At 39.1% G+C, this 72,089-nt stretch overlaps 1 protein-coding gene across 1 annotated transcript; it reads left to right on the forward strand.

The window, feature by feature from the left end:
* The first annotated feature begins 7,530 nt into the window (after nt 1-7,530).
* LOC145990401 (UDP-glycosyltransferase UGT5-like) lies at nt 7,531-52,923 on the forward strand. The gene is made up of 8 exons (XM_083126097.1): nt 7,531-8,170; nt 19,183-19,408; nt 20,250-20,469; nt 24,646-24,935; nt 35,298-36,142; nt 40,817-41,042; nt 47,425-47,644; nt 52,600-52,923. Exons 1-8 carry the CDS (start codon nt 7,610-7,612, stop codon nt 52,874-52,876), a joined length of 2,865 nt encoding a protein of 954 aa, XP_082982223.1. The 5' UTR covers nt 7,531-7,609; the 3' UTR covers nt 52,877-52,923.
* Nucleotides 52,924-72,089: the final 19,166 nt, after the last annotated feature.

The raw sequence follows: 72,089 nt of genomic DNA on the forward strand, positions 1-72,089 counted from the left end.
TTGCCATATAATTACATACATTTTACTAGAACTAATAAAGTGTAAGCCCGGCTTACACGGCTTACATGGACGCTCCGCGCCTGTGTAAGGCACAAAAAGACTCAAGACAAGAAGTCTAAACAGAACTAAGATTGTTAAGATCAGTGTGCGTGTGTGTATGTAAGTGTTCAAATGTAGTGTGTATTAATAAATTTGTGTATGTTTAATAATAATACCTGAAATATTACTCCGATAGTATATTTAAACCCTGAATTGATTTGCATGTATGGCCGTAGTCAGGTAGAGGCTCACTGAATCAAGGCTCCAAGCGTCACTTTGAAAGTTTTCCAGATTTCACTACTCTCAAACTCAATTTTTTTAGAAATAAAATCTAGCCAATTGTTATAGATTTTGAGGGTGCAGAATTCGAAAAAGACATTACTGCTATTGTTTGGTTCATGTTTGTTTCTATGTTCTGCAAGGGGATTTATGCACGACGTGATTTATCGATAATGACAATAAGGATTTTCATTATCGATTACTCACATCTGTCGTGCATAAATATCATTGTTTCGAAAATTTTCTTTCGTAACATTTGCTTCCCCATGGTCTGCATAGGTACGTACCAAGTTTCACCGCAATCTGATTCCTGGAACCGACTCCAGAGACCTCTGAATAATGGATCTTTAGTTAAGGCCACGTAGTATGTAGAATAGCTATATGACAAAATTAATCGTCCGGACACCGTACTTAGAGAAAATGAAGATCATGTGTCTGAACTTTCCATCCTGAAGGAAGAATTCACGCAGGCACTGAGGATAATGACTGAAAAGGCAACAAGGGTGTATTAATGAGGGCTCTATCGAAGTAATCAAGTTCCTAGGAGGGAAAGGAGAAATAAATCTTTGAGAAAGAAGATTGGACGAAGACTTCACGACGGATAGATCCTCTACAGAAGAAATGTAACTCCAAAAAATGTACTGAATCAAGAAGAACCAGCCTGATATCGTATTCGGCGAAAATTGTGAGAATACTAAATACATGCTAATGCGCTAAAGTTGATAGTTAGGAGAACAGTTTGGTTTCAGGAAGGTAAAAGGTACGTACACTTCTCCAAAAGTTATCTGAATGCCCTCGCCCTGAAGTATTTCTAAGTTCAGGAATTGTTAATGTGGCAACACGACTCTTGAGCACCCCCAATGAGCGGAACTACACATAGCATGTAATATAGGGCTATTCAAAAGAATGGTACAAAAGCAAAGTAAATTTAGTTTTAAGCGAAAAGAAACACAAAAGCAATTCTGGTGGGTAAGAAGAAAGGAAGGTTGTAAATTTACCTGGGCAATTACAAATGTTCGATATGAGAACCCTGGGTAACACGGCAGATGTCAAAAACGATAATCCTATCCACTGTCTCCCTCGACGTTCCGGGAATTTTTCTACTGCAGAGACATCCAGTTGATTCAAACTTCTGCACCCAGCGTGTAATGCAGTGTCTATGTGGTGGTCGTTTCTTGAATTTCGCACGAAAGTGTGTCTGAACTGTAACAAATGCCCCTGTTCGTGCAAATTCCATTGCGCAATGTGCTTGATTTACCTTTGTTGTTGCCATTTTAGCTATCAACAGCAAGTAGCGCCCCTAGCGGATTTTACGTCAACTACAACCTTCCTTTCTTCTCTCCCACCAGAATTGCTTTTGTATCTCTTTTCACTTAAAAATAAATTAACTTTACTTACACCATTCTTTTTAAATAACGCTGTATATCAGTCAATGAATTAAAGCTCTAAATGGCTTCGTATGTTCGCAACCTCATTGCTTCAAACTGTGGATTCTTCCTTTGTATGTAGCCGGTCCCCGTGGCGGAGTGGTTAGCACATCGCGCTACGTCATCAGGGGTCCATAGTTCGAATCCCAGACTGGGCATGGGTGTTTGCGAGTGTCCATTCATTAATTTCATCACTCATCTCCATCTTCGCAAATTAGCCAAAAGTGGCACAAAAGCGAAGTAAAACAAAGCAAATCAATCTAATCTTTCTTGGTATGTAGTGGGTGGTGATAACGTGTGGTGATACTATCCGTCGTATTTTCCACAAAATACGACCTGCCTTGTTGCAGATCTTGTCTATTTCGGGATAATTTTGTGGGGCTGTGAGAATAATTTATTATTTTCGTCGTTCAAAATTGGACAATATTTTCCTTACAAATTTGCAGATGCTACGATACTATAAAAACAAGAATTTACGGCTGCAGTGGGATAAGGAACCCATGGACTAGCAGTGGCGAATCCAGAATTTTCATTTGGGAGGGGCAAATTTCAGTCGGGTACCTCACCTCACAGAGAATCAATTCAATTCTAACCTATACTTGGACTGTTTTATGTAAACAATATATAGTACTGTAAAACAGAAACCAAGGTGACTTATATGATCTACAGATTAACGTATTCGTATTGTTTTGCAAAAGAAGGGCCCAGAGTTATGGTTAGATGGTTATTATTGTATGCCATTATCACAATTCCTTCCATTGCCAAGGTAAGCTGAACGATCAGAAATGAGGAATAAAGTAAATAAACAAAAACCTATTCTCTCACAGGGTCTCGGGTTCGATCCCATTTTGAGGCATGTTGCAGTGTGATTCGGGATCCAAATTTAAATTGTGGGTCCAGTTCCGATTCGTTTATCATGAGCATGAAGTGGACGACTTACATTAAAAAATGGTCTCACTTGGTGATAAAAGATATTAAAAATTTTAGGCATAATAATTATAGCTATCCAAGATCGTGGCAGTTGGGATGGGCGGTCGCTCTCCCGGTGGATCTGCACCTGTGGACCAGGCACTGGTATCTGTAATAGAGGGGCATCTGTAATTACTTGATAAAGTAAACTATTTAAAGTACCATATACAACCTTGCACACAAAATTGCAAGCAAGAGGGAATGAACTGAGTAGCTTGCAAGATATGGCAGCTTCTGCAACAGTGAGGGAAGCACAGTTAGACCACTGGTTAGACCACCCTTCGGTTTTCACACATGTCATTGAGTAACAGTTGCTGTTAAGTATTTAGAATGCAGTGGATTTTGGCCGTATATCATCAGCCTGTTCTTATGTCTTGAAATACAACTTTGAGATACCAAGTTCTTGGATAAAGAATAAAATGGATGGGATCTTGGATTTTGCAGAAGAAATGGTCTGTTTGAGGAAGCCTAAGGCGAGAGCAGCTGTTATTACCAAGGAGACTGTTGGTTCTAACTTCGAATTGCTTGGCAACGTACTGAGTTCTCTCGACATAGTAAGTGCGCGCACACACACACACACACACACACACACACACACACATATTATCTAAACATAATTTTAAAAAAGAACCACTATATTCATTGCTGCTATTAATATAGCCCTACAGAATTTCCGCATTTCCAATTGGCGGGTAAGTCAGATACCTTTATTTTGGCGCCAGAATTATCATTCATTTTAGTGATATGTATCAGATTATGTGCCTTAATCAGTGGCGCAGGAACGTTTTTCATTTGGGGGGTACAAAATTCAGCCTCCCATATATATATATATATATATATAATACATACTGGCAGGCACGTATCTAGACATACATTTCTGGGGTCCAACCAAGTGTCGCAATAATAATTATAATAAGAATTAAAATAATTATATTTAATTAAATTAAAATATTAATTAAATATGTAAATTAATTAATATTGTATTGTTATTATTACATGAATAGGTAAAAGATAGTAAAAGAATAGAAATATAACAGCAAGTATTCATTATCTAGCGTACGTGTAGTTAAGATCGCCAAGATTTGCACAAAAACCACTGCCCTGGCAAGGAATTTAATGTCAAATAGAAAAGGAATTGAATATTTATTGAATAACAAAATAGGAGTTAGATCAAATTAGAGAAAAGTGAAGTTCCTTATTAATATGCTACGGATATTATCATTAGTAGCGTGCATAAATCTTTAGAACCCTCAAAGCCGTATGAGCCAAATAAGTTCAGCGGAAATAGCCATCAATTATATAACAAATGCTAAACAATTATATTTTGATTATTTACCATTACTACTTCGTAAGTCATTCGGGGGGGGGTCCAGACTCCCTGGACCTCCCTAAATACGACCTTGGTACCTAGATATAATGTGAAGCCATGATAAATATTTAATTTTAAAACAGCATACACGAATGCCCTGTTGTTTAATGCAAAATTTGCATAAATATTTTTCTTTGTTTTTAGAATTCATGTTTTTTTTTTGTTTTTTTTAAAGAACAAATTTTAAAACGAGATAACAATTCTGAAACATATAAAACTGTGGACCTCGTTCCGAGCTTATTTGAATTTAACGGAACGGAAAATCAGGAGTTCGAAATGTGAAATTGATTGATTGATTAATTTGGTGTTTTAAGTCCACTTTTATACACAGTAAGGCTAATCTGGACTGGCCTACAATTTAAAGTGGAATCCGAACCACTATGTCCCTCCACCGGGTATCGACTTCGGGACCCCTTGATTACAAGGCGCCATCGGGGAGGTCCTCGAAATGTGAAAATTGCGAACCTAGACACATCTATTCATTTTAATGCAGGTTGAGATTAAAGGGGGTGAGGAGGATCTTGAGCCACCCCAACCAGGAATAATCACCTCTCACCCGCTGGATACAGAAACCACATTATTGAATATATCATATTTATAGACTTTCACTTCAGTTCAGTTCATTCTAATTTTAATGTCCCATAGCTACACTTAAAAATATCTTTAAACAATTTATGGCAGATGTGCACCACATCCAATTTCTTTTTGAAGCCATGTATTTTGTATTTTCTCAGACTTCTAGGGCGTTGTATTAAAAAAGAAAAGAAAAACTGAGTTGAGATGGTTCCAGATCAACTCGTAAGAAGTCTAACTTTGAAATATTTGTGAAACACTTGATATAGCATTTATTTGTTATATTATTAGCTGTAGCTAATGACACTCTTCAAGCAATGAAAGTACTATCAATACATATACAAAACCGAAATCCTTCAGATCTCAGAGGAAGCAAGGAAAACCATACGTTCAAAAGGTTTTTTTTTCCTTTTCAATCGTTGGTGGACAATATGAAGAGCCGGCCAAGGTTTCTTTTCGTATGTAATGGTATTAAATGCAGGTGCATGCGTGTGTTTTTGGATGACATGTCAATTTCTTGTTTATGTGAAAAGGTAAACTTTAATATGAGCAAAAGCATGTGTACGTCACAGTTAAAGATTTTCGCATCTACAAAGACAATCCAAAAGACATTCCCACCTCGCCGGACTCCGTGACGGAGGGGTTAGCATCGTTCGCTATGACGACAGAGGTCCCAGGTTCGAATCCCGGCCTGCCTGGGCATGGGTGTTATTTGTGAGTGTCCATCAATTTCATAATATCCTCACTCATCCTCATCTTCGCGATTAGCCAAAAGTGGCAGAAACGTGAAGTAAAATAAACCAAATAAATTAATCAAACATCACTCAAAGGCCTTGTGAATCCAATCCAAAATCTACCAATAGAACCTGCAGTGAGTCTCACCTATCTCGTTCATTCATCTGACTAATTTAATTTCCTTATAGTTTGACTTTAGGGTTTAACTTAAAATGACATTGTGTTTGTGTTGCATTCGATATCAAAATTAGATTCTAAGCAATTAATGTCCAATTATAAGTATACTTAATACATAGGTAAAACTACCCCCCCCCTCTGACAAAATCGCAAATTGCACTCTATTTAAATGTTTAGGGAAAGTGTAATTTCACCTAGGAATGATATGGTTTTGCGATGAGTCGAGAATTGTCACAGCCTCAACTCGTTTCCTGTGTGGTGAGGTCCTTCTCGTTCTTGTTTGTCTTTATTATTGTTTCGGTTTCCACTCTGAGGTTGTTAAAACTTTTTCTAGATTTACTTCATGCTCAGATAGGATAATCGGGACTCTATTTTCAAAAAGAAATATCTTAATATTTAAGTATAGGTTTCCGAACATACTCTTACAAAGTTATGAAAAATATGGGTGAGGAACAGGAGTACATTGTACCCCCGAGTTGGGTTGTTGTTGAGTTTAGTTGGTGTTTAAGTCCACTTTATGCACATTAAGGCTAATCGAGACTGGACCTACAGTTTAAAGTGGGATCCGAAGCACTTGTGCCTCCGCCGGGTGTCGAACCCGGGACTCCTTGATTACAAGGCGACGACGCTACCACTGCCCCCGAGTTGGTCTGTCGTGTCTCGTCTCGTTCGTGTAATTATTTCGTTTTGGAAAATTCCATTTTAAATATTCCAAAGAAAATGGGAACAATCATATACTCTTCTGATGAAGATTTGTATCTTATCTTCGAATCGACGTGACCATTTCTTTAGAAAACTGTACCCCCCCCCGCCCTTACGCAAAGTAGCATTCGTCTGCAGCCTGATTTTCTGAGAGAAAATCTGATTCCATCGTTCCACACACATTTTAAACAATTTTTTTCTCCTTAAAGAAGTTTCCAAGAACTTAGGTCAATGAACTAACTAGTAGCAATGTAGTAGAATGGTTTGAATTTCTGTGGTAAGGAAGATAATGTTCATAAGTTATAAACAATATACACTTTTTTATTGGGCGAACTAAAAATAGGTTCTTTTAACAGTAGCACCTTGCGTCTGTTGTCAAATTACCAAGGGGGGTACAGGGGGTACAACTCGATTTACGGATTTAGGAGGGTACAGTACCCCCCTTCAAAAATTTAAGGGGGTACAATGTACCCCTGTGCCCCCCCCCCCGTTCCTGCGCCACTGGCCTTAATAGTGTACGTACCATTTATGAACTCATATTGAATGTTCTGTACAACATCAACTATTTTCTTCATTTCGACTTTTTTTGTTAAGGTGTCCAAATTAGCCCGCTTTCTCCTCGGCGATAGAGTAAGTTATAAAATTGTAAATAACTATGCAAGAAATAAGCGCCACCTTGTCATCGACCTGCGACTTCTTTACGACTTTCAAGTATCGTCCATGTCTTCCTCTGAGAAATGGTTCGGCGGTCCACCTGTTATCTGACAAAATATACAATTGTTCAAGTGTTTGTTATTTTCTTTTCGGAATAACCACTGTTAAAGGTGGTCTTGAAAGCAAAGTTTTTCTTTGTCTAACTTATCATGAACAATTATCCCTCAGGACTCTTGACATACTTGCTTAACCTGTTCTGTTCCAAATACGTCTAAACAGCCTGATATGGATGTTCCCTACATCCTTTCGACCAAACCACCTCTTCTTTTATGTGCGCCGCTCCTGTGACCTATAGGTATGTTCGACAATCTTTCCGTACTGTTTTGGTTCAATGCAGGCGCCAGTCATGTTCATCAGCAAGCAAGGGTTGGTGATCTGTGTCCTGATTCAGCAAGCGATTTGTGCTGTCAGTGGTGCTAGGATACTGGCTGTGTTTCCATTTGCCACAACTTCCCATCTCATCTATTTCAGGTCAATACTGGAAGGTCTGTCCGAGAGGGGTCATGAAGTCGTGTTCATCGCTCCTATTCCACTGCCCGTGGACTCTGCGAAGTCCAGGATAGAGCAACATGTCCCAGAGGGATGGGTAGAGGCGATCAAGAAGCCCTTTCCAAATGTTGTCGAGATGAGGCTAAGTGGCAGAGGGAACTACATTTGGTTCAGCATGGAGGCAGTGGGGAAAGCTGCCTGTGAATTCCTTCTGGGTACCAAAGTTGTCAAAGGCATCCTGTCGTCGGAAAAGAAATTCGATTTGATGCTCACGGGATGCGTTGTAAACGAATGCGCCCTACCGCTCTCCTACAAACTCCAAGTACCTTACATCACAATGTCCTCAGCGCCTCTGGTGCCGTGGATCGACAATGCCGTCTGGAACCCACAACCTTGGTCCTACGTGTCCAACCTGTATCTACCATACTCGGATCACATGGGATTCTGGGAACGTTTCCACAACACCTACTTCTCCCTCCTTATGCGGTTCTCGCGCGAAGTCATCTACTTCAGAGACATGGACTCCATTATCAGGCGCCATCTTGGTAATGATGTTCCCTCCTTGTCCGAGCTTGAGAAGAATGCTAGCCTTGTTTTTGTCAACAGTGGTCCGAGCGTCGACTACCCGCGGCCTAATCTACCCACCATAATTCCCCTCGCAGCGATCCACTGCAGGCCACCAAGGACTCTACCCAAGGTAAGGAAATTCTTCACTTGACTGACTTTAGCTTAATATTGTTTATAGCAGGTCAATGTCAGTCACCTATGTAGAAATGTGTTGCTGTACGGTCCTTGTAGAGACTAAACAGGTATACCACATTTAATAATAATACTATTAATTATGTTTACATTTCCACTTTGACGTGAAAAACGTTTTAAATCCATTCATTTTACGGATAATGACACAAATATGAGATGTGCAAAATATCTCGGTGATATTTGTTTTGGTTCTCGAGAAACACGCCTTCAAACACCGCTGAAATTCACCTCTTACGTCATTGATTTGAAAACGTAGCCGACGTGAAAGACCGGCCTTGAAACACAACCGTGCGTCAGCAAGTGAGTCTTGTAGTAGGAAATATGGCGCGTGTAGTTTCAAATGCTAGGAATTCAGTATCTGATTAATTCATTTCTTCAGTAGTAATAAGGTAAGTTATTTGTATTTGGACATTTTTTACGTGTTCTTAAAGCATCATGACGTCAGCATCACTGGATGACGTAGCTTCGGGGCCGGTCTTTTTCGTCGGCTACGTTTGAAAACTTCCTCTGCACAGACTAGACGTTATCTGACGTCATCGCTTAGATATGCGTGCAGGCAGGGCTTCTGCTCGTCCCGTCAACTGAGCACGAGCCGTGAAAGCGACAGCAGTGCAAAAATATGTGCTCCATTTCTTGGAGATGAATTATGTCCTAAAAGTAAAGCAGTATTTACTATAATTCAGCCACTCGATAGGAGGTATTCCCATTAGGCTGACAAAGCAAAATTTGTAACAGTCAATGGCTGAACACATGAACAGCCTTGTTCTTTGCGAATACATAGGTTGGTTCTGACTGGCAAGAACTTATTATTATAGGAATACCTTTTCTGGAATGACAATTATTTTCGTCATAATATTTTCTTCTCAAATTTTAAAATAATAATACGTTTAGAACACTCTGGTTTACACGCAAATTTCTGCAATATAAGAGGTGATGCCGTATAAAAAGGTACGAGGAGTTTTTAAATATCCTGCAGTAAACGACAGTAGTAGTTGTATTGACTGTATTACCAGGACGAGAAAGTATGAACCCCCCCTCAAGCAGATTTGGCTACACTTAAAACAAGCTCAACATGCCCATATGAGGTTTTTGCTCAAGTGTGGAACCCTGTCTAATCCAAGATTTTTGTAAAAAATGCCCTCGGGAATTTCTCGGAAAGTATGAACCCCCCTCAAGCAGATTTGGCTACACTTAAAACAAGCTCAACATGCCCATATGAGGTTTTTGCTCAAGTGTGGAACCCTGCCTAATCCAAGATTTTTGTAAAAAATGCCCTCGGGAATTTCTCGGAAAGTATGAACCCCCCTCGGGCAGAAGTGCCTATACTTACAAAAGGCACTTCTGTGAGATTGTTCTCCATAAATTTGTTAAAAATATGCCCCTCTTGATATTTTTTTTTTGGCCACACTTAAAACTATGCCAAGATACACACACACACACACATACACACATACACATACACATACACATACACACACACATACACACACACACACATACACATACACACACACACACACACACACACATAAAGCACAGTGCTGAACCCAACTGATATTTTTTATCCAGCATAGAGTTTTGATTTGAACCCCAAGAAATTTTATATAAATACCAATGCCAAAAATATTAACACACACACACACACACATACACACACACACACACACACACAAAACACACAGCTGAACCCAACTGATATTTTTTATTAAGCATAGAATTTTGATTTGAACCCCAAGAAATTTTATATAATAAACAACAACAAAAATGCCAAATCAAAAATATTGCAATCAGTGTAATAAGAATATATCCAGCCCCAATTGGGTTAAGCACCAAAAGAATTGTAATCCAGATAAAAGCAGAATTCTCACAAAAATTTGCCCCAAATGCCATAGAGAATATAGCATGCAATACTTCACATATAAACATACAGATACTTCTTCTGCACAGTCATCAACATTTCCAAACAAAATTGATTGGAAATATTTGTGTGATTACCCTGTATAGCTTGGATTGCAAGGCCATATTTTTGTAATTTTGTAGACCAGGAACTTGACCCTGTGCACCAGAAACAGGCCATAAGATGTTTATCTACAAATTATGCAAATATAATGGAGCATATAATATATTTTACAATTTTGATAACAGAAGATGATGAAAAATATAATATTGTTCCCCTATTACCCAGGCTGTGCTCAAATATTCAATATGAATATCTGATGATGTGCATGTATTTCCAGGATGACAATAAAACAATTACAGATGTGAGCAGGTGCGGGCAGCCCACTGTGCCCAATATTGAATCTGCAAAAATTTGTTGCACTGATGTGAAGAGCCTATTGAAAATTAAACTTGTTAGAATTGACAATGTTCGTATCACCGATAAGAATAATTATTATAAGATTACAGATATGTTTTCAGGTTTATTTTTTGTTTAGATTATGAAGTTGTTAGAGCATATAATCACAGAATATGTGGCAGATATTATTATAGTGATGGCCCATATGTTGCTGAGTACATATACAGGGACAAGACTGAAGTGTTTGTAACAGCAGAGCTTGAAAAATACAGAAACATAAAATCAATAAAACATCTCATACATCCAAATTGTTGCAGGTTGTCATATCTTATAGAGGTTTGTTCTGAGTACAATTATATCTTATCAATTATGAACAGCTCTGCTGCATGTTGTGATGATGAATATCTAGTCCCTAAACCTAACAGAGCTGTGCAGTGATGTTGTTATTGGGAACAGGATTCAAATCCTACACAGATTTATGGATAGGAGTGAAGAATTAATTTTTGCCATGAAATTATATCTAGATACTCTATATCCCTAGTAATCACCTGTCCATAATAATTCCAAGCTCAGCAAGGCTCTGTATCTGTGTGGAATTTGTAATTGTTAGAGATAGGGATATTAAGTATAGAATTAATACTAAATATTATTTTATTTTCTGTGTCTGTATCTAATATCTATCTTCATGCCTATCTATAATAATTCCAAGCTCAGTATTAAAGCTTGTTCCCAATAACAGCATCACCGCACAGCTCTGTAAGATATAGGGATATTGAGTATAGATTTATAAAATTTGTGTCTAATATCTATCTTCATGGCAATCACTTATCCATAATAATTCCAAGCTCAACATTGAAGCTTGTTCCCAATAACAGCATCACCACACAGCTCTGTCAGGTATAGGGATATTGACTATAGATTTATGATTTCATTCTCTGTGTTTGTGTCTAATATCTATCCTCATGGCAATCACCTATCTATAATAATTCTAAGCTCAGTATTAAAGCTTGTTCCCAATAACAGCATCACCGCACAGCTCTGTAAGGTATAGGGATATTGAGTATAGATTTATAAAATTTGTGTCTAATATCTATCTTTATGGCAATCACCTATCTATAATAATTCTAAGCTCAGCAAGGATTTGAATACTATTCTCAATAACACACCTATCTATAATAATTCTAAGCTCAGCAAGGATTTGTATCTGTGTAGGATTTGAATCCTCTCAATAACAGCTTCACCGCACAGCTCTGTCAGGTATAGGGATATTGAGTATAGATTTATGGATAAATATTATTTACCTCTTCATGGCAATCACTTATCCATGATTTGAATCCTGTTCCCAATAACATTATGACCGCACAGCTCTGTCAAAAGGATATTGAGTATAGATTTACAAAAATTTATTTACTAGATATTATTTCATTCTCTGTGTTCTTTATGACAATTACCTATCTATAATAATTCCAAGCTCAGCAAGGCTCTGTATCTGTTTGTGTTTGTGTCTAATATCTATCTTCATGACAATCACCTATCCATAATAATTCCACTCTGTATCTGTGTAAGATTTGAATCCTGTTCCCAATAATTATATCACCGCACAGTTTTGTTAGGTATAGGGCAATCACCTATCCATAATTTGAATCCTGTTCCCAATAACAGCATCACTACACAGCTCTATTAAATATAGGGATATCGAGTATAGATTTATGGATAAATATTATTTCTATATCTAATATCTATCCTCATGGCAATCACCTATCCATGATTTGAATCCTGTTCCCAATAACAGCATCACTACACAGCTCTGTTAGGTATAGGGATATTGAGTATAGATTTATGTTATTAAATATTATTTCATTCTCTGTGTTTGTGTCCAATAACAGCAGAGATATTGAGTATCTATCCTCATGGCAATCACCTATCCATAATAATTCCGCTCTATATCTGTGTAAGATTTAAAGCTTGTTCCCAATAACAACATCACCGCACAGCTCTGTCAGGTATAAGAATATTGAGTATAGATTGATGGAAAATATTATTTCTGTGTCTGTATCTAATATCTATCCTCATAACAATCACCTATCCATGATTTGAATCCTGTTCCCAATAACAACATCACCGCACTGCTCTGTCAGGTATAGGGATATTGAGTATAGATTTATGGAAAATATTATTTCCGTATCTGTATCTAATATCTATCTTCATGACAATCACCTATCCATGATTTGAATCCTGTTCCCAATAACAACATCACCGCACAGCTCTGTCAGGTATAAGAATATTGAGTATAGATTTATGGAAAATATTATTTCTGTGTCTGTGTCTAATATCTATCCTCATAACAATCACCTATCCATGATTTGAAGCTTGTTCCCAATAATAGCATCACTGCATAGTTTTGTCAGGTATAGGGATATTATAAATTTATTGATAAATATTATTTCTGTGTCTGTGTCTAATATCTATCCTCATGGCAATCACCTATCTATGATTTGAATCCTGTTCTCAATAACAGCATCACAGCACAGTTCTATTAAATATAAAGATATTATAAATTTATTGATACTGTGTTTGTGTCTAATAGGATATTGAATATCTATCTTCATGGCAATCACTTATCTATAATAATTCCAAAGCTCTATATCTGTGTGAGATTTGAAGCTTGTTCCCAATAACAGCATCACTGCACGGTATAGGATATTGAGTATAAATTTATGGAAACTACAGCTCTGTTAAAAATTATTATCTAGATATTATTTCCGTATCTGTATCTGTGTAATTAAATCTTGTACCTAAGTTCCAATTCCCAATAATAACATTATTGCACAGCTCTGTCATGTATAGGGATATTGAGTATCTATCTTCATGGCAATCACCTATCCATAATAATTCCAAAGCTCTGCATCTCTATAGGATTTGAATCCTGTTCCCAATAACAACATCACCGCACAGCTATGTTAATGAATATTTTTGTATCTGTATAATTAAATCTTGTACCTAATAACAAAAATATTCAGTATCTTCATGGTAATCACCTATCCATAATAGTTCCAAAATTTGAATCCTGTTCCCAATAATTATATCACTGGTATCTTCACTCTAAGCTCAGCAAGAATCTGTATTTGTGCGGGGATTTGAAGCTTGTTCCCAATAATTATATCACCGCACAGTTTTGTTCATGGCATAGTTCTAAGTTTAGCAAGAATCTGTATATTTGAATCCTGTTCCAATAACAGCATCAGTGCACAGCTCTGTCAGGTATAGGGATATTGAGTATTGATTTATAGAAACCACAGCTCTGTTAAAATTGTTCCCAATAACAGCATCACTGCACAGCTCTGTCAGGTATAGGGATATTATTTCATGGCAATCACCTATCCATAATAGTTCTAAGCCCAGCAAAAATCTGTTTCTGTGTGGGATTTGAATCTTGTTCCCAATAACAGCATCACCGCACAGCTGTCAGGTATAGGGATATTAAGTATAGATTTATAAAAACCACAGTTCTGTATGCATTATTATTTATCTAGATATTATATCTGTGTCTGTGTAATTGAATTTTGTACCTAATAACAGCAGAAATATTGAGTATCTTCCATGACAATCACCTATCCATGATTTGAATCCTGTTCCCAATAACAGCATTATTGCACAGGGATATAGAGTATCTAGATATAATTTCATGGCAAAAATTAATTCTTCACTCCTATCCATAAATCTGTGTAGGATTTGAATCCTGTTCCCAATAACAACATCACTGCACAGCTCTGTTAGGTTTAGGGACTAGATATTCATCATCACAACATGCAGCAGAGCTGTTCATAATTGATAAGATATAATTGTACTCAGAACAAACCTCTATAAGATATGACAACCTGCAACAATTTGGATGTATGAGATGTTTTATTGATTTTATGTTTCTGTATTTTTCAAGCTCTGCTGTTACAAACACTTCAGTCTTGTCCCTGTATATGTACTCAGCAACATATGGGCCATCACTATAATAATATCTGCCACATATTCTGTGATTATATGCTCTAACAACTTCATAATCTAAACAAAAAATAAACCTGAAAACATATCTGTAATCTTATAATAATTATTCTTATCGGTGATACGAACATTGTCAATTCTAACAAGTTTAATTTTCAATAGGCTCTTCACATCAGTGCAACAAATTTTTGCAGATTCAATATTGGGCACAGTGGGCTGCCCGCACCTGCTCACATCTGTAATTGTTTTATTGTCATCCTGGAAATACATGCACATCATCAGATATTCATATTGAATATTTGAGCACAGCCTGGGTAATAGGGGAACAATATTATATTTTTCATCATCTTCTGTTATCAAAATTGTAAAATATATTATATGCTCCATTATATTTGCATAATTTGTAGATAAACATCTTATGGCCTGTTTCTGGTGCACAGGGTCAAGTTCCTGGTCTACAAAATTACAAAAATATGGCCTTGCAATCCAAGCTATACAGGGTAATCACACAAATATTTCCAATCAATTTTGTTTGGAAATGTTGATGACTGTGCAGAAGAAGTATCTGTATGTTTATATGTGAAGTATTGCATGCTATATTCTCTATGGCATTTGGGGCAAATTTTTGTGAGAATTCTGCTTTTATCTGGATTACAATTCTTTTGGTGCTTAACCCAATTGGGGCTGGATATATTCTTATTACACTGATTGCAATATTTTTGATTTGGCATTTTTGTTGTTGTTTATTATATAAAATTTCTTGGGGTTCAAATCAAAATTCTATGCTTAATAAAAAATATCAGTTGGGTTCAGCTGTGTGTTTTGTGTGTGTGTGTGTGTGTGTGTATGTGTGTGTGTGTGTGTGTTAATATTTTTGGCATTGGTATTTATATAAAATTTCTTGGGGTTCAAATCAAAACTCTATGCTGGATAAAAAATATCAGTTGGGTTCAGCACTGTGCTTTATGTGTGTGTGTGTGTGTGTGTGTGTATGTGTATGTGTGTGTGTGTGTGTATGTGTGTGTGTGTATGTGTATGTGTATGTGTATGTGTATGTGTGTATGTGTGTGTGTGTGTGTATCTTGGCATAGTTTTAAGTGTGGCCAAAAAAAAAATATCAAGAGGGGCATATTTTTAACAAATTTATGGAGAACAATCTCACAGAAGTGCCTTTTGTAAGTATAGGTACTTCTGCCCGAGGGGGGTTCATACTTTCCGAGAAATTCCCGAGGGCATTTTTTACAAAAATCTTGGATTAGACAGGGTTCCACACTTGAGCAAAAACCTCATATGGGCATGTTGAGCTTGTTTTAAGTGTAGCCAAATCTGCTTGAGGGGGGTTCATACTTTCCGAGAAATTCCCGAGGGCATTTTTTACAAAAATCTTGGATTAGACAGGGTTCCACACTTGAGCAAAAACCTCATATGGGCATGTTGAGCTTGTTTTAAGTGTAGCCAAATCTGCTTGAGGGGGGTTCATACTTTCTCGTCCTGGTAATACAGTCAATACAACTACTGACAGTTTTCTTCAGTTAATATATATATTGCAAATTTTTGTATTTATCTTACTTTTCCGTCGCTTTTCCGTCACTTTGTTTAACCGCAACGATGAGAACGCATGGTTAATTTAGTATGTATCTTCTCTAACATCACATTTCTTCCCACTTTTGGCTAATCGCGACAATGAAGATGAATGACTACAAGCAGTATTCGAAATCGGGGTGCAGAAGAAACTCCCCCCACATACACACTACCATCAACAAGCACAATCTAAGTATCACCCAACCTGCCACGATACGAGACGAACTTTTTGGTCTGGCCCATCTCATTTCGAAAACATTCGCATGTCCCGTCTCCTTTTATGAGATGAGACGGGAAATGTCTCGTCTCGTGAGCAACACTAACATTAACAATAGAAGCATCCCCCTAGCTGTCCCCAAAGTCTCGAGCAAACATCCTCCCATGTAACAATTTCCAGTTCAATGAAATGTCACTTACAAGGAAACAGTCATGCCCAGGTCGAGAGTCAAACCTGGAACATGCGACTTCCTCAGATAAATCATGAATTTTGTGTATAATAATTACAACGCCAGTTCATTCGTGGTAATTCTGAATCTGCGGTTTGGTTTGCATATATAAGCAGGATCATATCCAGTTATCGAGGGCTCGTAGCGTCGAAACGAGGAGTCAAACATATAGAAATCATTAAGAAAAGGTTTCTATTTTTAATTTTTTTATAATCTCTATGCACTGTGAAAGTTTGTACGATAAGCCTTTGCATACGTTGTTAATTCTATACGTATTTTTTGAGACTTGAGACGAGAAACCCTCCGAAACCGAGACGGACGTTTATAAATCGAGACGAGACTGTCAACGAGACATTTACAAATAAACACGAGACAGACATTTACAACTCTCAACGAGAACGAGACCAAGGCCGCCATGTCTAGTTTCGATAGGATCCTTAGTGGCGAGGTTGTGAACCAACCAATTAATACGTTTGGGGTAAAGAGATGAGGCGGCTTTTTTCGCAGCACAAAATTTAAAATAATTCGTACCATCTCAGTATGGGATATAATGTTATACACATGGGCGTATATATAGTTCACGTAAGGGGGGGGGTCAACTTTTGTTATGATTAGGGTTGCTTTATTTCGTAAGTGAAAATCCTGGACACTGCTGGCCAGAAACTTGTTGGGGGGAGGGGGTGCCTGACACAACAAAGTTGTGTGTATATAGTCACGAAGTCACGCTATTTATTATTGATACTTTTCTGTTCATCTTGTGTCACTAAAGGTAAAGTGTTCCCCTGTGCATAGCACCACGCCATGAAGGCGTATAGGGGGTGTGGGGGTAACGCCCCACACTTTCTGACCGCCTTCACCCCCCAGGGTTTCCCCCAGGTACCCATGTTATTCGACGCTGGGTGGGCGCCGGGGCCGCTTCCACCGTTAGAAAAGTTCCCGGATTTGAACCGGCCGGGGATCGAACCCGGGACCTTGAGCATGGTAGTCAGACGCGTTACCGACTGAGCCACCGCGGCCACGTCATCTTGTGTCGTACCATTTCAGTATGGGATATAATGTAAGTTCACGTAAGGGGGGGGGGTCAATCATCTGTCACTGCTTTTTTAAAAACCAAATATCTTTAAGATGACTCGAGGAGGAAAAAATAACTGATTTGACAGTCTCAATGCAGTTTCGTATTGCAGAAATTCCGAAACTATCAGGAAATTGCAGACATTTGGTCTGCAGTCCCATCTGGTGTGTGGAATTACGTAATTTCCTTCCCATCCGATCCCGTCGTATACGTCTCTAATTCAAGAGAATGAAATAAGTCCGAAGATATTTTTGTGAACAAGCGGATAGAACAGCTAATTTGGTAATTTTACTGAACCGAAGGGGGGGGGGGGGGTTGGACCCGTTGAAGCCCCCTTAAATACGCCCATGGCTATACACATTATTTCCTTGTAATAATTATACATAAACTAAGTATTGATAGCCTATGTACTGTGCAACTGATGTAATCTTCTCAGTGTATTTTCTCTTATCTGCACAAAAATATTTGATCATAATATGAGCAACAGAAATGAAACACAAACTGAAATTGCTTTATGGAAAAGAAAGTAAAATAGGCTTTATAAATAAAGAGAAGAATGTGAAAATTCTTATTTTGCACTACATAGCGTACGGTAAATTTCGATAAATATAAGTTTAAAATATATTTTTGAAAGTTTGGTCAGCAACCAATTTTAGAAGCGAAATTTTTCGCATGACCTGAGAACACGTACGCAGCAGAACCGTTTCATTTATCTTGTACGTGAGCAGCAGGGATATTTCATAGATGTATGATCATTACAAAGCATAGCTTTCCCTTCCACTATCGCTCCTTCTTCCATTATTTAATTCTCTACAGATTTGTAGAACTGCTGCACACGTTGACTCTCCGTGGTCTACACCCAGTACACTGAACGCTCGAAGCAGACGTCAAACGAGTTCTCTCTCTCTCTCTCTCTCTCTCTCTCTCTCTCTCTCTCTCTCTCTAAGTCGTGACGTATTAACATGGCGGGGCGTGTTTTCGGCGCAACGCTAGCCTCGCAACTTCGGAAGTCTCATTTTTGCCTTAAACTGAACGCAGAGAAACGCGAGAACTTGGAGGGGTCATTTTTCCAGGGTGTAGTTTTTAAAATTGTAAAAAAAATTGAGTGGAAATGTCCATTGGACTACATAACTTCTCTTGTCCTTCTATTCTCTCATCGTCTCTCTTGGAAGAGAGCAGAAGTACGTGAAGATTTGAATCAGAGGGAAGAAGACGGAAATCGGAAAGAGAGGGAAGAAGGCGGAGATCGGAAAGAGAGGGAAGGAAGCGAAGATGGGAAGAAAAGGGAATGAGGCAAAGGTCGGAAGAAGAGGGAAGGAGGTGAAGATCGGCAGGAAAGGGAAGGAGGTGAAGATCGGCAGGAAAGGGAAGGAAGCGAAGATCGGAAGACAAGGGAACGAGGCGAATATAGGAAGGAAAAGAGAGGAGGCGAAGATTTAAAAGTGGTGAAATGCTAAATTTTTCATTATTTGCCATTTATGTTAACAAAATTTGTGCTGCTTTTACATTGTTCAGCTAGTTAAGAAACACTATAGCTATATATTTTTTTCAATTCTCAGGAATTGTCAGATTTCGTGGAATCTTCTGGAGAAGCAGGGTTTATACTGTTCTCCATGGGCTCGATTGTTCGCCCGCAAGATTTCCCCCCGCACATCCTGCTGGAGATCGTGAAGGCGTTCGGGAGCATACCCCAGAAAGTCCTGTGGAAGTGGAGCGGTAGCCCTCCCGCAGGAGTAACGAAGAACGTGAAGCTGAATAACTGGCTGCCACAGCAAGATATCCTAGGTGAGACTATCCTGTCGTTTCTATTACTTCCTTGTGTAGCATTATTTAGGGTGTTCGCACGTGGACTTCCATGAAGTCCACACCTGAGCCTTACGTGTTTTCCAAAGAGGTCGAAAGGGGACACCAGGCAAGATCTCGGGGTACCTTTCTGACCACAAGGTGCTGCCTCTGTTAGAGCAGGGATGTACTGGTCAGTCACAGGGCCTAGGTGAAGGTTACCAACGTGGTCAATATGAAAATGAGGTACACAACTGCAAAGCCCAGTACATAGTCTCGATCTGCTCTCTCTCTCTCTCTCTCTCTCTCTCTCTCTCTCTCTCTCTCTCTCTCTCTATCTCTACCTCTCTCTCTCTCTCTCTCACACACACACACATTCTTCTTTGTTCTTTATTTTCCCACTCTTACATTCCTTCAGAGAGAGAGAGACAGAGAGAGAGAGAGGTGTAGACAGACTACTGAATCATTTGCCGATTCTTTCTCTTTGGGTCAGAAAATCGAGAGCAAGAGAGAGATAAATATTTTTTCTTTCTCTTTCTTTTCTTCTTCTTCGAAGTAAGAGGAGATGAAAAAAAGAGTCATTTCTACCCTTCTCACCTCTCTCTCTTTCCCTCGGCTTTCCTTACACTTTCCCTTACTTTCCTCTCTTGCTTATTGTGTTTCTTTTTCTTTTTCCTCTTCTTCTTTTATCTCTCAGGAAAGAGAGAAAGATAGAAAAACTATAGAGAAAGATAAATTTCTTGTTCTTTCTGCCTATCTCTCATTTATACATTTCTACTCACTCCTTCATCTTGAGATCAGTTCTTTCCCATGAAAAACGACCAATACATGCTGTACTTTCCAGGCCACCCAAAGATCCGAGCGTTCATAACTCACGGGGGCCTACAAAGCACGCAGGAGGCCATCTACCACAAGGTCCCTGTCGTCGGAATCCCTATATTCGGCGATCAGGGCTTCAACATTGTTCGCGCTAAGAGGGACGGCACTGGAGAAAGGCTGGAATTTGGAGAAATCACCGCCGAGAAGATCCTGAAAGCCCTGGACAAGGTCGTCAATGATACCAGGTTGGTTATTCCTTCGATCTTATCTTATTTGGTGATCAGAATATTCCTAAATATGTGCTTGTCTACATCAACGACGGAGCCAGGCCGGGACATGACTAGCTTGATTTGTTTGGGAACGCTAAATTTGGATATATATTGTAAATTTTATACTGTTTACGGGAAGACCCCAAGGTGTAAGGGCCCCCACGATGTTCTTTCTGTGCTACTGAAACTGACTAGCTAACAATTGTTCATTTGTCCACCTTTCTGACATCATCAATGCCATACACCGTTTCACAAAAATGCGTTATTAATGTAAGAGGGAACATCTTCATTTAGGTCTTGCAGTAACGTAGGTAGGTCTATATCAGCGGCGTAGTGCCCACGTAAGGCTTGTAAGTCCACCTTACAAGTTGAAATTATTGAAGAAAACGTATTTCATTCCCGTATTTATCGCTTGAACACACATAGCAATATCAGACTTCAAGTAGAACTTTTAACGAAACAATTGAGGACTTGTTTTGATTCGAGTTGTTTCTCTGTAAGGCTTCTTGAGAGGACTTACGTGCGGGTGAATGGAAGAAATGATTTGGACTCGCCCACGGCCGGTGTGTTTGCTTACGTAGTATCTTCTCAACCAATGACAGGGCGCCCCGATTCTCAAGCACTGTAAGGCGCATTACGAGTGGGTGCTAACTGGCGAGAATTTCTGTCCCCGCTGCGTCGCCACGGTCGGAAGAGATCCAAGAAAATCGACTGCCCTGTTGTTTCAACAATGCTTGACGGGAAGTGTAGCTAACAAAACGGGTGTCATTTTAAATGTGTAAACTAACTATTAAGTTCACAAAGAGATGGTTTAATGTTGGATATTACCTTCATTAGAAGCAGCGAAGTTAAAGATAAAAGAGGCAATCCTAGATCCGGCAGCGCCCGCAAAGTTAGGCGCGTGCATCCCAGTTGCCCGTAATGTTAAAAGCATACGCGTAATACTTAGCGTTATATTTACAGATTTTTTTTTTTTACCTTTTCCTTTCACTAAGTTGCTTGATATGCTTTTCAAAATGTGCGCAAATGTCGTAACCATGATAATGAGTAATATTCTCAAATGCATTTGCATTTGAAAATTGTATCCTACGAATTTCCCACAAATGTTTTATAGTGAAAGAAAATAATAATATGAATAAAAATATGACATGGCCTTTCCAGAAGAAGAGTTTGTGTGCTTAACTAAGCTGTATGCGAAATTTGTCAATTGCTACCAGTTGAAAGTTGAGCTACAGGTAATTTATTCTGAAGCCGAATATCGAGTAAAGAGTGTGTTTGAACTTCATGAGTACTTGCGTACTACCCATTTGAATGAAGCTGTTGAACAAGTGTACAAACTAACAGAATTGTTAGTTCCTGCCTCAAGTTCGTCGGTAGAAAAGTCGTTTTCTGCACTGAAGAGGATTCATACGTTTCAACGCAGCACACAGACTCAGACAAGAAAATCTGACTTGGGAAAAGGATCTGCCAGAGACATTGACCAGAAACTCCCGATTCTACGACGACGTGATTGAGGAGTTACAGTATAAATGAGAATTTTCATTAAGTAATACATATGCTATTATTGTTAACATAGAGTGTGTGCATTTTGTGTTTGAAATTGAGTATGCCCATGCATGACTTAGATTCAAATAGATTCTATTTAGTTAAAATATCTTTGGGTTCTCTTTATCCAATATTCAGGTCAGTTTTATCTAAGGAAGTCTTACAACTTTCATACAATCACGCTACGCCACTGGTCTATATGGCTTAAACATCAAAATTTTCTGAATCCTTTGTAAGCTTGTCCTAGTTATGTCGTACTCAAGGGATGCTTTTCGTGTTGATTTTGTTGCTGCTTCTACAAAACATTGCGCCGCAAGATGTCATCTGTGGCTATAGTTAATGCCTAATTGAACCAGGAAGATCGTCTATCAATACAGTCTGTTCAAACTTTTTATTCAACGTGTGAATATTTCGTCGAGATGGAGTCACGTTGTTTGGAAAATGCTCCAGGGATGAGCCAACGACATCACTGTGACTGTGATCATGTCTCCACCAATTTTCAAGCACGAAAACACGCTCCTCAGTAGTTAACTTTCGGTTAATTGCACGTACACTTATTGGGTAACCCAGCTTAAGGATCGGCCGACGCCAGCGAAACCGTTTTCGAAATTTCCTTTCCATTCGAAACACCGCCGTGATATTCGAACATCTGAAAAATTACATGTTCTTAGAATTTCTTCTAAAGTATTCACGTTTATCTTCCCGTGGTTTCCTTCAGCCGTTGTCTACATATTGGCAATAGTTTAATAAGCCTATGTATCCACGACTACGTTCGACAGTAGTCACAACTAACTGGTTATTTGGCAATTGTTGTTACGAAGTTTCGTTTCCATGACTTCCATTGGTATTGACTGGTTCACTGCCGTTCCTCTGACAATTTGAGTTCCGTCCCTTGGCTTGGAGCACGTCTTGTGCTGAATCTGTGGTCCCTACAAGAACTTAAGAGCTCCTTGCAAAGAAGGTGTTACCAGTTCTGGTGGTGGCCCATCCCAGAATGTGTCCATTAATGCTGCTGAATTAATGGTTGAATTGTGTTCTTAAGCTGCTCCAGAATTTCTCACCTTCTTGGGTGGCGGAGTCCCCCAGAAGGTCAAGCTTCAGGTTCTCCTGGGTCTGTAGGTTGCTGGTGGATCGGTTGTTACCACTGATTCTTCTCACTGCTTTGTTTCGGAGGACTTGTTTGTGCAGGTTGGATTTTGCTATGTTGTGCCTCGCTGGCATTGCTGGTCGTACCATGGTCTTGTAGATCCTGATGCTGGTCTCCAATGATAGCTCCAGTGTCTGACGATGTAGACCAGTCCTCCGAGCCTCTGGTTGCCTCTTCGCTGAAGCTCCTCGACGTGTCTGAAGGTTAGACAATAGTATAGCGACAGTCTGTGGTATCGGGCAGTGTACCTCTCAATAACAACAATATATATAACAACTCAAATAGTTACTGCGCTAGCCAAGTGGCTACTATGTTAGTCAGCAAAGAGGTGATTAACTGCTAGTATCAGCTGACTTTTATAGTTTTCTACGTTCTTAAATTCTTACTCCGATTAAAACCTTCTATCGGGGGAGAATTAATTTTGTTTTTGCTTTCACTCGTGTATATTTATTTGTTCATTGTATCATTGTTGTTTTATACATTGGGGGGCGGGGGAGAAGTAGATATTTGTGACGTCAAGACTTGGATCATCACACAGTGGTCAGAGTGGTGTCGATGCGAGGAAAAATCTACACCAAACATCCTCCTCCACTTCTCCCATTGTCGCAATGATAAGAATAGGAGAATTGCTCGAGGCAAGCTCAATGTTTAAGTATCCCCTAAGCTAGCAATTTCCAGTTTAAGGGCTGGTTCCACATAAGAAACAGGGAGAGGGCGAGCGTTATTTATTGTTACGTTAATTTACAATATATTGTTGGTTATAGATATATATCTATGGTTGGGCTATTGCGAAAACTATTAGGGGAGTCGGGTATTAGGTGGTGGTTGTGTGTGTGTGAATAAATTGCTGAATACAACAATTCCCCCACTTATCCCCAAACTTTACCACCACGGTTATTCCCAGCCAGGAATTTCCATTTGGAGCACTTCTTATAGGCGTCTCAGACAGTGTTCGCCTCACTTAATTCCCCCTCCCCCTTTCCAAAATACCTTCTTACATAATTACTTAAGAACCAGTTCATGCGATATTCATGTGATATGTTTTAAAACATCTTGAGCCAACATCTGTTACACCCACCGTCCAGCAACAGCTTAACTAATTTTAATTTAATCAATAAAATGCCCATTAGTCGCACCCAGTCTCTTCATATTTGATATATGTAAGGAAATATCGAGAATATCTGATGCCCTACCTCCACATGCTTATGCGCCTTCATGATATGGTGTAATTTACAGGGAGATGTTTCTCTTTCTCATTTTAAACATATATCAATCGGTTAATAAATTAATTCTGAAAATGTGAGGCATGTCTCATTATAGAGACAGGAATGTTGAATAAATTGTTTCCAATAAAAAAACTTAAGAGCTATGAAATACTGTCTATCACCCTCTCCGGCCTCCTGAATTTCATTCGTAATTGTGCAGTCTATTCAATGATATTCCATTTCCTTTCATTCCAGCTACAGGGAGAACATGGAGAGAAGATCGCGAGTGATGAAAGACAAGCCAGTGGACCCTGTGCAACTGAGCGTCTACTGGACAGAGTACGTCATTCGACACCAGGGAGCACGGCACCTGCGTTCGGCAGCGCTCGACCTCAGCTGGTACGAAATTTACCTCCTAGATGTCTTTGGTGTGTCGCTGATATTGGCCGTAGTGTTCTACGTTCTGTGCAAAATTGTTCGTTTGATTGCAAGAGTTGTACGGCATAAAAAGGCTCAAGACAAGAAGCCTAAACAGAACTACGATTGTTAAGATCAGTGTGCGTGTGTGTATGTAAGTGTTCAAATGTAGTGTGTATTAATAAATTTGTGAAGATGTACAGGGTATGTTTAATAATAGTCTATTGATAACTGATATGTAAGGTATTAATTACACCGTAAAGTTATTTAAACTTTGAACTGGACCGTTTACCGAGTCAAAGGCCACCCCACTTTATTATTATTTATTATCTCAATAGGGTTACAATTAAGCCTTACAGCATTTCATTTAGTACAATATTAATACAAATAATGACTTGTTGCAAAGAAATATATATACAAATGCTACATCTAATGAAAATGAGATGAATTTACATGAGCATATAGAAGTGTTACATAGTAGCAATCAAATACGGAAAGTTTGAGTGTTATTAAAAGAAAATAAAGTGTATGGATTTGTGAGTTGGTTATGAGTGTGTATGGAATTACTCTTTGAAAAGGATAGGGATGAAAATGTAAATGATATGTGAGTAAGGGGAGGGCGTATGCACTGAAAATAATGTTACTGTGAGTTAGAATTTATATGCATGTGAACGTAGAAGACGACAGAACTGCGCTTTGCTGGTACTGAGTTTGATCTTCGTCGGGACTGAATTCCAGGTTACCGCTGAAAGATACGAGAAGGACTTCTGGCCAAATCTGCTTTTGTTAGGTTTGGGGATTACTAGGTGTCTATGTAAAGACGATCTGCTGTTTCGGGTACTGAACTCAGAGCGGAGCTTAAGCCTATTATGCAATGGAGATGATTTGTTATGAATACTATGGAGTATTGTTATTTGTTACTTGTTTTCATGTTATCCAAGGGAACGTAATTCAAACCAAAGCCACAAAATGTTGTATCGTATGTCTTATAATATACAGGGTGGTTCAAAAGTATGGAGACACCCAAATAAAAGTTGAATGACATACTGTTCCGCAAAACTAACACTGTAAGTTTGTGACAGGGCTGGGGGCAAAATGTTATAAGGCATATAACGATGACGGCCGCCATCTTGAAACCCGCCATCTTGAATTCAACTTCAAAATTTTAAATGGAAAGGGCATGATATGATATATCAAATCAGGCTAGAATTTCACGAGTAATTCAGTGGTGAAGGTTATTTCGACGTATCTTTAACCAGTAAAAGGTTATGAATAAATTCTTGTACTAATTTGCTCCTTTTTGAGGTATGAGATAAAAGCATTAGAACGGCTCTAACGTCTCAGTAACGGATCGAAATCATACTGACGTCTAGGGAGAGAAGTTCGCATGCCATAGCACATTAATCAGGAATATTTCCGAAGGGTTGAATTTTGTGAATGGTTCTTTCTAACAAATACATTGTGATGCTTCCACTGGAAAGAAAGGTCCTTCACATTGACGAAGCCGATTCTTATGTTCATAAGGAAGTTAATAAACAGACTACGCGATGCATTTCATCTGTTATATCACTTTGGACAGATCACAGTCGAATAGTTCGTGTGCTGGTAAGTTAATGGTGTGGTGTGGAGTGGTGTGGTATGGGAAATGCGATTTGTGAGTCCATTTTTCATCTACGGAACCTTAAATACTGAGGGCTACTTGGATTTGTTAGATGAACAGGGTTTTTCATCCTTGCGTATGGAAGAAGGTACTTTTTAACAGGACGGAGCGCCACAATGCCATGGGAATGTTGTGAGACAGTTTCTGTCCAAAGTGAGTTATCACATAAAATGCATCGCGTATTCAGATTTGCGTATTCCAAGGCTGTTAAGTGCATCTGTTGGCAGGAAATCGCAGAACATGTTCGTTTTCGTTAAAATATTGAAAGATTCTACAGAATTTTCAGCTTTGCTTCTTACGAAGCTAGAACTTGCCGAACTGGCAGTCAAATGGAAGAAGATGTACATGAATCAAGACTCGATAATTAAATCTATCATATAGCTGACCTCTGTGACGGAGAATTTTTCACATCGCGCTACAACGCGAGGGATCCCGTGCTGGTCATGGATGTTCTTTGTGAGTGACCATTCATCAATTTCATCCTATCATCACACATCCTCATCTTTGCGATTAGACAAAAATGGCAGAAAAACGAAGTAAAGTGAATCAAGTCAACAACAATAACAATAAATATATCACAAAGATCTTTGAAAACAAAAATGTCTTCGATCTGATATTTGTAATGCGGAATACACTTTGAACACGATCGTTTGAAATTTTCCAACTTCGTTTGTTTCATTTTTTTGTTATTTAGCGTCGCTTTCCTGTCACTTTTGGGTTAATCGTGACATTGAGGATGAGAGGTATTATGAAATTGATGAAGGGGCACTCTGCTAACCACTCCACCACAGAGGTCGGTGGAATTTCCCAACTGATCGGAATTCCTAAAAATTACGCACAAATAATAAAAATCTTCAAAAAATTCATCAACCTACTCCCTTCCGCCTCCTCAATATATTATTTTCAATAAAGCGTTTTCAAACAATACAGGGTCAACGAAGTTAGTAATAAGGTGTCTTTTATATAGCATGTATTGATACACTTGTAGGCTTGATTGTATCATCTGCAAATATTGCCGGAGTACTAAGCAAGGGCGAATAAAAGGGGGCGTCGTGAGCGACTTCCACCGAGGACTTATTTTAATTTTTCATGTATTGATAAATAATTTACACAGTTGGAATGAAACACACATAGTGTCAATTAAAAAACTTACAAGAGCGGAAGAAAGTGAAACGAAAAAGGGGCCCATTACCCAAGGGGCGACAAACTCTTTTTTTTCTTCAATAATATGCACGGTTGAAATGTAATAAAGCAAATATTGTGACATTTTACGAAGAAATACCGTTTGGGGGGGAACAGGAAGTTTAACTGTGAGTGCAGATAATGAATAAAATAGGGGCGGCGAATGATGGGCGAGAGACAGGGGAGGAACAAGGATAAGAATGACGAAGGATGGGGGCAACGAAAGACTAGAGGGCGACAAGAGACAGGGTGCTAACAAGGGTAAGAATGACGAAGAAAGGGTAGGGCGACGAAAGATAGGCTCGAAATGAACTTAGGATGAAGGACTACTTTATCATTAATAGGGTGGATCAAATTATTCGTAAAGTGGCCGCTGTTTTGCAGAGAATCTAGAAAATTTGCAGCTACTCTGCCCCCTCAGTCATTTCTTTCAAGCGCAATCACTGTGGAAAGGTTGTACCCAGGGAGAGAGAGCGGCTGACATGTACCCCAGCACCACTAGAGCGACGATGAAAAAAACTTTAGGCGAACTACAACTATCAATATTAGTAGCTTGCTGCAAGGGTGGATTAATGGCTTGAAGGGGGCGATCAGTCTTCTTCTGCGCCCCTCACAAGGTTTTTTTTCTTTTAGTTATTGATAAATTTGCAAAGTTGGAATGAAATACATCAAACATTGTGGCATTTTATGACATACCGCAAGAGCTAAAATTTAGCAACCATGGGAGTTGACAATAACAGTGCCTTTCTTGCCTGCTGGGACAAGACACAGGTTATTCTCCAATGTTCCCAACAGTCACATCTATTGTAATGAAAAAACAATTTATTGTGATTTTTGAGAAATCTATTACAGTCTTTATTTTATTGAAATTAAACAGCTTAGAATGATTGGGGTGCTCAATAAACGTTGTAGCATTTTATACAGTGCTATAAAAATTGGAGGTGCAAGCAGTGGTTCAAGCTTTGGGGGTGGTTCAGCTCTTCTTCTTCCTCTTCCACGGATCACAAAATTGGAGACCATTAGTGACGTCACTACTTTCACCCTGGAACACAACTATTAAACTTCTTTTCCGGATTTATTTCCTGCTTGATTGATTTTCTTCACTTTACTCTGCAGAACGCGCACTTTCCAAACTTCAGCAGCCAATAAAATATTGTCTGCGGAATATTGCTCCTCAGGAAAGATAAACAAACATACCCGTCTTGAATGAGCAAAGGTAAACGGAACGGCTAAACGCTGAAGACGCTGTGAAACACTTTGCTCATGCCAAAGCATGTAAGCGAAAGTTTTAGCTTTTGCAAATAATTAATTATTTTACACTGAATTTAATATCGTTACTTATTTCGGTACTAGTTCACTATGGGGGTGACACCTATAAATCATATATTTCGCACTTTTTTACATTGCTAACGTACTATTTTGGAATGCGGAACATTTCCTAAGGTGTAATAATGCATTTCTAACTAAGATAATGTATATTTCTTACATTTACGAGTACTTAATGTTACTTGTTATTTCGATTCTGTAACACACATTATGGCGAAAGTGTACTGGTTCATCGCGCGTTGTGCGAGTGTTTTGTCGATTTATGCAGTGTTGCAACCTTGTTCACCGGAAAATACCTACTTTCGTGCCCGGATTTGAAATTATGCTAATACCTCGCGAACCATTGACGTTAGCCTCACAAATCATTGACGTTAGGCCCACAAACCATTAACGTTAGCCCCATAAACCATTCAAGTTAGCCCCAAAAAACATTTTCCGTAAGGTTAGGTTAGGTTAAGTTAGGTTAGGCAAGCATAGTTAAAAAAATATTAAAAAATTAAAAATACTCGACACGTCATGTTCTAGTGAAAACACGGCGAGTTTGAAACACTGACTGCGCGATTTACGTCATCTAACACACGGAACATTGTGCTCCCGTGCAGAAAGCAAATGGCGGCAGCAGAAACAGCGTGTCGGACAGAGATTTTCGCAGAAAACATCATGTATTCGCATTAAAATGGATCAAAACTACATTCACGAATTTCCACAACGCTACAGAAAATGATTTCCGTAAGTACTTTCTCCTGTAAATTTGAAGAAATCCGTCACATATAGTGAACTGTTACCCTTATTTCTTGTATCTTGATTGTTCGATTCAAATTCATTTACTTGTGTTCTAAAATACAAACTTCTTTCAATAAACGTCAACCACACGATGTGGATTTTCTGACTTAGAAGCATTAATAGTCTGCAATTCATAATTGTAATCGTATTCATAGCTCAATAAATACTGTGTGTGTGTGTGAAGGGGGGCCAAAATCATGACACACACTTAGCCCCCGACGTTTTAATGATTTAATGATAATGACAATGATTTTATCACATACATTATAGGACCGTAGCACAAATACGTGACCGTAGTTTGTGAGGGAAGTGTGCTGGACGCCGAAAATTCAGGGGGCGTCGTAATGGGTGTCCGCCCCTCCCATAGAACGTCTTTAATCCGCCACTGGTACTAAGTGAGGTGAGTCTACCATTTTGATACATGAAACTTCACCAACATACTGACGACTCAGTGCAGGGGTGCCCACAGGGGGCGGGGGAGGGCTTCATGATGCGCCTGCGTCATGCAAATTTTTGTGGGAACCAAATTTTATACCAATTCTATATATCTTCACACAAAATGGGGGATCGTTTCGTTTGATTGGCTTGTTATTGATTTTTAGTTATGGTTATTATGTACAGTTTTTCTACGTACCTGTGGGTGGGTGATTGCGGCGATGAGGTTGAAATGAAACACCACCTCTTATGCCTTTAGAATCAGTATGAAAAGGGGGCGAACATGCACAAGGTTAGTCAAGCAGACAAACTGTTAAGAATAAGGTTCAATACACTAACTGGCAGTGAGCCTGAGCACTTTTGTACGTTTTATGTTAGCAAACATGAAAGTGAGCCTAAAGTAAACATATATTGCTTAAATACGTATGTATTATATTGTTCCGCAAATTTTGTTTGACCAAAATAATTTGAGTAAATAATTCGGCATAAAGGGGGTGGGGTGTTCTACTATTTTGGGGGGTGTGCGTCATAGTCCTTGGGGGGGGGGATGGGCACCCCTGACTCAGTGTGACCACCACATCGCCAGAACGTTCATCAGTCCAATTCGGCAGAACACAGCAGTGTAATCGTTCGTCCGAAACCGGATCGAAAGTGACCAGAAAATTAGGTAACGGTATCTCTCATGCGATGCGAATCTTGCTGTTACGTCAGATGAACCTGCCACAGTTTTTCCTCGTTCTGGCCATATGATTTCGGCTCCTCGCTTCGCAAGTTTCATGGCAAGGCCACGAAGCAGTTCACAGTGGTGCATTAGCTGCATCTGACAGCGGACGGAATCCTTGGTTGTCACAACAGGTAATGTGTTGCAGTTTCGCTATTTAGTTTCCACGGTGTAAAGAGTGATATATCCTTCACCACGTCCACGTGGTATCAATTAACGCGGTGTTTCTTCAGAACAGAACTACACATGATATTTCAGTTCTGTCGATTATGTTCATTTCCATATATACGAAGATATGACATATTCTAATTACAGAGCAATATGTCGATTGTTACTATTATTACCAAACGCAATTAGAAATGTCTTTGTGTTCCCTCACAGTGTTATAAGATACATCTTGTAAAATGGGTTATAACTTTTCAACCACCGCTTTTGGCTACCAAGAGAAAGGAAACTACCCTTGAAATTGCCATGCTTGGCACAGGATTGGAACCTAAGACTTTTCCTTAGAACCGTCATATAGATTATGAGTCCGCTCCATGAGCGAAACCTTGCTCAGTGAGCATATCCCGTCTCCGTACTCCGAAATGCATCCACGCATAAACAAGAGTTGTCTATATTCCATTTCCGGAATGTCTGGAGTAAGAGAACGCGAACGTGTTCTTAGCGCACGTTGCGGCTGTGTGCCTCGTCCAATGAACGCACGGGGGGAGGGGACCGCGCGGGAGGGGGCGACTCGACTGGTCTAGTAGTTCTGTAGTAAACATGACAGCTCGCAAGCCTACTAGGGGAATTCTGCATTCATCACCCTTCCCCACCTAGTCTGGCCCCGCCCACAAGCTTTCCCCTCTGCACGTCGCTACTCCAGACATTCCGGAAAAGGAATATACATTGTCTGTGTGTAGACAATGTAGTTTATGTAAAACGTGTAAACGTCGACCTCCGCGGCAGAGTGGTTAGCAAAGTGCACTACGACTCAGGGGTTCCAGATTCGAATCTGAGCATGGCCACTTTTGGTGAATCCCGAAGATGGAGATGAATGATGATATTGTTGAAGGGGCACTTACAAAGAACACTCATGCCATGTAATGATGTAACAAAATGCCTTCGATCAATTCGTGCATTGCATATTTTTTTCCAAACTTAATAATGGGGTGGGCAAAATTTTAAATCGCCAGTTTTGGACCACACGGGTTCTACACAGAAGGTAGAATTACACAACTTTCAGTCGAGACTACATAAATGAATGAATTAGTTTGTTTTACGCCGTTTTCCTGACACTTTTGGCAAATCGCGACGATGAGTGATGATATCATGAAATTGATGAAGGATTTGTATGCATAGTATATTATGTTCAACATAATTGGCAGATGTATCCTGTGCTGAACTAATAAATAATAATAATAGTAACAACCCGAGATCCTTAGAGTCGTAGCTCGCTCTGCTAACCACTCCGCCACGGAGGTCTGCTTCGACTTCCACATGCCTATTGTCTACATTATATTTTTCCCAATAGCCGATGCTCGGAAGAGAATCCTAAAAGTTCATGTCGTAAATAGGCTTGTTTTAAGCTGAAATTGAATCAGTGTGTTGCAAAAATGGCAGTTTTTCTCAAAGAGCATCGTAAATTAATTTTTCGTGCACTGGACTATATAAATCATAAACATATAATTCATACAGACGTAGACCTAGAATCTAGAGCAGATCACTGCTCTGACGTCATCCTTGCTCTAACAAGGATTATTCTGACACTGGCCATATCAATCCCTTTAACGCAAATCTTCTGCATGTATGAATATTGATTTCCGCATATTGATATTGCACCGTTTTTGGAATTGGCGTGTGATAACTTTCGTGATAATGTCGCAGGCGATCGGTAGCCTTGTGGGGGAAATGTCTGCTTGATCCAATAACAAAGCATCACGAGAAAATATTTCCTAAGGTGTAATGACCCTGACGTCAATACATACATAATATCCAACTTACGTTCCGCATTATGTACGGCGATTTGTTACTCGGCTGTGTTACGAACCATTTGGGTAGTGTGGCAAATGCGGCGCTAGAACTTGTTTTGTGGTAAAGGAAGTGGTATGAACGAACTTCTTTCAGTATCAAAATATTAATTATTACTTATCTTTCTGCTTTTGACGATGCCAATGTTTCAAGTGAGAGTCGCGGCGGTACGGTCGGTATGTCGTCTGACACGTGGAAGACTCGTATTCAATTCCCGTTGTGGGCGTTTTCAAGTGGAGAATTTTTACAGAAATATTTCTGTATGGTATCATACGCACATGCGGCTCTGGGGTTCACCCAGTCTCCAATAAATGGGTACCTGAGGACATCACCTCCACACTAACACATATAACTTAACGGCATGTTGCAGGGCCGGAGTGTTAGCAACGCCAGGGATCGCGGGTTCTAATCTCAGCGGTGAGTGTCCCTTCATCATATCATTACTCATCCTCATCTTCGGGATTAGCCAAAAGTGGAAGAAAAGCGAAGTAAAGTAATGGAAATAAATCAAACAAGTAATGTACAGTGAGTACCTTTACCAGTGTTTTTAAGTCTTGTATGCTTTTGTTCTTTTTTTTGCTTTGCAAATTTTAATATTACTTTACATTTTGTTTATTTAGCAATTCTTATAGAGTACTGGAAGACATTGGTATCTTGTTTCCGAGGTATTTTAAATTTACCTTAAGCAAAGAAACATTATTTATTGGGACAACCACATTTAATTAAAGTTCGTAGTCTCCCTGCGGTTATCAAAGGGTGTGTCGCGAAAATCGACAACTTATTATTAAATTGGGAAAGCATGAACATATACAAAATTGGATTAAATATGCCAGGTAGGAAGAGTTAATTAAAAAAGAACACTCTACTGTACGGATTTGCTGCTATATTCTACATGTTACTCTGCGGCTTAAATAACAATTGCATAATGTAGAACAGAAACAGTGATTTTCGTAAGACACCCAAATGTTTGCGGAATGACGATCCACTCTGTAGTATAATTTCAATTTAAATAAATAAATGTGTGTATGTATGTGTCTCTAGACGTTTATTCCATTAATCTAGCCTCTAAAGGAGTGAGCTTTTCGGAAAACATCCAAACTTCTCTTCAACGAAAAACGTATTACTTGTGGTAGTAACTTTTTGGACTGCATTTTGTAGGCTTTGTGGGTCTTGTGAATTCGTGATTTCATCAGTCTTATCTTATCACCCTTCATCTTCGTGATTAGCCATAAATCAATCAGAAACCTCAAAAATAGCTGGTAGCAGTCCACACTCACTTATGCAAGTCCTGCGAAAATAATATCTCGCTGCAGAAAAAGTTTCCCTATTGGTTAACTGGTGGGGTTTGGAAATACTCTCCCATTGGCTGAGTGGGGTGGACGACATTTCTGAAATCTTTGTCACCGTTACATTCTCCCGAGGAGTATAAGGTCAAATGCAGTGACGTAGCAAACTGGCTTCTACCTTGTGGATGAGGGACTTCGATGGTAAGGTATTTATTTAAACTTTATCCGTTTAGAGTTGTATAAAATCAGTGTCTGTTAGTATCGACTACCGGTATATAAGAAACTAAGACATGGTATTGTAATTTTGTTATTATTGTAGAGTAATCCAGTGAAATGCCGACATTCTCTAACCCACACCAGATTGTTCCGACATTCCCCTATTTTTTTTTCTTCGGGGAAGTTAATTTGTGGTAAATTTAGCGCTGAATTTACATTAACATCCCCATAAACGTTCATACCCCCTCGTGAAAATTCTGAACAAACCTATGGTTTTAACAGTATTCAAACTTAAAAAAAAACTGTAGACTACTTTACGACACTTTTCTACCTCTCTAAGACAATCGCCACGATGAATGAGGGTGAATTGATAATAAGGGAAGAAATACATTGAAAAGTCCATGCATTACCAAGAATTCGAACGTAAGACTTTGTTGCAATAATATGTATCTCCTTTGGTATTATAAATATTTTTAATTAGTGAAAATTTTTGAAAATATGTAAAAATGTTTTGTTTTATTTCATTGCGAGGAGCAAGAAACTACTCGTTCTCGTACTAAAAGTGGTTTAGGCTATATTTTTTAAACTTTTAGTCTTTCCCGATAGATGAAAAATTTATAAGGGAGAAAATATATTTTTTTCACTAATATTTTATTCCGATCACATATTACTTTTGCATTATCGATAATCTTTTTTCCAAATATAATACATAGCCTACTTCCGTGAGGTTACAAGTTTAAAAGATAATGTCAAATCTTAAGAAACTGGGGAGAAACGAATCATATTTGTATCTGAAAATATTAAAGTTAGTAAAATTTTAACATTTAGACAAAATAATCTCATTCTTTGTTCTATTTTCAATTTCCAGCAATGAACTTCAACACAACAAAATGCTTCATTTCATCTGTGTCGATTGCTGTTTTGATCCAAACAATCCACGGCTCGCACATACTCGCGCTGTTTCCATTCGGATCCAAAAGTCACATGATCTACTATGAGCCTCTAATTACATCTTATGCCAGTAGAGGCCACCACGTAACGGTTTTTGCACCTTTCGAAATTTACGATAGAAATTCCAACCCAAACGTCACGCAAATTGTGCCTGCAGGACTGATAGAATCTGCATCTTCAAATTACATCGATGTACTGAACTTGAGACGCACAAAAACAGCACATCACCTCCAGTTTTTGATGCCAGCGATTGGAAAATCGGTGTGTGACTTCTTTCTTCAGTCCAAAGAGCTTAAAGACTTGCTAGACGGCAAGAGCAGCTATGACGTCCTGCTCCTTGGTAATATTTTCAACGAATGTGCACTGCCTGTTGTGCACAAACTTAATGTACCTTACATTGCTGTAACTTCGGCTGGTCTTGTACCGTGGTTGGACAATGCAGTGTGGAATCCTCAACCTTGGTCGTATGTACCGAACCTCTATTTGTCGTATAGCGATCACATGGACTTCTGGGAACGCTTCTACAATGCCATTTTCTCGATTGTTAGCTTGAAGTGGAGAGAGTGGACATATCTTCCAGCCCTAGACGACATTGTTCAACGACACCTGGGACCTGGAATGCCACCTATTGTGCAGATGGAAAGAAACGCTAGTCTCGTATTCATGAACAGTGACCCGAGTGTGGACTATCCAAGACCAAATCTGCCCTCTATAATCGGACTAGGGGCTATTCATTGCAAACCTCCAAATACGCTTCCAAAGGTGAGTTCACTTATTTTCTTATACATATTAGTGTATTAATGCAACACGGAATTTATACATGTATAATTTGTTTCATTATCAGCACTTACTGTCAACTTGTAATCAAAGGGTTCCGGGTTCGATATTCGGTAGAGACAAATTGCCCACTGGTTTTGATTCCAATTTAAAATGTAGGTCCAGTCCCAATTAACCTATACTGGCATAAAGGTGAACTTAAAATAAACTGAAGAAAATTAAATAAAAGTAGTTGTGGCAGATATTAGCTCATCTGATTTTCTAGTAAAATTCCCCAAAAGGTATAGTAATAATAAGTTTAGTATTATTATTTTATATTAATAGTATTTATTATTGATTCTATGTTTCCTATTATGTAATAAATTTAATTTAAACAACCTGAACATCCGTCTACAAAAAAATCTGGCGACGCCCTTGCATACATTGGTCTCACTTAAATTTTCCTAAGCTGACCTCTTTGGCGAAGTGCCAGCGTAATACACTACAAAGTTTCAGGTCCCAGGTTCGAACTCTTGTCGGGTATGGATGCTTGTCTCCAGTGGCGGAATTGGGTTCCAAAATCGGGGGGCAAGATGCCAACATTGGGGGGGGAGGGCAAATACAGTATATTTCCCTTTGTATGTAAGGTTTAGCATAGTGCGGGAGCAATAGTGGGGGGCATCTGCCCCCTCGCCCCCCCCCCAATCGCCGCCACTGCTGGTCTCATAATTTTTGTCATCATACATTCTCATCGTCTCGATTAGCCCATGAAAAAAGACGTAAAACAATTGCCAGAAAGTGTATATCATCATCGAGTTTTTGCACAATGTGACCTTGCTTATGGACTTGAAAAAATCGAATCAGACGAAGCAGTTTTCCCGCTCACGAATCAAGACGGAAACAGACGAAACAAAAAGAAACCTACTGTGGCCTTGGAAGCATTCTCTTGGTGCAATTTTTTGTCCTATGCCCGCGGAAGAGGAAATTAGATACCATTGTCAGGACTTCGGGAAAAGTGTAAAAAAACATGAGAAAACTGCTTGTGCAAAATGATGTTTCGTAACCTTTCCTGGAGCAATTTATTTTAATAACATAACACAGATATTGACAAAGTGAGATTAACAGAAGAGGGACTGGGTATATCTATTCCCTTTACCCTGCGAGATAAAATATCCGTGGCAAACCAAGGTTAGTTTTCGATAATGATCGATCAGTTACTTCATTTACAAACACGTTGTACAAAGAAGCGATTTGTGTGTTTTTCATTGGAAGTAAAACGTTCAAAGTAAATTAGCTGTCAATTCAACGTCAACATTTCAATTTGTCATTAACGATGAAACGTTAAGGTAGAAAATCTCCATTTTAACGAACTGAGAAGTGGAGAAAAATTGTCAAATTTTTATCAAAATGAAAATGAAAATCATGCTTTTAGTGGTGTAATCGCAGGTAAAATCGAAATTCTCACGCGGAAGATCTTATCTTGCTCTGAGCTCAACCAAAAGGCATATCGCCCAGAGAATGAATTAGATAGTCATGTTATGTTCCATGTTGATAATTTGGTGCATCAATTCTTGACACTCAGACGATATTTCCTGTATCTACCTTTCCTCTCCTCTCCTCTTCACTTTATTTGCTTCTTCTTCTTCTCTCCTCTGCTTCTATCTCACATTGCCTCCTGCTCTCCCTCCTGTTTTCATTCCACTCTTCTCAACTCTCGACTCCACTGCACCCTTCTCCTCTCCTCTTCGTTCTTCATATACCTATTTGTTGTAACGGTTGCTTCATTGAAAGAGAATGGCCCAATATCTTTATTATGCTTGAGCTTACACATTTCGGACTATCTCTCACGTTCTTCACCACGACTCTTCGTGTTTATTCGCTTCACCACTAATGTGGAACGTTGCCTCGTCTGAGAAAAGAACACGTTCAAGGTAATCATTACTTCTGTTCTGGATACCGTAGTGCCTGCAAATTCAGAGCGACGGGTAAGCTCTGTTGGTTGCAAAAATCGGGACAACTTGGACCTTGCACGCGCGGAACAGCGAACTTTATATAAAACTTTGTGCACAGTACTCACACGTGAGGCACGACGGACTGTTTTTTTTTTACTTCGAGCAAAATACTCTCGCATGATCGCATCACTCTACATTTTCTCCCGATGTCAGTGACCCTTCGTGGAAGATCAAATACACTTAGTGTTTCTTTGAACTTCGCATACCACTACTTACGTTTTTGGCATCAGATTTTGTCCTGGTTGTGTCATAATTGCGAACAGTCCTAATTGCGAACAAGGCTTACATCGTCCTAATTGCGAACACATAAAAGTGAAAAATAATCCCATGTCCTAATTTCGAACACATGTAACTGAAATACCTGTTATAAAAAACAATTACGTCTGTGACCCAGGGGGACAGGTAGTTTAAATTGTAACAACTGTAGCTAACCTGATTGACAGCGCTAACAGCGTTAAGAACAGCGTTATGTGTCTTGAAATTTGAGTAAGTTCAAATTTAGAATCAAGTTAATAATTATATTAACTCTTTTCAATTATGAATTGTGTCGTATGCACTCGTACAGAAAAGAACAGGTCACACTTTGATTATTAAATTGTTCATACTTTGCCGACGACTTAAATCATGTCGGATTTTCTATATATTCTAACTGACATGCTTCAATATGAACTGCAACTATTAAGCCAAAAGTCACCATAAGACACTGACCATTGTCAAGTCTGCAAGTGAGTTAAAAAGTCAGGAAGTGTGAGAGAAAGTTGTAGTTCCCAAAGTAGAAAAATGTGTTCGCAATTAGGACACAACATTTCCAGGTAATATAGTGTTACTCGTGTTCAGGTAAGAAGTGTTCGCAATTAGAACTGTTCGGAAGTAGGACTGTTCGCAATTAGGAGGACACCTTTATCCTTCCGTACTTGGTCTGTGAATAACTTTGAAAATATTTTTGTATTATTATTATTTCCTGGACACACTTCCTGTTTCACCTAGGGGTCTGAAACGAAAGAAACTTGGTGTGTTTCTCACACCTTGCCATAAGTTTCACATCTCTATCTCAAAAACTTCATCAGATACAAACTAAAGTACAGCATTGGACTACTTTCGCTCGCTCGAACTCGTTCGAGTCTCCTCCCACGATCGAGCATGCTACGCTCGAGCGTTTACAATGGATTTTAATATGACAATAATTGTATGTAAAATATCCGTCCTGGCAGTTTCAGCACACAATCTTTTATTTCATTTTCATATTTCACTGCAGTAGTAAGATAGACTTAATTACATTTTAACATGGAAATAATGACTATGATCACTTGGGTTTCAATTTCACTGCGTGTTTTCACACTTGAAGGCCCATAGGTGTAACTTGGCGGGAGCAAGAGGGGGCACTTGCCCCCCAATTTTCAGGTTTACTAAAATTTACAAGTTTGGGGACTGAGGAACAAAGTAAATACTTTAGAGTATTTGTGATTTCGCAAACGTCACAGTTATTTAACAAATAATTCTGGATGCTATTTTTATGGGATGGAAAATTTCCGAGCCTCTTCCTCCCATACCCAAGTTAAGCCCCAGGTTTGATTCCACCCCCTCGAAATTAGGCCCCAAGTCTAATTCTGTCCTCTCAAAATTAGGCCCCAAGTCTAATTCTGCCGCCTCAAAATTAGGCCCCGTCTAATTCTGCCCCCTCAAAATTAGGCACCAAATTTAATTCTGCCCCCTCAAAATTAGGCTCCAAGTCTAATTCTGCCCTCTCAAAATTAGGCCCCGTCTAATTCTGCTCCCTCAAAATTAGACCCCAAGTCTAATTCTGCCCCCTCAAAATTAGACCCCAAGTTTAATTCTGCCCCCTCAAAATTAGGCCCCAAGTCTAATTCTGCCCCCTCAAAATTAGGCACCAAGTTTAATTCTGCCCCCTCAAAATTAGGTCCCAAGTTTAATTCTGCCCCCTCAAAATTAGGCCCCGTCTAATTCTGCCCACTCAAAGTTAGGCCCCAAGTTTAATTCTGCCCCCTGAAAATTAGGCCCCAAGTCTAATTCTGCCCCCTCAAAATTAGGCCCCAAGTTTAATTCTGCCCCCTCAAAATTAGGCCCCAAGTTTAATTCTGCCCCCTCAAGATTAAGCCCCAAGTTACGACCATATGCCCACTACCACAGAAAAATTACGTTTATAGGTGAACTACTGGGCTTTGAGCGTATACTGCTAGTTTTATCCGTTCGAGCGTTATTCGTCTTAATTCCGTTCGTCATCTAGCGTCGTCCGTGCAAACTAGTTTACCCTCGAGCGAAATTCTCTCACTGCAGCACTCTTAGTGCAAACGTTTGTATTCAGGGAGGAACTTCGTGGACACCCTGTATGATTAAGGATTCAGATATCGGATCCAGAATTCTAGATTTGGATATCAGATTCAGAGCTCAGAATTGGAGATTTGAATATAGATCCAGGACACGGCATTCGGATCCAGAATTTGAGAGTTGGATGGGCGATCGCAAATCCAGATTCGAAAATCCACCCTTACCTAATTTGAACTTGATGCCAGAATCATGCGTTATGCCATGATTATAACGTTTTGCGCGTGGTACTGAAGTTTGACCTGAGCAACAAGTTACACGAAGTAACATTTCGATTAACATTTCTACAATTCTTTAGAATTCTGAAAGTCTGTTTTCGTTGCAGGATCTCCAGCAATTTCTTGACGACTCTGGGAAGGATGGATTCGTGATATTTTCCTTGGGATCTGTTCTTCCAGAGGTGAAGTTCCCTCAAGAAATTCTGGAAGAATTCGTGAAAGCTTTCTCCAGGATATCCCAGAGAGTCATATGGAACTGGAAAGCAGCGCCACCGACTGGGCTGACACCTAACGTGAAACTCGTGAAGTGGTTTCCACAGCAGGACCTGTTAGGTGGGTATCTTTCAATGCGTATTAATTGATTGATATGATTGATATGCTTTACTTTATTTCGCTTTTTGTGGCACTTTTGGCTAATTTGCGAAGATGGGAATGAGTGATCACATGATAAAATTGATCACAAACATCCATACCCAGGCCGGGATTCGAACCCGGGACCCCTGGCGTCGTAGCGCATGTGCTAACCACTTACGCGTATTAAGACCCCATAATTACTCTAACCAATAAACTCAGGCTCTCTTCCAAAGTTTTTAGACTGACTAGCCTGACACAAATTGTAAAGAAACTCACTCTCTTCAAGATGTGTCGGCAATAGTTCCTTCACTTCTTCTCTCCCTCTCCCTCTCTCTCTCTCTCTCTCTCTCTCTCTCTCTCTCCTCTTTATACTCTCTTTACATCTTTTATCTTCCCTTTATCCCCTTGTTTTTGTCTTCTTACTCTTTTCTAGTTTCTTCTTTTTCCTCTTCAATTAATGTATTCTCTATTTTCCCTCTATTTCTCTTTCAACCTCCCCTCTGTTCTCTTTTTCTAGTCTGTTTTCTTCCTTTTTCCATTTCCTCTTAGTTTTTTCGTTTCCCTTGTCAATTTTTGTCTTATATTTATTTTCTTTATCTCTCATATCTCTCCCCTTCATCCTTATTTTGTCCTGTTACTCTCTTCTCTTCTCCACTTCTCTCTTCCATTAATGTCTCTTTTCTCTCCCTTCTGTTCTATATCATATCTTTTCTCCTTCACTTTTCTCTTTTGGTCTCTCTCTTCCTTCTTATCTCTATTTTGCTCTTAGGCCTATCATTTATTTTCAGCTTTTCGCTTCTTTTTTCCCCCCTTTCTTACGTTTTATACTCAGTCCGAGCGTTTGATCTTCAAATCTTCACGTTCACGAAGGAAAGTGAATTAAAATAACCACCATAGAAGGTGCGTAATCCCAGGGGGGGAAAGGGGGAATTCCCCCAACAGCGATTTTGTCCTAAATTTCCCACCACCAAACTTTTCCGCGGCGAGAGTTTTTGTTCTTACAACAAACAAACAATTAGTTTGCGAGTCAAATATAGTCTACTTGAATAATATCGAAAACATACACAAAGAACGGACAACAAAGAGCCACAACTCTAAGGACACAGAACCCAGCAATCCTCAGAACACATAAAAGTCCGACTTGTGTTACATATCCCTCACTTTCATATTCGAGTTACGTTTAGCTAGGTAACCTGGCAGGAAATATAAGGAATGTGTTAACTTCAGCGCCAGCTCAGCGAAAAGAATTCGCCAGTATTTGCAGAGTGAAATGGGATGAGAGAAAAGGGGAGGAGTTTAGATCAGGGTGGATGCAAGCAAGTTGCGTCTTGCTCGCGACAGTTGAGCTTGGGGTTTAAAAAGGAAGAGAACAACACAGTTGTTCGGGAGTAAGAAAAGGGGTTTTGAGTCTTGGATACGAGAGAGAGTTTGATTCTGAAGGAGATTCAGGCTGTATTATGAAGAGTGAACGTGAGTTTTAGGAACTTGTTTGGGAGTGAAGTGCTGAGAAGCCCAAGACAATTTAAGAGACGAACTTCAGCAAGTGAGTGAGAGTTAATTAAGAAACTCTTTGATCTGTGCTTCGAGAACGAGATAGGTAATACGCTTTTCTCATGCCATCCTTGCCTTTGCACTCTTTAGGTCATTATAACCCAAATACAAGAGAGTTGCCATTCTTTAAAGGGTTATGTAAATTTAAGTTTATTTAGGTACCTCCCGCAGTTAGAAGATGCAGCCAAGCGAGAGCATACGGGCTACCGCTAACCTCAAATGGTAAGAATTACATTCATCTAAAGGCTCCACGTTCGATCCCCGAACCTTTAGAGGTTCACGGCACACACCAAAGGTGTGTCACGATACGCTTGTTATTTCTTCTCCATTTCTCAAAACACATAATAGCATTTAGATGTGAATTTTATATAGTAGGAAACAATTTTTTTTAATGTCTCTTAATTTTTGCTCCTCACCCTTTAGTCACGCAAAGCATTGTTCATAGTATATTAAAATCTTTAATTTGCAATCGAATTTTGAATGAAGGACAGTCGATATAATATATTGTATATTTTTATATTATATTTTATAATACGTATAATTTGATTATTTAATAATTGACACACATACACACATACACATACACGCACACACTACCTTGTGTGTGAGAGAGAGTGTGTGTGTCAGTCTGCTCCTTCCCCCCACCAATCTGCAGTGATTTCGTACCCTGCCACCATAGAAACACAAGCATGTGGTATTCAATATTCTTCGCTAGCATCTAATGTGATGCGTGAGAAGGCTTTCATCAGAGCAAGTGCAAAGTGAGACAGGTTACGTCGAACCTACATATGACAGACCTGTGTTTTTACTACAGATCCAGTACGTTAAGCAACTACTCCAAAATTTAACAGTTTTTGAACGCGCTTTTATTAATTGATAACATATTCTTCATATTATTTATTTCCGTTGACCCATGTCCATAGGTATGGAAATCGTCATATAACAATGCATACAGTAATAAAATATTAATACAATTTTAGACAAGGATTACAGTAATGATTTTAAGAACTACTACATGAAGGAAATCCAAATACACTAATAAAATATTAATACAATTATAGACAAGAATTACAGCAATGATTTGAAGAACTACTACATGAAGGAAATCCAAATACACTAATAAAATATTAATACAATTATAGACAAGAATTACAGCAATGATTTGAAGAACTTCTACATGAAGGAAATCCAAATACACTAATAAAATATTAATACAATTATATGCAAGAATTACAGCAATGATTTGAAGAACTTCTACATGAAGGAAATCCAAATAAAGGATACACTATTGGAGTGAAATTACATACAATATTTAAGGTGAGCACAATAATAAGCGAAGAAAATTTTTTAGTGTAAACATAAAATGTAAAAGTGAATATGTAACTTATACAACATGGAAGAATGCAATATATATACAGAACCGATTAATGATCATTTAGGCACAATAATAGCATATAGTGAATACTTCGTACATGATAATATAAATAGTATAATTCTATTTTCTGTACAACCAACTCTCTTTGTTGACAATTTATGTAATTTAATATTTACAAATTTAGAAATTCATTTATTGAGTAAAAACAATGTCGTAATAAGAATTTTATTGATTCCCTCTTAAATTGGTTAGGGGAACGTGTCCTAAAATGACATACGGTAAGGAAAAAATGCTCTAGCAAGTGTATTAATTGCAACTCTTTGTTTATTTTTTACATATTAAGAACTCAAAGCATTACCTTTTATATTGTACAGTTGAAAATAATATATGTTATGTTATATACAAAGGTTTTTTGAAAAATGCAACAGTGTGTCTTGCTTGCTTGAGTTGCTTGAGTTGGTGTTTTAAGTCCACTTTATGCACAGCAAGGCTAATCGGGACTGGACCTACAGTTTAAAGTGGGATCCGAACCACTTGTGCCTCCACCCGGTATCGAACCCGGGACCCCTTGATTACAAGGCAATGACGCTACCACTGCGCCATGGGGGAGGCCCATCACAACAGTGTGTCATTTTACCCGAGGTACTTAGGTAAAATGACATACCCATTTATAACACGTAATTGAATCTTACATACCCATTCATATAACACGTAATTGAAACTTTTTACTTGCATAAATCGCAAGTAAATGTCCTTGATGTCTTTGGTACACCAGCACACTCATTGTGCGCCCACATTGAACTTTGTATGCACTTCAGCCATGTTTACTTAGGTTTCGAATGACTGAATAAGTCATTGCAATAGATGCATGGCGCATCGTCATCACTATCATGTAGCTCAGAATCATCATCGTCATTATCATCAAACTGAAGTTTAATCTTGGCTTGTCGAGCTGCCCGTCTTGATTCTAACAGTTTCTTCTCTGCAACTTTTGTCTTCACTTCGGCGAGATAAGGGCTACCTGTTAAGACTTGTGGTCCCTCATGCTTCCTTTTTCTGGAGGACCAGGCCTGGGATGTAGAGAGTAGTGGTGATATGTCGATTGGTCTGAGCAATGAGGGTAATGAAGTTGCAGTTACATATGTGTTACCACAAGGTGATGGCATTGCAGATGGCGGAGGAAAAGATTGTGCAATTTCGGTTACAGGAGTCAAAGCTGGAAATGATGATGATTCGGCCGCAGTTTCAGGTGTATCAATTCCTGGCTGTGTCCCACCTTCCCACTGGCGGAAAAGTTGTTTGGTAACGACCCAATCCTTTATCAACTCCAACCACCTGCTTGTTTTTCCCCTCCACTCTCATTCGCAGCGTAGCCTGGGGAACGCAGAATGTCTTGGATGCACGTTGCCAACCCATTTCTCCATTGTTTATTGCATTTATAGCACGTTGCATAGTGTCCTTATGCCATGACTGTCTGTCAGTTTTTCTTACGTACTCTCCAACCATTATTTCTGTAGCCAAAATAATAATAAAAGAAAACATTTTCAGTCTGCTTTCCATAATGTCTACAATAATTCAGTTACAATAGTGATTTATTTAATTAACTCTAGCCATTACTGGTATTATTTACACATTGAACAACTTTCAACACTTACATATTTTACGCCTTAGCAATAATAGAATTCCTATTAAATGTGTAGGTCCACAAAAATATTTACTCTGGTAAAATGACATACTACGTCATTTTATCCTAGTTAAGAGTATGTCATTTTACCCTCTGTCATAACCTCAAACAGGTGTGTAAATGCTCGCGTTTATGAATACTTGCAAGATTTTACAATGGGTTTATAATAATCACAATATAACTATTTTCTTACCTTATTTATACAAATGTTGGCCCGCTTATTGTAATTATAGAAATCTGGCATCAAACAATGATCACACCTCAAACTTTTACAACTCCGTATTTAAGGATTACGTTCCTGTTCCGAAATCCTTTACACAATGGCACCGCCACTCACACAGGTTCTTTGTTGTCTACTACAGTACACAATCAGAGACTGAAAAGTACTGCCCCTTGCAGCAGTAACGAGAAACTCAAAGTATGTCATTTTATCTGAGTATGTCATTTAAGGACAGGTTCCCCTACTTGATTCCATTGTTTTCATGTGATCAGGTAATTTATTATACAGGTGGATACCTACTAATTTAGGACCCTTACAATTTAACTGTTTTGTAATTGAAACGCTTTCACGAGCAACGTTGGTACCAACAATTGCTGACAGAGACGTAAAGTTGAAGAAAAATAGTTTGTGGCTTCGAAAATATGATAGTTATACATTTTATGAACAGATGGAAGAGTTTTCTTCTACACCTTGGAACTTTCCGTTTGAGGAATGACGTATAAGCGAAAGCAGCATTGATTGTTGTGCTGTTTCTGTGGCATTTATTTTTTGTTGAATACAGTATTGTTCGTATGGCCGATTCAAATAATCAATTGTTACTGATTGTTCCTCGTAACTGTGGCATTAGGTTTCATCCTGTTTGTATCTCTTGAAAATGACACGTGTGAAATTTTGAATTGCATTGAATATTTCAAAAGGTTAGTGTGCTACAGCAGTGTGCGAATTAATGGGGGGGTACCAGGGATCCCCCCCCATAGAAAATTTTATCCCCGGCAAAAGAGAAGCATTTTTATCCTTCTCAGGGATGTTTTTCCCCCTCCAAGAAAATGGAATTGAAAGTATGTAGTACACCATATAACAAACAAACGAACAAAATAATTCGTGTCCATTAATGGTCGTCATCAATAATTTCCCTGTCAAAAAGTATGCAGCCTTGTGGTTAAAGGAGGACACCATTCTGAAACTGGCCAATCTTACCTAGCTGAGACAACAGCAGCCTGTCACCCACTTAGGTTTTCATGGCATAGTGCAAGTATTAAAGCTCTCACAAGAAACTTGTGGGTAGATTAGATGAACATTAAGTTTGAACTTAATAAATAAAAGAGAACATAACCCGTGACGCAACAGCCCGTGAGGGCCAGGGAACTTAAAATGGAAATCAAGTTTTTCGATGTTACTAATTCGAAAGCTCTATTTGTGCATTACTTTGGGTTTTCTTATGTAAATGTAATTAAGTGTTTGTAAATTACATGTAAATGTTATCATAAGGTTTTAATAACCTAGGTTAGAATCAATTTTCTATGTACTTAGAATCGCTAGGCTATAGTTTAGTAAACATATACAAATTTGCATACGCAAAAAAAATATGCTGAAATGAAATCACAAATACGCCACTGAGTGGACATCCCGCCCAACGAAAAAGCTTAATTCGCACAGTGTGCCACAGTGTTGTTAAATTTACTATGAATGAGACCACGTGAATAATCTGAACACGTTTAAGTTCTTTTAACTGATATTGTATTTTATACAGGGCACCCCAAAATCAGAGCCTTCATAACTCACGGAGGTCTCTTGAGCACCCAGGAGGGGATCTACCACGGGGTTCCAATGCTGGGGCTCCCCGTGTTCGCCGACCAAGACTGGAATGTAAGGAGGTCCGTCGTAGAGGGCACTGCTATCGAATTGGAGATCGGGAAAATCACCGCGGATGAGATTGTGCAATCGCTGGAGAAATTAATGAGTGACCCAAGGTACGTAATTTAATAGCATCTTACAGCGTCTGCGGTTGTTATCTGCAGGCTTTAATTCACTAATGAAAAGCCTATTGGAGACGATGCTTGCAAGGGCTTAAACAAAGAGAATGGCACGTGGGACCCTAACCTAAATACAGACTTAACTGCGTCATTGCAGAATGCGAACTAAACCTTTTCTTGCTTGGTTGATTGATTGATTAATTTGCTTCTTGTGCCACTTTTGACTAATTTACAAAGATGGGGTGAGTGATGACATGATGAAATTGATGAATGGGCACTCAGAAACCACCCATGCCCAGGCCAGGATTCGAACGCGGGACCCCTGGCGTCGTACCGTGATGTGCTAACCACTTTTTTTTTTTTAAAAAAAAAAAGGAATACCCCTATGCGGTAATATTCCCTGTCATTCATCATTTTCTCAACATTCGCACATTTCCATTTTTACTATATTCTCAGTTGTTCTCATTACGGGCAATCACAAACATTCATGTCCTAGCCGGGATTCGAACCCGAGATGGGCTAACCACTCAGCCACGGGGTCAGATTTTTTCTCCTAATTTTATTCATATATCCTAAGCCATTGTGTGACTGGCAGAAATCAGTAGCAGCATTAAAAAAAACCCTCATATTTACGGTTTGTACGCTTCTGATCAAAAAGTGGTGGCTATATGCGGGATGGGGTAAGGCGAAGGAGGTCTCTTACATCGTTTGGTTTCGTACCATAGTCATTATGGAACATATTTTTCATAAAGAACACTAAGTTGCTGACCAAGGCAGTTTATTAAGATATAAAAACACTTAACATGTAACGCTTCAACCCTGTACTGTCTGGCTGCCTTATCCGAGACCATGAACGGAAGTGCGCATGCGCCAACCGGACGCGTTCAGTGGCTAAATTCGCGATTAAAATTACCACCTGAGCGCTAGTGTCGCTTCCAATATGGCCCCTCTAAGTAGGATAAATCCTTGTTTACATTCAGCAGTAGTACAAAATAGCAGCGTGTTGTCTGTCATGACTGGTATGGTAGAAAACGTTTAAATTACGCATTATTTTTAAATATTGCGAATGCGATGTGAATTCCAGGTACTCTAACGAACGTGAAGCTGTACTGAGAACGAAGCATTTAGTTATGATAGGCAAAAATAAAATGCAGACGAAACTATGTATACGCACTGGTTGTCCAAAGTAGTGCTGTATCATCTGCACGTCATGTTGTAACTGGGGTTCTCGGAAATTATTTGAAAATAAAGGAATTAAATTGGCCTGTACTTGAAAAGCTGGGACAGGAGAAAATTGCAAACATATCGTTGCAGTTCTTTCTCGAAAGAGAAAGGCTGGTTTGATAATAATATTCACGATTTCATGACCAGGTTATACTCACTGAAAAAGGACATCGTACTGAATGAAACAGTAACATTAGCATGTCCACCTTTTTTTCTGGTTACATTTGACATTAATTCATTCTCAAACTATTTTCATCTTCTCTCTTAATCGACTTGCACCTGTTCCGAATTTCACACATACGTAATACCGGTAATACATGGACGCATTGGTTAAGACGCTTCATGATTTTTCGAAAAAAAAAGCTTTATTTATAAAATACAATTTAAAACTTTACTTTCATGGTAACATATATTTATCTCTCGAAAAATAAAGTAAGCAGACTCGTGCATCTTCGTAATTTCCTTGCCGAATTACAGTGTTATAGATATCCCCCATACCAATCTTCTGTCAATTACGTTTTCCTTGATTTATTAACAAATTTCACTTTGTTGATTCCACGGAGTGGAAACACGTGAAAACTTTTAATTTGTTCTGACTCAAAAAACGATTTAGAGCAAAAAAAAACCTGAACAGTAGACCTTACTCTCTCGCATATTCCCCATGCTTTATACGACTTCAACACAACGTATCCTACTTAGAGTACTTCCTGGAAATCCCAGATGGCATATCGGTTAATTTTAATCGCGAATAGGGGTGACGGAGCTTTGGACAGGAAGCGGGTTCCTTGAAAATCATCTGCTGTAGAAACAGCAATGAAGTTTCAACGTAGTAACATCGCCGCCAAAATACATACAGAGATGTTTACGAATTATGTAAGGGTTAGGTAAGCCAGTCATATGCTATATCAGCAAACAGAACATATCAGGAAAGTATTCATATCGTCACATTAGTAGATAAACTTGTTTGTGAACCAGTAGCTTTATTTTAGATCATTCAATTAAATTGATCTTCTTAGTAAATATTATAATTAGCACAAATGTACAAAACATTAATCAGGATAGTATTCAATAATAATAATAGTGTTGTATATAGTATTATAAGTATATATGTAGTAACTGAATGGCTTGTGACATTTTCTAGCAAAACGAGGGTGTTTTGTAGAATGTGCAACAGGGGGCAAAACGTCCCAATTTTCCTCATTCCACTTCGAAACGGTTTGTTGCCAATTGTAAGAGCCATCACAAATCACAAACACAACACAGAAAGCTGTAATAAACACAACAAGCAAACCCCCACAAGCGAAATACCACAGGGTAGTTCGGCGAGTGCTTCTCCCTGCTTCCCCTCTCGCGTTTGGAATCGTCCTTTCCAGGTAGTTTCGTCCTCCTTGGCCGGACTGTATCAGGGTCTTCCTCAGACGAAGAACTAAACTAAAATTAAGAAATACACACACAGAAAGATATATACACATAGCAGGGTGACTAGCCACGCAAAACAGGGTTGAAACGTTACATGTTAAGTGTTTTTATATCTTAATAAATTGCCTTGGTCAGCAACTTAGTGTTTTTTAATATGAAAATAAGGCTTAATTATTTTACAATATTTTTAATAATGTAAAGAGGATACAAAATTTCCATCTATGAAACTTAATATGAAATATTAATGATGAGAATGTAATCGAAGAAGTCATTGGTCAATCAAGGGATTCCTATTTGTGTGTCGGGTGTCAAACACATGCATTTCAACAATAAAATAATACATTTCACACAACATTTTGCAAAATGTTGCCCCCTCTAGCATTGACTTCACCCCCCCTACTAAGAATTCCTGGCTAAACGGGCCTGGCAGGAAGTCATTTTGCCCACAAAACTCACATCACGCTGTTCTCCTAATGTACAGGGTGGGCCAAAAGTCCCTTACCACCCCTTGTAAAAATCGTTTTAGTGGAAATTGATGAATAACAACCATGTGTGACCACATTAGGCCTAGGGGGAAGTCATAAGGTGGGGGTGCCCTTGACGGCGGCCATCTTGAAAGCCGCCATCATGGATACAAGTCCAGTTTTGTAAATAGGAAGGTAGGCATGCGATACATGATTTTAGGCTAGAATTTGATAAGGAAAACAATGGTGAAATCGTAATGTTGAAATCTTCATTTGTTAAAAAGTTACAGGCATTCAAATGTTGGAATCACACTTTTACATATGGTGCTCTACGTGCTCTACGTGAGCGCCCTCCAGCGCCACGCACGTGTGTAGTCGTTCACCCCAATTGTCCATGACCCTGCTAAGTGTGTCAGGTAAAATATCAGCACAGGCTGCAAAGATCCTTTCTTCCAGGTGAGCAACATTCCTGATCTTCTCGGCGTATACCTTGGCCTTTAAATGACCCCACAAATAAAAATCCAATGGAGTCAGATCGGGTGAACGTGCCGGCCACTCAATGGGACCACGACGCCCGATCCACCGTCCAGGAAATTGTTCATGCAGATAATCACGGACGTTTAGTCCATAATGGGGAGGTGCACCATCCTGTTGGAAAAATAAGGGAAATGTGCCATCCTCGGACAACACAGACGGCAGGATGAGATCACGCAACATTGCCAAATAATGATCAGCATTAAGGTTACCAGGAATGACGAATGGACGAATTAGTTTGGTACCCCATAGGCCGCACCACACCATAACTTTACCAGCTCCTACCAATTTACAGGGGTCAACCCAGTGAGAATTGGTAGCGGACCAATAGCGACAGTTTTGTTTGTTGACCTCTCCTTGCACATAAAAATTCGCTTCGTCGGAAAACAGGATTTTTGAGGTGAATGTGGGATCTGCTTCAAGTTGGGCAACTGCCCAGTCACAGAATTCCAGGCGTCGATCTGGGTTGTCTTCTGATAAATAATGTTGAAGTTGGAATTTGTACGGATGCCAATTGTTTTTCTTTAGGATGCGTCTGATGGATGTACGGCTGACACCACATGCCGCTGAGAGGCGACGAGTACTGCAGTGTGGTGATGTTGCAACAGATGCCAACACTGCTATGGTTGTGCCTTCGTGTGTTGCAGTAGTAGGTCTTCCAGACCTGGGTTTGTCCGCTACTGAACCAGTATCCATGAATTTCTGGAAGAGGTTGGCAACACTCACATGAGACACAGGATGTCGATCTGGGTGCCGTTCATTAAATTCAGCTGCTACAACCCTTGCACTCCTTCCACCCCATGCCCTTATTAACTCTTTCCTCTCCTCTGTGGTTAGTGGCATGATTTAGGCACCTGCAACAAATAAAAAATGAAGGTGTGATTCCAACATTTGAATGCCTGTAACTTTTTAACAAATGAAGATTTCAACATTACGACTTCACCATTGTTTTCCTTACCAAATTCTAGCCTAAAATCATGTATCGCATGCCTACCTTCCCATTTACAAAACTGGACTTGTATCCAAGATGGCGGCTTTCAAGATGGCCGCCGTCAAGGGCACCCCCTAGGCCTAATGTGGTCACACATGGTTGTTATTCATCAATTTCCACTAAAACGATTTTTACAAGGGGTGGTAAGGGACTTTTGGCCCACCCTGTACACTCCTCGAGCACGGTCGCCATTTTAAACTGACCTGCCATCTAATGACACCTTTACAAACCACTCACTGCTATTTTCAGCTATTCCGCATCAGTTTCTGACCTATTTACTGACTTCCCCTCGTACATATTATGATTATTATTTTTTTCAGTTACAAGATCAACATAGGAATACGGCAAAGGATTCTGAAAGACAAACCTGTCGATCCTGTGGAGCTGGGAGTATACTGGACAGAATATGTTATTCGGCACAGAGGAGCGCACCATCTGAGGACTGCAGCATTGAATCTGACATGGTTCCAAGTTTACCTACTAGACGTCGCTGCTGTGGCGCTCATCGCTGCACTTCTTGCTTGCTTTGTGGCCTGGAAAACATTAAAATTAACTGTTAAATATTTGATCAAAACCGAGAAATCTAAACGTGACTAAACTGCTGGAAGACATTTGTAAGATAGAGGACAGTTTTGTGTAAAATATTTTTTCATTATGTTAGTACCAGTATTTATATTTGACCTTTAAATCTTCGAATGCTTTCATAAACTATATTTGAAGGGTTCAGTACAGCTTCGTCATGGGCGTCCTGGGGGGGGAGCAAGGGGGAGGGGGTCGTGGCCTCTCCCTGAAAAAGGAAAGTTAACCAAAAATTATGTATTTCACACATACAATTCCATTTTAGCCACAATAATATGTGTTGCATGAACACCATAAATTCAAATTTAAGCAATGTTTTTTAGGGAACAACACTATTTTTGGGGAAAATGTGCCTTGTTTGCCCCCCCCTGGAAAAAATACCTTCCTTGCCCCTCCCTGGAAAAAATCCTGCGGACGTCCATGAGCTTCGTATAATACAAGGTGGTATTAGTTGCACGCATTTATGAACGAGCATAATGTAAATACTCATTTACACCATGATTTGTCAAGTTTTTCAAGGGTTTTTTTAATGTTAATTTTAAATCATCTGGCTAGAGGCGTAGAACCAGTCAGTCTTTGTCCAACCTCATACACACCCAATCAGCATACACAAAGCATTTTCAAAATCAGTTACAGTAGCAGCGATTGGGTGCCAAAACTAGGGAGGCAAGGACAATTTACTATGTAGTACGCTTGAAATGGTGCAGGGGCAAAAACTGGCAAAATGTGCCCCCAAATCGCCGCCACTGAGTAACTAAACCACTCCCACGGACAGAAAAAAAGAATCAGGGAAACAGAGGAAAGAAGAAAGGAGATACAGATGCATTGAGGAGGGAGAGAAGGAGAGAGAGGAGGGAAGAAAGTGATAGATTACAGTTTTTGTTGTATCAACAAAATATTTCTTCAAATACACTTTATTAAGGATAATATCGTCCTCCTCTGTGACCGTGCGGTCTAAGACGCTGTGCTTTGGACCCCGACTGTTGGACGGCATGGGTTCGAGTCCGCCTGGGTTCAGTCTCCGGGTTCTCGGCCTGTGTACAGGACCGGTGGTAACCCACCATCGTGAGGAAATTGGTGCTACGAGTGAGTAGCGTAACCCGGTCATAAAAATCTCCTATAACGGCTGGGGTTTCGACGTGCTGACCTCACGTCACCCCATTACTGGTTGAAGATCTCCACACCTCTATGTAGGATTATGGGAGGGAGACTGGCAGTCAGGAGATAAACCTAGGCCCTTAAGGGCTGTAGAGCCACGGGTTATTATTATTATTTAAGGATAACATCGAAAAAACACAAAGTGGTGTAGTTGTGAGTGTTGAATGCTCTCTCTCTCTCTCTCTCTCTCTCTCTCTCTCTCTCTCTCTCTCTCTCTCTCTCTCTCTCTCTCTCTCTCTCTCTTTCAGGAGTTCATTAACAGGTCTACACCAATAGTTAGGGAGACAAATTTATGGTAAATAAAAACTGAGGAGAGCGGTAAATAAAATGTTAGATCAGCGATATATACCAGCGGTGGAAAAACAAAATGGCACACACTTTTTCATTATGAGAGGAAACAACATACAAAAGAGCTATAAATTGATAAACTACTTCATTTTTATATACTGTACACATACACAAGTACTTAGCTGTCCAACCAAAAAGGAAACATCAACACAAAATCACTTCATTTCAAAATTGCATATCTCAAGTGATTTATTCATTGTATGTATTTAAAGGATATCCCTGCTGTCCAACAAATAAAATAATCACTACTGCACATACACAAACACATGTTGAAAATCACATGATGATAAACAAAATTCATTCATGACTGAACAGAAATGACACCATTGTTTCTAATCTTATCGCTGCTACAGCTAGCAAGTTCAATGAAACTGGAAGTTGAGTAGACATTCGGGGGAAGAAAGGAATGCAGCTTAACAGGGAACGAAGTTTTCGAACTAAGATTATGTGCATGGGAAATCCCAATTTGCAGCGTCTTCCTGATCTGATCGAAGATAAAACGTTCTTCAGCTGCAAGTGGTAGGAAACTTTAGGCAAACGTTTCGTTACAAATCGACAGTTTGCGCGCACAACCTCGATTCCCGGTTTTTGCGTGTTTTCTACTTAATTTGATGATATTTCACGGTTATTTCGCGAAAAATCGTTCATTTAGTGGAAAAGCACACATTTCGCATTACTTCGCGAATAAAACTCATGCATATTTCATCATTGGGGGTGTAGTTACGTGCAGAATGTTCAAAATTGCATCTTTTTTTCACATTTCGCGATTTCGCGCATCGCGAAAATTCAATGTCCCTACCAATAGTAATATACACAATAAAAGTAAAACAAGAATGAAATCTAATTCATTTATATTAATATAAAGCAAAACTAAAGAAAATTTATACATAATAAACTATTTCAACTATTTCGTAATTTATGAAAATCTTTAACCAGGTAGTAAAGGAATTAGTTTGCTACTTTATAAATATCTGATCAATATAAAAGTAATAAATTATAATTCTTTATTAATAATAATATATTTTCAAGTATTTAGTAATTTGTTTTTATATTTAATAACATTAAATGTATATCATAATAATACACACACACACACACATATATACGAAGCATATTCGGAAAGAAAGGTTACAGCGGCTAGTATTCACTCAAAAAAAAGTATTTGACAACACGACCACTACAGATTATTTCGTGTTACATGAGTTATTTTTCCACATAATTTCCGGCATTGTCCAAACACTTGTTAAGTCTAGGTACTAGCTTCTGTATTCCACAGTCATAGAATTCTGCCACCTGCTGCTGGAACCACATTTGAACTTCGTTTTTGATCTCGTCATCGTCCTGGAAGTGTTGTCCTGTAAGATGTTTCTTAAGGTGAAGAAACAAGTGGAAGTCGCTGGGCGCAAGGTCCGAGATGTATGGCGGATGATCCAAAACTTCTCACTTGAATCCTTTGTGAAGCGCCTTGGTGACGTTTGCTGTGTGAGCCCGAGCGTTGTCATGAAGCAGGCGGACACTTCTTGAGAACATTCCCCTGCGTTTGTTCTGAATGGCCCGTCGAAGGCGTTGCAAGGTTTAGCAATATGCAGTAGGGTCACTCCACGCGAAATCAACCAGAGCAGGTTGCTTCATAGTCATGGATTTGCTTCATATTTTTTTTTACTGAAAGATACTTGCGCCAACACGAAAAATATGTAATATTAGACTTGTCCAACAAATATTTTGAAAATTACGAATTTTTGAAAATTTGAAGTTTTTTAGAAATTGGGTGGACGAACAAACCATGTGCCACAAAACATGTCAAATCTCAGAAATTATGTAGAGTTTTTTGATGATTTAGGTATTGTTGGAGAGGAGAAGGACAGCCTTAACAGAAAATGATCATATTACCACTCTAACTTACTCAGAAAGTAGAAAAATCTTTAAGGGGGAACTAAAGGCAATTTTGCAGTAAATTTTCGATGATAATAGATGGCAGCACCGTTTGTCATGGCAACCGAGTGCCATGTTGCCAGATCTACTCGTGTATCAAGTCTAGAATTTGTCTAGAAAGTATATGCTTGGTTGTTGGTGGCTTTGCAAGCAATACTTCAAATATTAAATTTGAAGGACAAATGTGTGACCTACCACACCAGTACCACCTCAAGTTTTTTGAAACTAAGATATTCTCTTTATCGAAGTTGCGTCCCAATAATGTATTGCAGAAATATTTACTTGGGTGGCAGAAGGTTAAAAATTAGAGCGGTCTGGAAAAAGAATTACATCTGAAAGAAAATGAGCGAGAAGAGATACACGTTGCTGGTGATGAAACAATCGAGACAACTTACATTATAAGTGAATGCTCACATAGCTACCAGTAGGAGCTCTAGGTGAGTGGTCAGTGTTACGGCTTCACGTTCTGAAAGATGCGAGATCGAGCCCGGTTAAATAACCTTGTTTTTATTTTGTAGTTATCAATGAAACTCCAACATGTGTGTGTTCGAATCCGCATTTTGACAGTGTATATATTTTTTTAATATTATGTAACTATGTAAATTCTCGAATACATGGAATGTGGGAAGAAGTGCATACGGCATGCATTTTGAATCCATGATTTGACCCGTTAATTTCCAAAAACGTCTTACATTTTTCCTTCTTCACAAAATCATTTTACACTTGAGGGCCAAACAAGGAAATGCTAGACCATACCTACTTTCAAGCGTGACTGTAAATTACATGCCTCTACATTTTAAACTAAAGATGATATCGAGTTTGTTTACACAAGTTTGCATTACCACCTATTAATATGTTTAATTTAATCTGTATATAAAGAGATATTGTTCTGGAATCCTAGAATAAGAATGAAGCATATGATTATACTTTTACACAACGTATGCATACTACAAGTGTAAATCGGGACGATACTGATTGGCCGAAAAACGATGTACTAAAGGTGGTCGTAAGAACAATCCGTTCGCTATTCTTATATACATAGCCTCAGATTTTAAAACAAAATTATAATGACGTGGTTGGTAAGGATTTTCAGATTTAGGTTTCCACACAAATCAAGAATTATAGTGGAATCAATTTCAACACAACAATATGTTCGTATCGAGTCTCTATGCCTTTTTTCATTTATGGACCCTCCACATGCCTTTCCACACTTTGTAAAAGATTTAATATCAAGTAGTTACTCTCAAAAGCATTACATTTTTATTAAAAATAGCGTTTCGAAATGTGTAACTAATTCCATTATAGGCATATACTAGTTGGCACTGCACTGTAAAAAATTCTAACAATGATGAGAAGGGAACTCGGCACCATTTAGCATCTTGGCAACATATACCGAATTGACTATAGTCATATTTCCACAGCATTCTATTGCCCACTTCACTTTGACTTCTGGGAAGAAAAAAAATATTATTAAAGAGGGAAGGGGTGATGTTCTTTCAATTTTTATGGAATGTTTGTGTGAAGTTAGGGACTGATAAATGTAGTAATGCAAGGTCGATATCATCTTCTCTCACTAGGCATTACACAACGCCTAAAATTACACAATTTTTCAAGGTGTAAAACAACATAAATCATATCATTTTAATAGAAAGAATATAAATGACAAACTGCAAGAGACATCACTTTATGAAATGAGAGCTTGCCACCAGGTTGTTAACAATTCCAATATTAACCTTTGCGTCTGCGTAAAGGCAAGATTTAATAGCATGGCTATAGCCTAATATAAGCAAATAATCTAGTTATACCAATTCCATGCAAAACACTAGATTAAAATAATAGACTACACTTAGCATTCATTTTATTTACGTCTCATTTCATGGCTTCAACTTTATTGAAGTAATTCGGTATTCAGCAGTTTAAAATTATTTGCAATTTGAATAAAAAATAAAATCATTTGTCATAAAATTTGCAATTACTATTTCACAGACTTAAATTAGTTTGCATTTTATCGTTTAAAAAAAAGTGTTATAGGGATATTCGAACCGGGGACCCTTTATGTGGTGGGCAAGTATCATAGTCACTGTACCACACCATCTTTCTTCTTCAAGTGCTTACATGTCCCTATCCAATCAAGCATTCGCACTGATCGAGGAAAAACTGAGCGAAATTACAGCAACAGTGTTTGCTAAAATCTACACCACGGAGTACATTGCGACGATACGCCACTTCAAAAACCATAAACATAATCACTACACTCTGAAGGTACGAAATGTTTTCACCTTTTCACATAGTATTTCATATATTTGCGGCTACAATACTGAAGTCGTTGTTTCACAACAAAATTTTCCTTACTAGACACGAAAAGGGAAAAAATGCACCGGTATTGATTTAACTACCACTTCAGCGCCTAATGCACGTAGGAGTTTGAACATGACTGAGACCTTATATTTACTGTTATTTACTTAAATTCCTTTAATCGTAACAAAATTATAGGTATTCCAGGTTTTAGTGAATAGAACAATCGTTTATATCAGAAAATGTCTTCCTTACCGAATCTATATTAGTAGTACGGTTGTGAACCCCCTTAACATTTTTGTTGTGTGTCTATCTAAACAAAACCTAACGTAGCACAGTGACTTCTTTGCTGTACAACAACATAATAAAGTAACATACCCCATCGGTACGAATAGAATCTTGTCCAGACTTGTCAGAATCTGCTTCTGGATTTTTGTTGAGAAAGACGTTTTTATACAGGAAACGGCCGTGGCTCAACCGGTGGAAGGTGAATCAAGGTCGGGGCAACATGAACAAAACCAGGGAATCTAGGATTATCATCGCTGAGAGGAGTAACACTGCTAGAGGAGAGTCTATTCGTACCGAACGGGGTAAGTTTTCCCTTTTTCTGTAAACTGCCATTCTCAGTAAGAGGTGTTGGGACTAAAACATCTGTTATGTTATTTACTTGCTTGTTAGTTTAGTTACCACATATCTGGTTCTTTTAGGGCCGTCGCAGCAAGCAAGCGTTGTAATTTGGAGAATGAGCTACATCCCATTGGTTCGATCCCCGTTCTACAAGGTAGAACGTTACGATGATTATTTTATTCGAAGACACTTGAGACGAAACTATGTGCTTAGCATCTCTTCTGACATGGCGAATGTTCTATTTTTGTGTGAGCTACTCTATTATTTTTCCTTAAATTTCATCTTCCTGGAGATTTATAGCCAGCTGGGGAATCTATTAGTCTGTGTTATATGTTTATATCGTAATGATATAATAACAAAAAACGTATTAACAACCATGACACTATAATGTGTCGCTTAACGTATGTACTACAATAACTTGACAAGTTTAAAAACAAGACGCTGCAAATGGCTGTTGCGCAGTTCACACCACATTTCCGCACTCCATTCTCCGCAGCGACGTTGGTTTTCAGTGTTGCAAACTGGAGGGAGCGGAATGGTCTGAGGATTTTCAACGAAATTTGTATTCGCTTTTTCCTGGGCTGTTTTATACCTGTCGGAGTACCTTTCGCCAACGACTCTTTTCCTTCTTTTAAAACTTGGCCTCCCCGATGGCGCAGTGGTAGCGTCGTCGCCTTGTAATCAAGGGATCCTGGGTTCGATTCCCGGTGGAGGCACATAGTGGTTCGGATCCCACTTTAAACTGTAGGTCCAGTCCCGATTAGCGTTACTGTGCATAAAGTGGACTTAAAGCAACAAATCAATCCAATCCAATTCTTTTAAAACTTGAGAAACCATCCATTTAGATACTCCCGTGCTGCGCTTGTGGACTCGACAACATTATACTTAAGTTTATGTAACTCCTTCTGATTTCGCAAATATGTTGCAACATTGTAAACAATTTCTCTGGCCTGTCCTCTAAGGGGCTTTCCAGAGCAGATTGTGGATTTCGTTGGACCCGGCATGATTTGATTTTTGCATTTCAAAAATATGCAGCCAAGAGTAAAGAGCAATACTTTAAAAAAGAACACAGGCAAGCGTGTTATCAGATTGCCTTCTCGTGGTGATTGTTGTACGATAAACAAAAGAACACCCATCCCACTCGGCTTAAATAAAAAAAACAGGCCACTGCTCGATGTCGCATTCAGAAAATGAAGTCATTCGCCCAGTAGTTTCTCTTCGTTATAAACGTTAACGCGCGTGCGTAATACTACAGTTTACGATCCGCGCACCGCACGCATTTTCAAAGACCGGATTAAATCAAATGAAACACTGATAAACTGATATGAGCCGGCACCGACAATTTACAAAGTAAAAATAGTTTGTCATATTTGTTTTAGCTTAATTTTGCTGAGTTGGCACCACTCGTAGTCTCAAGGCCAGACCAGTACGTACAAGAGTGGTGGGGAGGGTGACGTAATAGGAAGTGCTCCACAGCGATCTGCGCATATCGGGATTTAACTTGTCAGGCTATAGTATTTTACATTATTGTGATGCAGTTAGTAAAGCGTCCCAATACTATTTATTTTACGACTATGTTATCATTAAAGGCTGAGGAAAAATAACTGATAAATGAAAAATGATTCCAATGTTAATATAATTGGCGGGTTTTTTACTTACCCAGTTTATTAGTAAGAAAATAGACCAAAATATTTTGAATATTTGTATCATATTAGAACCCGTAGGGGAGAAGGTGGGAATATAGAACACTTTTTTGTTATTCACTGTCATTAGGCAAGTTGCTGACTGATTATATTTTCACGTATTGCAGAGGTATTTTCTTTGATATTGGTATTACCAAACGTATATTCAAAACTGTGCCCTCATTTTGGAAATATAAAATTAAAAAAAAAAAAACCTTGTCAAAATTGAGGGCTTGGAAAATGGGGTGGTAATATGAAATAATGGTAAGGTTCAAAATAAAAGCAGCCGATCGACTGATTGATTAGCCAATAAAGTGTACTCTAGGATAATTACATAGCGCTACATATACGGTTTTACTACAACATTAAGTGTGAAGAAACAATGTGTACCTGAAATAATGGAACAGGGGTTGTAATATGGAACAGGTATTTCTTACAAATTCAAAGTATTACCACCAGCAGACATTTTCCAAGCACCGTCAAAAACTTTACCTGTATCTACCGCTTACCATTCAATACTACGTTAGTAAGGAAGTCTCATCTGAGTACTTTCGAGAACACGTTACTTTGTGTTGCTAATAAAATTTATAATGCATCAAAAACATGCACAATTCTTACCTTACAACAATTGTTTCATGGTCGAAAACCTGCCTCTCTTGCCTATGACGCTAACTCAACTGCGTCCAATCATGGTCCAATGCGCTCTAATGGTGAGTATTTTGCAAGTGTTGCCAACTGCCAATATTAGATCGCACCAGTGAGTAGAAAATTATAGCGAATTTCATATTACAAGCATGTTTCATATTCCCACCTTCTCCCCATCACACACAACGTTACGTTCAAAATTGTTCAAATAAGCGAAGCACGTCGGCGAGAGCACGAGACGTGACTAAAGGCCACGTCGACAGTCCTCTAGTCTGGACTATAGGAAGCACTAAAGTACTACAACAATGCTAGAAAAATTAATCAAGTTCGTTCATAGTTTCCATGGCAGCAATTTAACCTTACGTCTTCCGATGCACTGGATCGTGGATATGAAAAAGAGGCGAGTGCATGCAGCACATTTTGTTAGCAATATACCTATTCCTGTTGAAATAATCAACAGTCCGCATGTATCTGACGTTATAAGTCAAGCTTTATGTCACAATTAATATTTCTGCAGTGTTCGAATTGAAGAAATTGTAGATGGGCGAAATTTCAGATATTCTTTTTCCCATATAGTAGCAACAATACTCTTTATGGTTCTTTTTTTAGGTCCCCGAGCTAACTCTTTGGATTTTTATCTGTGGGGGCACTTGAAGGCTATTGTGTACCAGTGTAAAATTAATGGTGTTTGCCCACCTGAAAAGGAGAATCACTGAGGCATGTGCACAAGTGTCACCTGATGTGCTTCGTAGGGTGCAAGACCATTGGGGTAAACGTTTGCGGAAGTGCTTAGAAGAGAACGGTGGCCATGTGGAACATGTTCTGTGATGGTGATTGTCTGTGTTACGTGCCGGAATGAGCGAAGCCAACGATAAACATATGGGGAAATAGTTGCTGAAAACGACGTTAGATGGCAGCACAAGTTGAAAAACTGAAAGTAAATTATTAATGAACTAGGAGGAACTAGAAAGTATTTAAAACCAAATACAACAAATAAAAGGGAATGATTAGTGATTAAATGGTTGTAAATAAAGAATAAAAAACATAAAGGAAGCTCAATGATCGACATAATCCTCATACGTCGTACAGTACATGTAGAAGATTAAAGAAGTTAAGCAGCTGATTCGAATCTGGGTCATTTTCTTTCTGGCGAGAAGGAAACTTCTTGTTAGAATTTTGGTTGTTTCCTTGGTGGCGATATATCAATATTTGTCGTCCCAAAGCACTACGGTTGCGCTATTGTACTTTTGTTGCACTGGACCAACGGTAGCGCTAGTATAACCGCGATCCTTGGTTGTCCTTTTGGTCGTTACCCTGGTGGCGCTATATCCATATTTGTCGCCCCAAAGCATATCGAGTAGCAATAGAAACGACAGTGAGGAATAAAAAGGCTATTATTCCATAGAAGAAGAAGAAAGAAGATCTTTCAATGAAAAAGGAAAGAAGAAGATAATCTTTCCATAGAATAAAAAGAAAGAAGAAGATAATCTTTCCATAGAATAAAAAGAAAGAAGAAGATAATCTTTCCATAGAATAAAAAGAAAGAAGAAGATAATCTTTCTATAGAAGAAGAAGAAAGAAGAAGATAATCTTTCCATAGACGAAGAAGCAAGAAGAAGATAATCTTCCATAGAAGAAGAAGAAGAAAGAAGGAGATAACCCTTCCACAAAAGTAGATAGAAAAAATGGTCCTTCCCATGAGAGAAGAAAGAAGATGACCTTTCCATCAAAGAAGAAGGAAGAACATTTTGCACTAAGAATTCATGCATATAATCTTTGTATCGTAGAAGTTTTAGAATATATATTTCCTTTATCTGTATCCATTGGTATATATCGCTGCTGTTTGATTCGCATTCCAAGAAAATAACCCATAACCCTAGAGATTAGCCGTGATATACAGAGTGACACCAAAAGACAGGTGGCACAATTAAGTGGCGCTCCTAACGTGTGGCATACACGAACAGAGGTGGCATCTGTTGTTTTGTGGTTCACAGCTGTTCTCCCTCGCTATGCATGTGTTTATTGTGGTCTTACACGGTGTGTATGGAACAGCCCCCAGAGTTCAAAACCGACCCTAATATCTTTCCTAAGTACAACACCGTTACAGTTATCGTAAAATGACCTGGACCATTCGATTCCTCGTTTAAAGTGGGTGTAATTTGATATATCATATGACCATGTTGCCATTTGAAATAACTAAGTTGGATCCAATATGGCCGCCGCCAATATGGCGGACGACGAATGCAACCACGTCATAACGTTTCCCCCTCCCCCAAACATTGACACCATTTGACTTTAGATGAAACCCGTACGCAGTTTGTAAAATATTTAGCCCGGTCCACACCCTGTATATCCTACCTTCATTGTCTGAAAATTGTGCAAATGGTCCCGATCAAGTCACTTCTATTTTCCGCGAAAACACTGCTTCTTCTCTTGCTTGTTGTTATTTTCTATTGTTAGTACATTCCAATGTAAAATGGCTAATGCTCTATTTGCAATCCTTTGATAAATAAATAAATAATTGGATAAATTTTCGTTATGACAACGATGTTTAAATAGTGTAATTGAAATAGTTCGGGTTCAGAATTTAGTACCATATCTAGAAAATATTTACGATAAATAACGTTAATTTTTATATTTTAAAATAAAATCTTTTCTTTACTTTTAATTTTTTAATTAATTAAGCTTCCCTTAAAATTCTCTGATTTCTAGTGGTAAAGTTTTAGTTTGCAACTACAAAGAAGTTCCTTGTGGTGCATAGTAAATATTGGTATGTGCGCTCCATCTAGTGTCCAACTATTAAATATTTGTTATTTCCATGTATGGACTGTCAAAGATACACGTAGAAAGTTCAATAGTGTCAAAATTTAAGTGACAATGTATTTATAAGAGGCCACTGCTCTACACATTTCAACCTTTTGTTTCTGAAAGGCTATATAAGAATATAAGAGCTACCTAAAATAGGAAAATATAAAAAGTTTTAGATCCGTATCTTTCGTATTTTCGAAAGTACAGGGATGCAGGATGTGCGAATTTGACAAATTTTCAGCATCATGTTAGCTTTAAATTGCAATATTTCGGCAATCATGGCACCTAAAGAAGTGATTCAGATGGCTTTGGAAAGGTTTTGAAGGGCTCTTTCACACATGATACTACATGCTTATGCCAGTGTAAGGAAGCAATTGAAGGTGGTCAGCAGCGGCGATTAGGGGGGCGAGGGGGTGCAGTTGCCTCCTACTTTTCGCCACTTTTGCCCTTGCACTATGCTAGACCTTATCTTTGCCCCCAGTTTTGGCATCTTGCCCCCCCCCCCCCCCAACCGGCTTTGGAACCCAATCGCCGCCACTGAAGGTGGTGTAAAGAAAATTTTGGTAGCCATTTTCTCAAAAACAGATCTTTTAGTATCTTTCAAAATATTATGTGTCATGCACAGGGCTCGAAAAATCCCGGTCGCCAGGTCGCCATGGCGACTAAAAATGTGAGTCTGGCGACTATGATCTTTTGCTGTAATATTGCAGTTTTTTAAGTTTGCATATACGAAATTTTGAAAATTCTAAGTTCAAATTGCAGTACAGCGTAAGTTAGCAAATTATTATTTTATCAACGTTGTGAACATTCGATAGAATCAGTAACAATTTCTTACTCCTTGTCCCCGAACCCCCCATTTCCCGCTTTCTCACATGATTTAGCAATGTTTGTAATACAGTGATGCTCAGCTTCATATAGATTGATTTGCTTTATTTTACTTCGCTTTTTTTTGCCACTTTTGGCTAATTTGCGAAGTTGGGGATGAATGATGATATGATGAATGAACAGTCACAAACATCCATGTCGAGGCCGGGATTCGAACCCGGGACCCCTGGCATCGTAGCACGATGTGCTAACCACTCCGCCACAGTGGCCGGCTCAGTTTCTTATTGTAGCATGCACAATTGCTAGTAGGTGGTTTCCTGGCGCCTAGCTCTGAAGAAGATTTTTCGAGCACTGGTCATGCACACATTATGGCTCAATAAGTGTACAAAATTTTTAAATGGAAATTTTTAATTTTTGTTCTAAAAACTTTGTTTCCAGGACCGAATTCGTTATGACAACAATGTCTCCACGAGAGACACTGGACGCCAGAGTTCGTTATGACAACGATGTTTCGACGAGAGATCCTGGACACAAGAGTTCGTTATGACAACTATGTTTCCACGGGGGATTCTGAACACCAGAGTTCGTTATGACAACTATGTTTCCACGGGGGATTCTGGACACCAGAGTTCGTTATGACAACTATGTTTCGACGAGAGATCCTGTACGCCAGAGTTCGTTATGACAACTATGTTTCCACGAGGGATTCTGGACGCCAGAGTTCGTTATGACAACAATGTTTCCACGAGCGATCCTGGACACCAGAGTTCGTTATGACAACTATGTTTCCACGGGGGATCCTAGACACCAGAGTTCGTTATGACAACTATGTTTCCACGGGGGATTCTGGACGCCAGAGTTCGTTATGACAACGATGTTTCGACGAGAGATCCTGGACGCCAGAGTTCGTTATGACAACTATGTTTCCACGGGGGATCCTGGACACCAGAGTTCGTTATGACAACTATATTTCCACGGGGGATCGTTATGACAACTTTGTTTCCACGGGGGATCCTGGACACCAGAGTTCGTTATGACAACTATGTTTCCACGGGGGATTCTGGACGCCAGAGTTCGTTATGACAACGATGTTTCGACGAGAGATCCTGGACGCCAGAGTTCGTTATGACAACTATGTTTCCACAGGGGATTCTGGACGCCAGAGTTCGTTATGACAACTATGTTTCCACGGGGGATCCTGGACGCCAGAGTTCGTTATGACAACTATGTTTCCACGGGGGATTCTGTACACCAGAGTTCGTTATGACAACGATGTTTACACGAGGGATCCTGGACGCCAGAGTTCGTTATGACAACTATGTTTCCACGGGGGATTCTGGACGCCAGAGTTCGTTATGACAACGATGTTTCCACGAGCGATCCTGGACACCAGAGTTCGTTATGACAACTATGTTTCCACGGGGGATCCTGGACGCCAGAGTTCGTTATGACAACTATGTTTCCACGGGGGATTCTGGACGCCAGAGTTCGTTATGACAACTATGTTTCCACGGGGGATCCTGGACACCAGAGTTCGTTATGACAACTATGTTTCCACGGGGGATTCTGGACGCCAGAGTTCGTTATGACAACTATGTTTCCACGGGGGATTCTGTACACCAGAGTTCGTTATGACAACGATGTTTACACGAGGGATCCTGGACGCCAGAGTTCGTTATGACAACTATGTTTCCACGGGGGATTCTGGACACCAGAGTTCGTTATGACAACGATGTTTCCACGAGCGATCCTGGACACCAGAGTTCGTTATGACAACTATGTTTCCACGGGGGATCCTAGACGCCAGAGTTCGTTATGACAACTATGTTTCCACGGGGGATTCTGAACACCAGAGTTCGTTATGACAACGATGTTTCCACGAGGGATCCTGGACGCCAGAGTTCGTTATGACAACTATGTTTCCACGGGGGATTCTGGACGCCAGAGTTCGTTATGACAACTATGTTTCCACGAGGGATCCTGGACACAAGAGTTCGTTATGACAACTATGTTTCCACGGGGGATTCTGAACACCAGAGTTCGTTATGACAACTATGTTTCCACGGGGGATCCTGGACACAAGAGTTCGTTATGACAACTATGTTTCCACGGGGGATTCTGAACACCAGAGTTCGTTATGACAACTATGTTTCCACGAGGGATCCTGGACACAAGAGTTCGTTATGACAACTATGTTTCCACGGGGGATCCTGGACGCCAGAGTTCGTTATGACAACTATGTTTCCACGGGGGATCCTGGACACCAGAGTTCGTTATGACAACTATGTTTCCACGGGGGATTCTGGACGGCAGATTTCGTTAGACAACTATGTTTCCACGGGGGATTCTGAACGCCAGAGTTCGTTATGACAACTATGTTTCCACGGGGGATTCTGGACGGCAGAGTTCGTTATGACAACGATGTTGCCACGAGGGATCCTGGACGCCAGAGTTCGTTATGACAACTATGTTTCCACCGGTGATTCTGGACACCAGAGTTCGTTATGACAATGATGTTTCCACGAGAGATCGTGGACACTAGAGTTTCCACGGGGAATAGTAGTATTGACTGTATTACCAGTGCCGGAAAGGAAGAGCTCCCCTCAAGCAGGTTTGGCTATACTTAAAACAAGCTCAACATGCCCATATGAGCTTTTTGCTCAAGTGTGGAACCCTGCCTAATCCAAGATTTTTGTAAAAAATGCCCTCGGGAATTTCTCGGAAAGGAAGAGCCCCCTCAGATTGATTTGCTCATACTTACAAAAGTTGCATCAGCTTGATTGTTGTCCATAAACTTGTCAAAAATTGATATGTTTTTTGGCCACACTTAAAACTATGCCAAGACACACACACATACACACATATACACACACATACACATGCATATTTACTTCTGGTTTAAGTTCAATTGGATACCAGGTTCAAATTGTATATCTAATATTAAAATATTATTTGCAGAGACCTTTTAGAATTGCTTTGTGACAAGAACTGGGTCCGGTAGAATCAATATATTGATTCCCCGGGGCAGTTCTCAGCTCCCGTGCCAGAAAATCAATATATTGATTCTCTCTAATAGTTCTATTGCCTGTAATTTTTACCGGCAGTTTTATTAGCAGTTTTATTGCCGTGGAGTAGTTCCCCGGATTCCCGAAGCGTAGCGCTGTAGGAGAGGTTGCACGGGATCAATATTTAGTTCCTCGGATTCCTGAAGTGTGGCACTGTAAGTACCAAGGTAGGATTAATAGATTAGTTCCTCGGATTCCCGAGGCGTGGCACTGTAGGATGGGACAGCACCGAGGTGGAATCCTAGGATCAAAATTAGTGACAGAATGTAGAAACAAAAATGAATTCATCTGGTGTGTAATACATGTCAGTATTGCCAATTGTAGAAAACAGTAAACAAAATTTGCCTGTTTTAGAGATATTCCAAAAATATATATATTTGATAAGCAACAACAACAGGGCCATCTATGAACAAATGTCTGAACTCGGTGAACACTTGGGAACAAGTTTCAATACTACATCATTTTCAACTCTCTTTGCCAGTAATAGGGAATGGTAGTAAGTGTTAGACAAAGTACTTTGGAGCCGAATATGCCTTTCTTAAGACGTCGTATATTGCTAAAATATTTTTCAATTCACATATTTCTCATACCGCCGTATCTTGTTCTATTAGGCCTCTTCAAGAAAATTGCCAATTAGTGAAAATTAATTGAGCACAACAGCAAAAGAGGTGCTAATAGGGCAAGCATACAATGATATGGGGATATGTGAATTGTTGGTTTCTTCGATTCAGATAAATGGATCGAATTGAAACTAGGATATTTTGCATTTTTTTATACAAAATCTGATATTTGTTACATCCAGGTCAGGTCAGTGCCTTCTGGGACATGCATGTTTGTGTAGGTATTTGTGCTAGGTCAGTGCCTTTGAAGGTCGCTGAGGGGAAAGGGGGAAAAAGGGTTTGTGGCACGGCCAGTTCTGCATGGATCAATATTCGGAGCAGTTCCTCAAATTCTCGCCTCGCGGAGCCGTGGGCAGTGTGCAATATTCCCTGCCCGGGCAGTTCTATTCTCGCCAAAGTGGTTCCTAAATACAAATCTCAAGAACTAATTGGTATAGAGCTATGCAGTTTTTTTGTCTGCACTGAACCCAACTGATATTTTTTATCCAGTATAGAGTTTTGGTTTGATTCCCAAGAAATTGTATATAAATACCAAAGCCAAAAATATTAAGTGTATATACACATACACACATACACACACACACAAAGCACAGTGCTGAACCCAATTGATATATTTTATCCAGCATAGAATTTTGATTCGGACCCCAGGAAAGTGTATATAATAAACAACAGCAAAAATGCCAAATCAAAAATATTGCAATCAGTGCAATAAAAATATATTTAGCTCTAATTGGGCCAGACACCAAAAGATTTGTAACCCAGACAAATACAGAACTCCCACAAAAATTTGCCCCAAATGCAATAGAAAATACAGCATGCAATACTTCACATATACACATAAAGATACTTGCTCTGCACAGTCATCAATATTGCCCTCACAACCATCCACATCTGGTCTGAAAAGGAAGCATGAAGCACCTCTTAATGCCAGAGCAGCAAAGCAGCCACGCCATGCACCCATCCATAGCAGTTTTAATTCCCAACTTAGGGATTACCGGTTTGTATCAGAGCCAAGATGTGGCATTGAGAATTTTTTGAACAGTATAAATTCTGATCTGCAGGCAATTCTCAATGCACAAAATGGCTCTTATAAGCTGTCCCTCAAATTGTATACTCAATATAAGAAACCAAATGGCACAAAATTTACACAGCCCCACATAACAGAAACTGTACCTGTATATTCAAATGCAAATTTAGACAGAATAATAAGCAGGTTGATAGAACAATTGAATATTAAACACTCTGAATTTGCAGCAAAAGAGTCTGGATGGAGCCTATGCGGCTCTCCACACAGGCTCTATGTTAATATTTCTGAATTCAGCCCATTGCAAGGTTCTACATATTTGCCATTACCTGTCAATATTAAAAACAAACAAGCCGTGGTTAATATAAAAAATAATGATGAGAAATGCTTTTTGTGGTGTATATTAGCTGCTTTGTTTCCAGTTTCAAGGAATCCTGAGAGAATAACTTATTACAAACAACATGAACATCTTTTTGACGATGCAATGGAGGGTTTGGAATATCCAATGTCTGTTCAGAATATTGATAAATTTGAAAAAAAGGCCAGGGATATCAATGGCAAACAATTATCTATTAATGTATTTATTTGCTCCACTGGCAATTGCTTGATAGCACCTCTCAGAATCAGTACATTTGATGATGAATCTGCTGTTCCGATTGATCTGCTCTTAATTGAAGGGGATGGCACATATCATTACACTCTGATACATAATCTTCAAGCTTTAGTGAGAACACAACTAGACAAATCCAATACAATATTCAAGTTGTGCAGAAGATGTTTAACTGTATTTTATGGTCAAAAAATGGTAAAGGGGGTTCGGGAAGAGAATGCAGAAATTGCTAAAAACAAGTTAATTGAGCATCTGAAATACTGTGGCAACCATAAACCTGTTCATATGGTGATGCCTAATCCAAGTGAAAAAGCAAAATTCAATAAGTTTGAAGCCTTGTTGGAACACCCAGCATATATTGTCTGTGATTTTGAATCGAACCTCAAACCTCTTGCATTCTGCAATCCAGATCCTGAAGAATCTTCATTTACACCATACCAGCTACATGAACCTTCCAGCTTTTGTTATATAGTTATACGGGATGGTGTAGCTAGTGAACCACACTTATACATGGGACCAAATGCCATTAAAAAATTTGCACATAAAATAGAAAATGAGTGCCGTGACATAGCATCTAACATCTTATTAAAATCAAAACCCATGTTGCCTTTAACAGAGAAACAGATTGAAGATTTCAACAATGCAGAAAAATGCCCGGTATGTGATTCTGAATTTTCAGATACAAATATCAAGGTGAAACACCATTCTCATACAGATGGTAAATTCTTAATGGCCCTGTGTAATAGCTGTAATATTAAGATCAAGAGACCAAAATCTGTCCCCATATTTTGCCATGGAGCATCCAATTATGATTTCCATCATTTGATCAGGTACGAGGGGTTCGACAAGCAGAATTTAAATATTTTAGCTGAAAATGATGAGAAATATATATCTATTAGCAAAATAATTAAAGTTAATGGTGTTTCTATTCACATAAGATTTCTTGATTCTTACAGAATTTTATCTGCTAGCCTGGCTACACTGGCCACTCAATTATCTGATGATCAATTCAAAATCACATGTGCATTGTTTCCAAATCAGGACCTGAAATTAATTAGGCGGAAGGGTGTATATCCATATGACTATGTTACAGATTTTTCTAAATTTGATGAGTGTTCTCTGCCACCACAAGAAGAGTTTTACAGCAAAATCAGAGGATCTGGAATCACTGATGAAGATTATCTCCATGCCCAATTGATGTGGAACAATTTAAAATGCCAGACATTTGGTGATTATCACATGGCATATTTGAAACTTGATGTCACTCTCTTAGCTGATATATTGCAGGCATTCAGAAAATCATCAATGCAAAATTATAAACTGGACCCAGTGTATTTTTTCAGTGCCCCGGGCCTAGCATGGCCTGCAATGTTTTTCAACACTAAAAAGCAATTGGATCTGATCCCAGATCAAGATATGTATCTGTTTATGGAGAAATGTATAAGAGGGGGGATGGTGCAATGTTCCCAGAGATATGCCAGAGCAAATAACAAATATATGCCTGATTATGATCCAGCACGGCCATCAAATTATATACAGTATGTGGATGCAAACAGCCTCTATGGTTCTGCCATGATGAAAAAATTGCCATA

This window comes from Lepisma saccharinum, chromosome 7 (genome assembly GCF_977018435.1).
Source record: "Lepisma saccharinum chromosome 7, izLepSacc3.1, whole genome shotgun sequence".
Lineage (NCBI taxonomy): Eukaryota > Metazoa > Arthropoda > Insecta > Zygentoma > Lepismatidae > Lepisma > Lepisma saccharinum.

Bases quoted from the DNA above. Each gene is read 5' to 3' on its own strand.
- LOC145990401 (XM_083126097.1), top strand. From the start codon at position 7,610: ATGAGGCTAAGTGGCAGAGGGAACTACATTTGGTTCAGCATGGAGGCA. The intron at 19,409-20,249 runs GTGAGACTATCC...TGTACTTTCCAG, and splicing joins GCCACAGCAAGATATCCTAG to GCCACCCAAAGATCCGAGCG. The intron at 24,936-35,297 runs GTTAAGATCAGT...TTCAATTTCCAG, and splicing joins GCCTAAACAGAACTACGATT to CAATGAACTTCAACACAACA.